Genomic DNA, 54,000 nt, shown 5'->3' with positions numbered 1-54,000 from the left:
GTATTAAGGAAGATGATTATAGTGTTTTAAAAAAAATATATCATATTTTTTTATAATTAACTAACTTATCTAATTTTCTTAATCAAATCAAATTAGTTAAATAGACCTTACCTTAAGAACTACAAGAATATTCACTAACTTAACTAATATTCTTAATTTATTCAGATTACTTAATTGGGTCATATATTAAGAATCAGAAGAGTACCACCTCATGTTCTTAATAGAAGACCCAGTTGACTAATCTGGAAAGATTAGGAAAATTAGTTAAGTTAGTTATTTATAATAAATAAGTATTGTCTTCTCTAAAATTTTCTTACTAATCATGCAGATTAATTAGTTAGAACTCCTATTTGATAGACATCTAATATATGTAATTCCTATTAGGACTACTATAAAAATATATATAAATATGAGATACAGAATGAATTAGAGTATTATATCTATAATTATATTAAGCGAAAACTAATTTAGAGGTCCTTATAGTTTTCTTTCATTTTGAATTAGGTCTTTAATTTTTTTTAATTGAGTCTTTTAATTTTTTCCTGTTAAATTAGTTAGTCCTTACCGTTAATTATGACTAACACTTTAAAAATCTCTATTACCCCGTCTAACCAACCTCAGTCTCCCCTCTCCTCTGATTCCAAAAATGGTATTTGGAGGGGCTGAGTTGAATGGCAAAAGCGATAAGGGAGTGCGTGTGACCGATGTGCTCACGTCGCTCATCAAGTATACAAAGCAGAAAAGGTTGAAAATTTGGGCTTACCTAGCGAGGTTTGAGGATTATGGGGAGCCATGAAAGAGGACTCAAAAGGGGCACGAAACAGACGAGTGGATTCGGGGTTGGAGACATGGGTTGAGTGGAGAGAGCTGAGCTAAGGTTGGGGATCACTACTGATGAGATAGGAAGCGAAGAAGTAAAAGGAAAAAAGGAAAACTTGAGAAGCCATTTGTAATAAGAGTGAAAGCTGCTTCGTTCTTGTTGCGACTTGGAATGTTTGTGCAAGAGCTTCACCCTAACATAGAGCACTCAGTTCGTGGTGGGTCTAATAATTTGTTCCGCCATTGTGTTTAAAGATCAAAGAAAACGGCAGAGAATGTGAAAGGTGAGAAAGATGTGGAAGTATAAGTGGAAGTAGTTGAGAGAAAGCTGTCGGATTCTGGTCAGGAAGGAGAAGAAGTAGGAAGTAAGGAAGAATCAAAGGAGTGTGGAGGAGGAGGAGAGTTGTTAGCACTTCATTTAAGCATGAGTTCCAAACTGGAATTAGCTGTCTATTTTGCAATGGAGGGAAGGTGTTCTGGAGGTAGGAAGCTGAGCCATTTACAGGGGGTAATGGTGAGGAAGAAGACAAAGTTGAGGATTGGGTGGAGAGAGGAGACTGAGGTTGATGATTCAAAAAGGCCTAACGAAGATTTGTTAACAGTGTTAGTCGTAATTAACAGTAGGGACTAACTAATTTAACATGAAAAAATTAAAGTACTCAGCAAAAAGGAAGCAAAATCTAAGTATCTGATTCAAAATCAAAGAAAACTATAAGTACCTCCAAATTAGTTTTTCCTTGTATTAAACGAGGTAGTAAAGATTCATGAAGAAGTTAGAGAGGAGAGAGGATCTCACTCAGGTCGCGGACAGTGCCATTGACGGTGTAACCACGAAGAAGGAGGAGCTTAACGAGCCAGGAGGCAATAAACCAGAAGCACCAGTGACGCACACTACTTTTCTCATTATCTCTTTGTTCTTCAATTTCTTCAGTGACTAAACCATCTCATTCTTTTTCTTCTTCTTAAGATTCTTCCACTGCTGTGTTACTGTGCTTCTTCTCTGTGCATCTCCATTATTTCCCTGGGACCATACGGGTCCGCTTCCAGCTGTGGAGGTGGATTGGACGAGGGAAAAGGACAAAGGGGTCCATTTTGCCAACACGGCTCAAACCAGATGAGAGAGAGAGAGAGAGAGAGAGTTTCAATAAATCTCCAGTTAAATGCTAAAAGGGAAATCATAACTAGATCCCAAAGTTTAATTTGAAATAGGTCTTCACCGTCCCTAAGGCTTGCTAGTTTTTTTTTTTTTTTTTTTAACCAGCAAGGCTTGCTAGTTAAAACTTCATGTTTTGTCTGTTTTAGATAATTTTGGATTAGTAGTGTTTATATTTGTCTGTTGTGATGTGTTTCTGTTTTTAGACTTTGAGCCCTAATGTAGTCCCGAAGCAATATCAGTTGTTACCATTTTGTTAGTTAAATAAATTGGCTTTTATAAAAAAAATTTAATAATAATCATGTCTCAATACAAATATACATTCAACAACCTGTAAATCATTTTTATTTTCAGGTCATCCTATACAATTTATAAGCTATCATCTAAATTTTAGAGGCCAACATGATGTATAGACTAGTTGAGTTGTAAATATTTTTTAAGAAACTTTATTAATTATCATACTAGCTTGATTTCAACTCAAATAAGTAAATATGGTCAAATATTTTAATATCTTGATATCCAGAATGCTGGGGCATGGGAAATAAAGGAACATCAAACATTTTTACTAATAATAAGATGGCAAGCTAGTCGCTGACAGTGGCTTCATGACAAGAAATAATACGATAGTTCAAATTTTTGTTAAACTACAAAGAATTCTTTCCAAAGAAAATCACCGAGGTCATATGAAAAAAAAAATTATAAAAAATGTTAAATGACAAATGAGCAGTATCGATTTTGTTATTCCTCTAGTCTTATCTTATTTATAACTATAAGATACTTTTAGTATGTTTCATAGAGTACATACCAAAAAAAAAATCTTAAATTACATTAACTCTTCACTAAGATATAACAACTTTTTAAATTCACCTCTATTTAATATATATTTAAAAAAACCTATCTACAAAATAAACTTAAGTATCATTTTCTATAACGAAATTTATTATTTACTTATTTTTCGGAAGTGGTCTTATGCCGTAGTCCGTCCATATCTTTTTATTAGGAAACAACTACTGCTTCTATCGTATTCCTATTATAAGAAACATTTGCAAAATGTTTCAAAATTTCTTGACTAGTTTTCTATTTTATCCTTATTAATTATTTATTTTAATTCTTAATGTATTATTATTTTATTTTTCAGACTATCATCTCTTTTCATCACACATTCTCTCTCTTTCATAGTTATCTTTACTTTAATAATTTCCTTATTCTCTTTTATACTCTTTCTCCCTCATAAGTAAGGGCATTTTTGAGAAAAATTTATAATTTTTACATAATTATTTTCTTTAACTAATTTGTTTATGTATGTAATATAAAAAAAAGAAGTAAAAGATAAGTATATAAAAAAAATTTAAGGAAAGAAGAGAGTACAAGATAAGTATATAAAAAAAACTTGTCTTAACTTATATGAAAGTATTTTTTGAAGTAATTTTAAGAGCCGTCAAACTTGTCAAAGACTGAAGAGAATGAAAACTAAAGGAATGAAATCACTGATAGGTAATTACCATGCTCTTACCTAAAAATAATTTTAAAACAACATAAAATCAACTTATTACATGTCCTTCGCGTGATCGTACAATATAATTCCTCTTATTCATAATATAAGAAGTTGGCCCAAAAAAAATTGTAGTTCAAACTATAAGACGCTATTAGGATTACATTTGTGCCTATTAAATATAGAAAAGAAATGAGAGATAATAAAAACATGACATTAAAGGAAATTTCATCATTTTTCTAGAGATAAAATAAAAAAATTCATTATTTTAGGACATATTTAATGATTAAACTTTTATTTCTTAACATGTGAGAAAAGTTGGTTAACTTCTTATACTATGAACGAGAGAAAAAAATCAACTAGGCTCAATTTAAAAAAGCATTGTTTAACAATAATGCTATAGCATCTTAGGTACTAGCTGTACCACTATGTTACTATACATAAATTACTTGTAGGAAAAAAATATTTATTTCTAAATATAAATTATATATAGTATAATTAATGACATTTTTCTAATTTTATATTAAATATAATAAAAAAAATAGGTGAGAAAAAATGTGCTTACACCCTTTATTTAATAGGAGAAAGTATGAAAAATTATGAAGAAAAAGACACTAAAATACTCTAAAAAAAATACTAAAGGACAAATGAGAGTAGGTGAATTTCAAATTCTCAATTTAGATCCCAGGTACTATTTTGAAATTTTTAAATCTTGTAAAATTACACATATGCCTTTTACTATTTTTTTAGTACTACCACCTCAACACTTCCAGCCACCAGAACTCCAGCAATGGCAACCCTGCTAGTGGCTAGCTGTCAAAACTCTGGTGACCAGTTGCTAAAATTCCAATGACTAATCTTCCCTATGAATTAACTTTTTTTTTTTAACTATTGACTATATTTGTTTTTAAAACTCTGATGATTACTCTTTTTTAGCTATTGATTACTTTAGTATTATGATTGACTGTTTTTATCTTTAAAGTTTTGATGACTATTTTTATTTAGCTATTGATTACTCTAGTTTCGCTATTAACTGCTCTTATTTCAAAAATTTTTAAAATATATTAAGCGTTAATGGAGATCTAGTAACTACTTTTTGTTTAGTTATTTACTACTTTATGTAGTCAATAGTTAGATAAAAGTAATCACCAGAATTTTAAAAATAAAAGTAATTAATAGTTAAACTAAAATAGTCAATAATTATATGAAAATAGTCATTGAGAATGAGGAGAGTATTGTCATTTCACAAGATTTGAAAATTCCAAAATAATGTTTAGGGTTTGATTTTGAATTTTAAAATTCACCTATCCTTATTTGTCTTTTTTTTTTTAGGATAGTTTAGTGTCTTTTTTCCAAAATTTTATCAATTTAATACATTTTCAACATGGTATAAAATGGCTCATAGTACTCCTTCTATTCCTTATTATAAGAGACAAATAACCAAATCACGTTGATAAAAAAACAGTTAAAATTAGTTAAGGATAATTAATGTGTAAAAAGTATAATGTTTTTTTCAACAATACCCCTATTAATAAGGAGAGAGAGTATGATAGAGAACAATTAAATTATTAAAAAAAGAGAAGTGGGAGGGAGAGAGAGTATGAGTTGGAGACAAAATAAATATGGGTAAAATAAAAAATCAATACAAAAAAATAGAGACAACTTTTAAGTGTCTTTTATATATGAAAACATACTATAAACATCAAATATCTCTTATAATAAGTAAGAGAGGGAGTATGTTTTAGCATATTACAACAGAGATATGGTTACAGACATTTAATAGGCAAAGAGACTTTACATGTCAGAGCTCAACGTTAAAAAAGTTTCTCTCTTTCAAGCTTTCTGCAATCTCTCTTAGGCCTGCATGCAGCGGAATAAACTCAATTCCCAACGTCCTTGTCTTTTCCTTGGAAACCTGATACTTTGGCACTGAGGGCATACTGTTCACATGCCTGGCGAGATTTATTGTGAAGTCAAAAATTAAAATAAGCAAAACTCAAACAAAAATTTGATTACGAGTAATAATCAAAATCCACTATCACCAAGTTCAAGGAAAATAGTCTCAGATTCCAAACATATTGATAAGGAAAATTAGGCAAATACTCCTTTTGATTCAAAATACAAGACATTGTTAACCCATACAAATCAAGATATGTTAGTTTAAGTGCCTTAAATTGATGAAATTCATTCATTTTACCCTTATTAAAGAATATGATTGGAAAATTCTCTCCTCTCTTACATTTAAAACTCTCTCTCCTCTTTATAACAAGAAGTAAAAGTAAAAAGGTATGATTAATTATCCCGTCAAGATCAGATGGAGTATATCAGGGTAAAGTAATACTTTAGTTAGATTTAACCAGGTGACAGTACAGATATAATTGTAACTCTTCTCTATATAAACACGCTTGTACGCATTACTATTTAGAAAATATTATTCCCTTTTCATATACTTTTCTCTCTCCTCATCAAATCGTGTTACGGTATCAGAGCGGGAGTATTAGACTCCAATCTCATCTTTTCTATTTATTTCAGAGGGTAGAGTATTCGATTCCGATCTCGTCTCCTCCGTTTCAGGGTGTGGAGTATTCAACTCTGATCTCGATTACTTCATCACAACGATTATTCTTTCTTCATTCTAATTCTTTCTTGATTTCTTCCTCTTCTTATTTTCATCACAAGTGATTCTATTCCTAATTCTCAGACTTCTTCTCTTTCTTCTTCATCTACTAGAGCATTTTCTTCTACTCTTCTCCATGCTACTCAGAATGTAGCAAGTCCACTTTATCTGCACCCAAATGACAATTCGTCTATTGTTTTAGTTTCAACAGTTCGGTCTGGCCCTAATTACCATTCATGGGCCCGGGCAATGTGGACGGCCCTCATGTCTAAAAATAAAGTCTGATTCATTAATTCAAGTGCTTGCCCCTATGGATCCGGTCTTTCCTTCCTGGGAAAGATAGAATACGATGGTATCATCTTGGATCACTTGTTCTTTGTCACCACCGATTGCACAAAGTATATTGTGGATTGATCATGCGTCTAATGTCTAGGAAGCGGGACAACTTCTCCCAGAATGGCATATTTCATCTGGCTGATTTACAAGAGGAAATCCACAGTTTGGAAGCAGAGAGACATGTTTGTAAGTGACTATTTCACAAAGCTTAAGATACTTTGGGATGATTTTCTCACCTTGCGACCTGTTATTCCATGTTCTTACTCTCCTAAGTGGTCTTGTGGTGCGACCGATCCTTTTAAGAAACATATGGATCACGATTGTGTCATTCGTTTCTTGAAAGGATTAAGTGATATTTTTGCTGTCAAATAATTAATCCCCTGCCTACTCTCAATCGTGTTTTCTCACTAGTTTCCCAACAAGAAAGGGCGCTAGGTATCTGAATACAGACACTATTGCTTTGTTGAGTAAGGCTACACGGCCTCCATTTGCTGGTTCGAGTAAATCGGGATCTTCTTCAATTAAGCAATGCACCTACTGTGGCAAAATGAAGCATATTGAAGCTACATGTTATCGTAAACATGGGTTTCTTCCTGGCTTTAAGTTCAGGAACTCTTCTGTGAATGCTATTTCATCTACTATTCCTTTATCTGGTAATGACTCTACTGATCCTCCTAAGGGTGTTAATCAATCATACAGTTTCACTCCAGAATAATATCAAAAATTGCTAGCTCTTGTTCAAGCTAACAAATCATCTCCCCAAACCTCAGCTTCTATTAATCACATCTCTGCTAATGGTACTTCTCATATCACTGCTCCTTCTTTCTATAACTCTTGGATAATCGATTCTGGAGCCACCAATCATGTTTGTTTTTCCTTATCTTTATTTTCTTCATATACTAGCATGTCTCGTATTCTTGTTAATCTTTACTGTGACTTATAGTGGCACAATCACTTTCTCTAATTCTTTCTATCTTACTGGTGTTCTTTATGTTGGCGGCAGCAAATGAGGAACAGCAAATCCGGTTCGAGTCGCGTCACAAGGACACTGTCCTTGAGAGATATTCCGCAGCCCCTCGGTGTAACAGGCAGCGACACTCCCCAGGATCAAACGAACCCTTCCTGCGAAGCAAGGTAGCAGAACAGCGAAAGCGATTGTAACAGGAAACACAGCGGGAGAGAAGAGGAAGAGGATGGAACAGTGTATTATCACGCTGCCTGGACAGTCCCTTATATAGGCGCGAATGGCCACATCACCGGAGGACGCATCCCTCTGTTTCGCCGAGCGGGTACGACCGAAGCAACGTAAGGTTCCGTTGGAGACGGAACAACGCGAACGTTGGTGCACACAACGTTCGCCTACACCCCGCGAGACGCGTCCGGTCGGCCACAAAACGAAACAGTAAGCCTCTTGACTTTTAACAGGTCCAAAATAAGGCTTTTCTGGTAAGCATAATTTTATTAAAAAATATTCAACAAAGTTTAAAATAATTTTCGTAAAATGAGGCTTTACCGCGTTTAATTCACGCGCAGGGGGGGAAATCGCCGGTTTACAACTGCGTTTCCCTCCTGGTGGCCTGTTGTTGTGTGCGCGAGGCCCACTTCCCTCTTGGCCCATTTACCCCCCAAGGATGCTTGATCTCATTTATACACTTAGACTTCTTCTCATCTTTCCCATGTGGGACTTTATTTGACACACATATTGCATTATTTCACAACAATCCCCCACATGTGTCAAATAAAGAGCCAGAGTTACACACATGGGTATAATCATTGTATCTAGTGGTTCTTGCGACTATGAACTAGACCTAGACTGATAACACTTAGTACACAGAGATGCCAGTGAAGCCTGCTTCTATGAACTGTCATCTCTTCGGCGTGTACTAGAGGCATTAAAAGTCAGATTATACCCCCACATTTCCGCTGTTAACGACGGTTTTGCGCGTTATAACGGCCGTGCGCGTGCCTGGTGCATAACGAATGCTCTAGAGATTTTGCCATGATCTCATAGGAGCGGCCCCACTCCACATTCGTAGAGGTGATTTCATTTAAGTGTACCTGCACTGAATACACCATCCCGTAGGATTTGAAATCATTAAGAGCTTTGCTCAACCCTCCAATATGCAATCTAGCACTTTCTCACACATCATAGGAAGGGACTAGTAATTTTGGTTTAGTGCTAGCAGTACTAACGAGCGACTTGTTCTTACCCATTGAACCTTCTTCATGGGATCACCAATCACAAAGGTTGGGTTGCCATCGCTGTCGTAATCATACTGGCTTTAGTCCCATTCCCCTCGATGTTTCGATAATTTGTTTCCTCCCTAGGGGTTTTGTTAATGGATCTGCTAGGTTCATTTCTGACCTCACAAAATCGATTGAGATCACCTCGTCCTTTAGCAGCTGCCTTAAAATATTGTGTCTCAATCGAATGTGTCTGCTTTTGCCATTAAATGTTTTATTTTTGGCCGTGGCTATTGATGCCTGGTTATCACAGTGTAATGATATTGATGGCGTTGGCTTGTCTCCCAATGGGATATTTGCTAAGAAGTTTTTCAACCACTCAGCCTCTGTACCAGCCAATTCCATAGCAACTAACTCAGAATCCCTTGAGGATCGAGTTATGATGCTTTGTTTGGCTGACTTCCAAGTGACAGCTCCACCAAATGTAAAAACATAACCGCTAGTGGACTTTGTCTCGTCTGAATCTGAGATCCAATTAGCATCACTGTATCCTTCTAATACAGCGGGAAATCCACTATATAGTATACCATAATTCATGGTACCCTTCAGATATCGTAATAATCTCTTCAGAGCTTCCCAATGTTCACTGCCTGGACAGTGAGTATATCTGCTCAATCTGCACACAGCATATGCTATGTCTGGCCTGGTATAATTCATCAAGTGCAACAGACTCCCAATAATCTGTGCATACATAGATTGAGCAATCGGATCTCCTTTATGCTTCTTTAGATGCACACTAGCATCATAAGGGGTACTCAAAGGAGTTTCATCATAATGTTCAAACTTTCTCAGTATTTTCTCAACATAATGTTCCTGAGAAAGTAAGATGCCATTTTCATTTCTTGTGATTTTAACACCTAGGATTATTTTTGCTTCACCCAGATCTTTCATATCAAAATTTGAATTAAGAAACATTTTTGTTTCAAGCACCACATTCATACTGGTTCCAAAAATAAGCATATCATCCACATATAAACAAATAATCACACAATCATTATTCATAACTTTGGTATAAACACATCTTTCTACTTCGACAGTAGAGAAACCACCACTCATTAAAACTTGATCTAACTTCTCATGCCATTGTTTGGGTGCTTGTTTTAAGCCATATAGAGATTTTACTAACTTACATACTTTGTTTTCTTGCCCAGGAACAGCACACCCTTCAGGTTGTACCATATAAATTTCCTCTTCTAAATCACCATTTAGAAATGCTGTTTTGACATCCATTTGATGTATAAATAGCTTATGAATTGATGCTAAAGCAATAAGGATTCTAACAGATGATATCCTTGTAACAGGAGAGAATGTATCAAAATAATCAATATTTTCCTTTTGGGTAAAACCCTTAGCTACAAGCCGTGCTTTGTATTTATCTATGGTTCCATCAGGAAAATATTTTTTCCTAAAGACCCATTTGCAACCTATAGGTTTTGCTCCTGAAGGCAAGTCTACCAAAACCCAAGTTTTATTTTTATTTAAGGAGTCTATTTCATCTTTAATTGCTTCTTTCCAAAGCTCTGCATCCGGAGAAGAGATTGCTTCATAAAAGTTTCTAGGTTCATTTTGTACTAAAAATGTGTAAAAATCATCTCCAAAGGATGTTTCCTTTCTCTGTCTTTTACTTCTCCGTAATTCTTTAGTCAAAACTTGATTTGTTTTTTCTTGGAAAGAGGCAGAAGGATTTTCAACACCTTTGGGAATATGCTCAACTTTTAATGGAAAAATGTTTTCAAAAAATTCAGCATCCTTTGTTTCAGTAATTGTGTTTTGGTTCAAAACTAAAAAACGATAAGCCGCACTTTGTTGAGCATAACCAATAAACATACAGTCAACAGTTTTAGAACCAATTTTTCTTTTCTTAAAATCAGGCAATAAAACTTTTGCAAGGCACCCCCACACTTTCAAATATTTAAGATTAGGTACAAAACCTTTCCACAACTCATAAGGTGTTTTGTTAGTTTTCCTATGAGGTATTCTATTTTGTAAAAAGCAAGCAGATAACAAGGCTTCACCCCATAAGTTATCAGGTGCACCAGAACTCACAAGCAAAGCATTCATCATCTCTTTTAAAGTTCTATTTTTCCTTTCTGCAACTCCATTAGATTCAGGTGAGTAAGGAGGTGTTACTTCATGTATTATTCCCTCTTTTTCACAAAAATCATTTAGTAATAAATATTCTCCTCCTCTATCAGATCTAACTCTTTTAATTTTCCTATTTAGTTGATTTTCTACCTCTGCCTTATATAAGATAAATTTTTCAAAGGCTTCATCTTTATTTCTTAACAGGTACACCCTAGTGTATCTAGAATAATCATCAATGAAAGTGATATAGTATCTTTTACCACCTCTAGTCTCTGTTTGTTTCAAATCACCTAAATCAGTATGTATTAATGACAATAACTCAGTCTCTCTTTGTGTAGGAAAATGTGATTTTTTCGTCATTTTGGTTTCTGCACAAATTTCGCATTTACCAATATTATTACTTTTAGTTTCAGAAATTAATTTAAGGTGTTGCAACCTTTTGATGTATTTCCTATTAATATGCCCTAATCTAGCATGCCATAGATCATAAGAATCAACCAAGTAAACAGAAGAAGATGCATTATCATTCATATCGACACTCAGTACAAAGAGACCTTGATTACAGTAACCCTTCCCCACAAGAACATTGTTCTTTGTCATCACAATTTTGTCAGACTCAAATGACACTTTCACCCCAGCCTTTCCCAAGAGAGCCACAGAAATTAAATTTGCTCTCATATCGGGCACGTACAGAACATCATTTAGCACTAGAGACTTCCCAGATGTGAGTTTCAGCACCACTTTTCCCTTTCCCTGAACCTTTGCAGTTCGGGAGTCAGCGAGATAAATTTGATCTTCCCCTTCTTCGAAGGAGGTATACATTTCCCTGTTTGCACATATGTGCTTGGTAGCCCCAGAGTCTACCACCCATTTTCTCACATCAGAGATGAGGAGGGCCTGAGAAAGCATTGCAGCAATTACTTCATCATTGTCGCTGTCATCTCCTTCAACCAAATTCACATTTGGCTTGGGAGGATTTTCATCCTTTTGAAAACTTCCCTTAGCCCTCTTCCTGCACTGTGCTGCATAATGTCCAGGTTTGCCACAAACAAAACAATTGCCCTTCTTCTTGAATTTGGAGTTAGTGCCTTTGGGTTTGTAATCAGGTTTCTTATTTTTCTGTTTCTTTGAGTTAGGGTCGTACCTCTTGTTGCGTGGTTTTGTTTCCACTAGGTTTGCTTTGGCAGCCGTCTCTTTCTCTTTCGCTGCTTGTATTGTCCTTCTGTTGGTATCTTCAATGATGATGTGAGTGATCAAGCCGGTAAGCGACAATTGTTTCTGTTTATGCTTGAGTTGTTGTTTGTAGTTGTTCCATGAGGTTGGTAGCTTTTCAATCAGGACCCCAGCGATGAACTCGTCAGGAAGATTGATCTTTTCAGCCCGAAGTTCCTCCAGTAATTTGTGGTATTCATTGATTTGAAGCTTGATGTCTTTGTCATCGGTCATCTCCCACCTATAGAAGTTTCCGACCACAAATTTCTGCTTCCCAGCGTCCTCAGCAGTATATTTGAGAACCAATGATTCCCATATTTGCTTGGCCTCTTTGTAGACGCTGTAGATGTCAAACAGATCATTAGAGAGTGTACTGATCAAGGTGTGCCTGCATACTTTGTTGGCCTGGTGCCACATATCCTTCTGTCCTTGATCAGCATCTGCAGCAAGTTCTGATTGAGTTAGCGCATTGACAACTCCATGCATGTCCAGAATTGTGTAGACACGTTCTTGCCACCGCCTAAAGTTGCTTCCATCAAACATTTCTATCTTGGATGTGTCAGGGAATGGCCTAGGAAGCGGTATGGCTGCCAGGACGTTCAGGGGAATGCTGACAGGAACAGCACTGGAGCTAGCAGCATCGTTGTTTGCAGCCATTGTTCAGGGTATCTCTCAAGATTGTTGGCGGCAGCAAATGAGGAACAGCAAATCCGGTTCGAGTCGCGTCACAAGGACACTGTCCTTGAGAGATATTCCGCAGCCCCTCGGTGTAACAGGCAGCGGCACTCCCCAGGATCAAACGAACCCTTCCTGCGAAGCAAGGTAGCAGAACAGCGAAAGCGATTGTAACAGGAAACACAGCGGGAGAGAAGAGGAAGAGGATGGAACAGTGTATTATCACGCTGCCTGGACAGTCCCTTATATAGGCGCGAATGGCCACATCACCGGAGGACGCATCCCTCTGTTTCGCCGAGCGGGTACGACCGAAGCAACGTAAGGTTCCGTTGGAGACGGAACAACGCGAACGTTGGTGCACACAACGTTCGCCTACACCTCGCGAGACGCGTCCGGTCGGCCACAAAACGAAACAGTAAGCCTCTTGACTTTTAACAGGTCCAAAATAAGGCTTTTCTGGTAAGCATAATTTTATTAAAAAAATATTCAACAAAGTTTAAAATAATTTTCGTAAAATGAGGTTTTACCGCGTTTAATTCACGCGCAGGGGGGGAAATCGCCGGTTTACAACTGCGTTTCCCTCCTGATGGCCTGTTGTTGTGTGCGCGAGGCCCACTTCCCTCTTGGCCCATTTACTCCCCCAAGGATGCTTGATCTCATTTATACACTTAGACTTCTTCTCATCTTTCCCATGTGGGACTTTATTTGACACACATATTGCATTATTTCACAACACTTTATATTCCAGAATTTCATTTCAACCTCATTTTTGTTTCTAAACTTACTTTCTTCGTTGTGATGTTTCCTTTTAGAAATCAATTTGCCTCATAAGGCTCCTCTCATCATGGAAGATGACTGGTTCAGCTGATGTCATTAAAGGGCTATATATCATGAAGCACACTGCAGATTCAACATCCCATCTCATTAGTAATATCTCCACTGCTTCTGAATCTAATACACCATTTGATCTGTGGCATTTCATTTGGGCCATTTGTCCAAGAATACTTTACATGGTTTGGCTCAACAGTTTCCCTGTATTACTTATGATTCTTCATTTTCATGTTGTGATGTATGTTACTTTGCCAAGCAACAAAAGCTTCCTTTTCTGGTAAGCAGTACAAAAACTTTTAAAATTTGCAGTTTACTTTATTTTGATAAATGGGGTCCTTATCATTTACCTTCTATACACAGTCATAAATATTTTTTAAAGATGGTAGATGATTTTTCTCGATATACATGGGTTTTTCCTTCTTAAACATAAATCTGAGATTTCTACACAAGTTAAATATTTTGTTAATTTTGTTGAAAATGAATTTCATATATCTGTTCAAATCATTCGGTCTGACAATGGTCCTGAGTTTAATTTACCTGATTTTTATGGGCACCAAAAGTATCATACATCAAACATTTTGTGTAGAAACACCTGAACAAAATAGTAAGGTTTGCAAGGAAAAATCAACACATTTTAAATGTGGTTAGAGTTTTAATCTCATCTTAAAGTTTACTGGTCATATGCCATTTATCTCATAAATCGTCTTCCTACGCCTGTTTTAGATAATAAGAGTCCTTTTGAAATATTATATAATCAAATTCCTGATTTTACCAATTTTAAGAGTATTTGGATGTCTTTGTTTTGTTTCCCCTTTGACTGATAAAGGAGACTCCAAATGTATATATCTTGGTTTTAAACAGGGTACTAAAGGTTTTGTTTTTCTAAATCTTACCTCTAGACATGTTTACTTCTTTGAATCCATTTTCCCATTATTTAACTGTGATTCCCCTGCTTTATCAAACTCTATTCTTTTACCTTAAAAATTTCCTTCTCTTGACTTCTCTGATAATTCTCATACTATTTCTATTCAACCTGATTCCTCATCTACATCTTCTCCTTCTTTGCCTCAACCAATTATTCAACCTAGACGTTCCAGTAAACCCAAAAGACTACCTTCTTATCTACAAGATTATCATCATTCTCTTCAATGTGTATCAGTTGTACTGGATTCTATGGAGGCAAGTAATTATCATCCTCTTTCTAATGTCCTTTCTTACCATAAACTTTCCCCTAATCATTGACACTTTGGTTTATCCATTTCTATTGATGATATACCTCATACCTATTCTCAAGCTATTAAACACGAGGGCTGGTAGAAAGCTATAGAGGCTGAACTTGATGCTTTACAACAAAATAGAATCTGGGTGTTAACTGAAGTACCTCATGGAAAACGGCCTATAAGTTGTAAGTAGGTCTTTGCTACGAAATATAACACAGATAGTGGCTTAACCAAATATAAAGGATGTTTAGTAGTTGAGGGTTATACTTAAATAAAAGGTATTGGTTGTGCTGATACTTTTTCCCTGTAGCTAAATTAAACACTGTTAGATTGTTACTTACTCTTGTTGCTGCTGATAATTAGCATCTTAAGCAATTGAATGTCAATAATGCCTTCTTACATAGGGATCACAATGAAGAAGCTTATATGCTTCCTCCACCAGGTCTTCCTGTTTCTTCTCTAACTCAGGTGTGTAAACTATTGAGGTCCCTCTATGTCTCAAGCAAGCGAGTTGGCAGTGGTTCTTTAAACTTTCAGAAGCCCTTATTTCATGTGGCTATCATTACTCACAGGCAGATCACTCTTTATTCATCTGGAATGTTGATAATTCATTCACTGCATTACTTGTTTATGTGGGTGACATAATTGTGAGTGGAACTGATTTGAATGAGATTAATCAAATCAAAGCTTTTTTATATTCTTCTTTCAAGATTAAGGATTGAGGTGATCTTAAATACTTTCTTGGGCTTCAGATTGCTAGGAGTTCCAACGAAATTTCTCTTTGTCAGAGAAAATTTGCCTTGGATGTTTTATCTGACACTAGTTTTCTTGATTCTAAACTTGTGAAAACTCTCATGGATAGAGATATTAAATTGACTAAAGATTCTAGTCCACTTCTAGATGATAGGTCTCCTTATAGCACTTTGACTAGTAGGCTTCTATATCTTACCAACAAAAGGCTAGATATTTCCTTTACGTCACATTAAAGGAGCACCAAGCCTTGGATTATTTTTTCTTGCAAATTTGGATATGAAGAAGAAAGCACTTAGTGACTCAGACTGGGCTAGGTGTGTTGATACAAGACCTTCCATTACAAGTTTTTGTGGTTTTCTGGATCAAGCTTTGATTACATGGATTTCTAAGAAACAATAGATCGTTTCATGATCTTCCTATGAAGCTGAATATAGGGCGCTTGCAGCAACCACTTGTGAGATTCAATGGCTTCGTTACTTACTTCAGGACTTTGGTATTCCTCATTCATCTCCGGGTGCCTTGTATTGTGACAATCAATTAGCAAGACATATTGCAGCCAATCCTACATTCCACGAATACAGCAAGTATATTGAGATAGATTGTCACGTAGTCCGTGAAAAGCTTTAGACTAGATTGATTCATGTACTTCCTATCAAGTCAGAAGATCAACTAGCATATATTTTTACTAAGCCCCCATCTCCTACTCCTTTTTGTACACTCATTTCCAAGCTGGGAATGATAAATATTCAATCTCCAGCTTGACGGGGGGTATTAGGGTAACATAACTATTTTAGTTAGATTTAGTTAGGTGACAGCTGTACTGATATTTATGCAGCTCTTCTCTATATAAACACACCTCTTCGCATTACTATTTAATAAATATTATTCAGTTTTCATATACTATTCTCTCTCCTCATCAAACCGTGTTAGAGTATAAGCACACTAGCATAAATCAAGAACAGTAACGCACAAAATCTCAGGGGGAAAGAAGAGAAAGAAACTTCACAGGAAGGAGAAAGCCGAAACATATCAGAGAGAAGAGGAGACTCCATTGAAGCCTTTGAACCTTGTTGTTAGAGAATCCTCCACAGACCATCCGCTTAGCATATATGTTAGTGAGATTACAGACTTACTCATGAGGGATCAGACTATGAGCTATGGGCACAATTAGAGAGACAAATTCGTGGGCAAACTGGCTGGTGATTGATGGAAACGACTCCAAATTTACTGTATTACGTAATGAAACAGAGAACAATCCACAGGGGAAATCCTAACGGAAGGATGTAATCACAGAAACTAGTGACCTAGTGCATTCAAGAGCACCACTCTCCTCATAAACCACTCATCATTTTTCATGCCTCTCTCATACCACTAGCCGTGACTTATATTCGTTTCCTCTCTAACTACCTGCTGGCTAAAACCACAAATACCCTTGTCACGCAACTCACACACACGCCCTCATAAACTGGGCTACATTTTGGCTTTCTTTCTAATATACGTATACTTAGGCCCATGCTCATACATATACTTAGGCCCATGCTCAACAGTGATCCAAACCCATGAGATGATTTTTGAGTTCATGGTGGTTCATGTATTTACACTTATATACTGAACCTTCTCCTTTAGGACTTTTGGTTTCTCTTTTTGTATGACTCATCATGAAAGCACTTCTGTTCCAAAAAAATAAGCTAAGCACACAACTCATTAATCCATAGTTGAACGAAGACACAGCAGGCCATTAGTTGTTGGACAACGCATCTCATGATGCCAAGTCAAGAAAATTTTAGCATTTTTGGCTTAATCGTGATGAATTTCAAAGCTCATATAAGGCATGGGCACATTCTTGGTCGTCCCTGAAAGTCATTCGCTTGAAGCAATGGATGCTTTTAGCTCTTCAAGCAATAGAGAAGGTCTCACACACAAGTCAGAAGAAACTAGATGTTAGCATGCCAATATTAAAGAGGTAACAATCCCTGAATAGTCTTTTTGCATACAGGGGAGGTGAATCTCCTGTCTGCGCAGCAAAAGAAGATCTAAATATGTGCATCGATGAAATAACAGAAATAGTTGACTTACTCTTCTTGAAGTTGTAATCTTGGATACAATTCTTGCAAGATCTTTGAAACCTCTGAGTAGTCTGCCACTGATTCAACCAAACAATATCTTCCATTGGCTGTGGGAATCTCAAGTGCTTGGATATGGGCATTTGCAACATCTTTCACATTGATCCATCCACCAGTGATCTTTGGTAGTGTTTGTGCACCTACATCAAACACGCATGGGAATAATGTCAATAACGAGTTACATCAAACAACCATTTGTATCTCAGCATTTTCACTCCTTTTCCCCTGTCAATTAACTGGAGCTGGAAAAAGCAATTTGTTTAAAAAGATATGAAGTAATTAAGATTAGGACAAATCAAATAGCAGGATTTCTGTACAGCATGATTCTTTTGATTACATGGAAATTACCATTTATCAGCTTTAAAATTGCAGCAGAAGATTCGTTAAGCGATGGCCGGAGGAGTGGTCCTATTACAAATGATGGGTTGATAGCAACCATGTCAATGTTGTTTTCTTTTACAAATTTCCAGGCAGCATCTTCAGCCAATGTCTTGGAAAGTGCATACCATTGCTGAAAGAACAAAAGGAAATTGAAGAGGATTGTGAAATAATGAGCATAATAAACATCGTATTTGCATACATTTGAAGTTGGGACAAGCACATTAGCGCAATCAACATTCAGCACACAAAATTTTTTTTTCTTTTTCCTTTTTTTTTGGGGGGGGGGAGGAAGAAAGGGATACAGTGATGTTATCATGTGAAAAAGAAGGGGGTTCATTTACAGCCAAAGTCTTTGAAAGTACATACAAAAGCTGAAAGAACAAAATATTAACAAGAAGAAACTTGAGAGGATTGTGAAAATACTATGCATGTGTTGGGAATCGGATTTTAAGAATTGAATTGTAATCATTTAATTTTTTTTAAAAGAAAAATAAAAAAGGAGAACTGTTGAAATAGTTCAGCAACTCTAGGGTTAACCTCCGTGTGACATACACGTGTTTGATCTCAAGATTACAAGGACATTATTCATAACTGAACAATCAAACAATATATATTTTTTATGCAGAACAGATCTACTAGCAAAAATCAGAAACATGAAATCCCAATTCTTGCAGTATTCACAATAATCGCATGGGCCACCTGCAATTATTACAAAATTCATTTTAATGTCAGCTTAGGCACATACCTCAGATTCCCTACAGAAACTTGGGTTTGAAAACCATGCCTCATCAACTACAACTTCAGGATCTCTAGGCTTTCCATTACATACAACCGCAGCCATGGATGATGTTAAAACAACTCGTTTCACAGATGGTGATTTTGCACATGATTTGAGAATGTTAAGAGTTCCCTTGACTGCTGGATCAATAAGTTCAATCTAAAAGGAGGAAAACAAACGTCAGAAGTTGAAATAAGGCAACCATATCTTTCAAAATAACTAAAATAGTAATTTATATGGTTATCAAAGTCGTCATTTATGTGAACTCATACAATTCAAACTTGAATATAATTATGTCCGAGTTTATACATGCCATTAGATACCAAATTGCTAATAAAAATTCACATACAAACACGTCATAAAATGTTGAATAGATATGACAGCACCTTGCCACTGTAGAGCCCATCAATAATCAAAATAAGGAGATCCAAATTGTTCCTGAGAGTAAAGACCTAAGCTACTTTCTTTTCTTCTAAAGTACATTTGTCCAGTAAAGAAGAGGCAAAGGACAGAAAATGTAGTGATGGCTTCGAACTTCCTGGCCTGTTAGCCAATTATATCATGAATTGCAGTCACTTAAGACATGGTGTTCTGTTCTTTACTATGCTTTTGGCACAGGACTCCCAAATTTAGCCAGTAAAACACAATAATTGTGATACTTCAAGTCTAAGAGTGCAAAGTGAACTCATCGGATTATATCATCTTGATTGTTAGTTTATTATCTGCCGAGGCCAAAGAAAAGGAAAAGCTTCTGGAAAAAGCCAATATGACAGTCTATATACATGTATTTGGAAGATTAATAGCCTCTTTACCAGATACAATGACTATTCAATTTTTGGTTTTTTTTATTATAGGATCTTTGTGTCTTTAGGCAAGAATAATATCTGAATTTCTCATTTAGAAATGGAAAGAATAACTCGTCATAATGCATTGACTCTACCCTCTTCCCCCCAACCATAAAGATAATGAAAAGCGCCTCTAAGATTCTTCAAAAAATTCGAAGCGTCCAAGACAGAATGCTCAGCTGAAGGCGAATCGCAGTCAACTTCAAGTCATTATCAACAATTTAAGAATGATAGGAACCTGTGGGTCTTTGACATTAGAAACAACGGGAGACGCAGTATGAAACACTCCCTCACACCCCTCAACAGCTGTGTCAAAGGAACCTTCTTCCAGGAGATTTGCTTTAAACAGATGCAATCTCTCCTTTGCCCCATCAAGTTTAAGCAAGTGGTCCACTTTTCTTGAATCATCTGCAGGGAGTAGCAAAACCATCACTGCTTGGTAAAGTCTTATAACATCCTTTCAGCTAAAAGCAGGCCAGACATTTAAGCACGAGGGGGCCGAAATTAAAAAGTATGTATAACCAAAACTGGATAACATTTATAAAAGATTTCAATTCATTCTATCTTCCAAATTTATAATCATTTCCTTTAAGGTATCATTATTGATTATACACATTAAAAGAGTTTTCATCAAGTATAATGTCAATATACATAATTAAAAAATAATATTTTAAGAAAATATAAATAAATAATTTAACTAACTTGTTAATCTCTGCAAAATAGTTATTCAAAAGGTAATAAAAAGCCCATCCTTCCAGCACTGTTTCCCTTCTAATGACTGGAAAGCTAAAGCTAAAATTGGGTCTTCAACAAGCGTTCAATTACGCACAATCTGAAGCACAATTTCAGTAAATTCAAGGAGATCAATGTGAGAGAGCACTCACCTAGGTCGCGAACAGTGCCATTGACGGTGTAGCCACGAAGAAGAAGGAGCTTAACGATCCATGAAGCAATATAGCCAGAAGCCCCAGTGACGCACACCAGTTTTCCGTTTCCTGGGTTGCTGCTCATTGTCTTTCTTTCTTCTTCAATTTTGGTAAAGCCACCGTTTCTTTCTTTTTTCCAGATTGATCGAGAGTGTTCCCCTGTTTATCTCCATCGTTATCATTATCTAGCAACAAGACGAATAGTGGGGTCGCCGGGTGAATGAGAGTAGTGCATCAGACACGTGGTCCCACTCAGATTTTGCATCCATGGATTTTTATTATAGAATCTGCAAATCAATCAGTTTCTGATAATAACGCTTTACCAAATAACATAGGTGATTCAAGAAAATTCAACGAAAGATCGCACCTTTTTAGATGCAGATGCTTCAGCATTGTTTAGAATGGCCGTTACGCTCTCTGCCTTCGAGATTTTAGAAGTAATTTACGTACAAAACTTTTATCTGAATTTGCACGAAAGCATATTTTTAACAGTATTTTTGGCACATCACGTGCTTACTTTCAAAAGATAATTTTAGTCAAGTCTACATAAAATTTTTTTCACCTATTTATTTTATATATTATAAAATTACTTTTAAAATTAGAATTTAGTTTCTGGTTTCAATCCAAATATCTTGATAGAAATACTTATAAAAAATGGCTCTAAACAAGTCTCTGTTTTCTTTTTCACCTCATATCATTTTATCTAAATAATACATGAATAATTCATATCCACTATATTTTAGAATGTTTTATATATTTATATTAAAAATCTTGAATAAATTTTAATATTGAGCGTATATACACAAACTTTTTTAAGTGCACAACATTTTATTTAAATACATTGAAGTAACAGATAATAATATATAAAATGAAATTTAATTATATAATTTAATGGGAAAATTGTAAAAAAAAACCTTAGAATTTGAAAAATACAGATAAAGACCCGTGACAACTTCACTATGGGTTTTGACAACTTCATGACATATTATTATTGTCAAAAGCCATAATGAAGTTATCAATGATCCCTATCTGCGTTTTTCAAATTCCAAGGTTTTTAATTACGATTTTTCCTAATTTAATTTCATTTCATCAAATAACAAACTAAAGTATATTAAAGTTAAAATTGTGGCAAAAAAGCATTTAAAGTTAAAATCATTTAATCAATATATGTGTTTAATTAAAAAAATCAATATTATTGTGTATGCTTGTGCTCTGTCCTTTAGTTAATATTATTTCCTGTGCTAAATATAAAAATTAATTTGTAGTGTAAATTATATTACAAATTAGATTTTATATTTAAGATTAGAGGTAATACTTACTTTGGTCAAATTAACTCAATTTCTCTTCTGACAAGAATAGACTAGACTTAGGAATTTCAATTTTGAGGGGGAAAGAAAATCCCCCAATTGAGTTTTAATGATATTTCGATTTAATCCAGTAATATCAAGTATTAAATACTCCTTTCGGTGTTCAGCTCAATAAAAAAAAAAAAACTACTTTTAGTGCTCAGCATAAAAGTTAGTTTAATATTTAATTTGGTTATAAATATAATATTTCTATTCACCTTGTTTCTCCTATTTATCTATTTTTCTTAAGATAGTCTTTGTAGTAATTACATATGTTAAATTTTTCATGAAATGGTAGTTTTAATTAATATACATGATTAGTAAAAATATTTTAGAGAAGAATACTTATTTATTACAAAAAGCTAACTTAACTAATTTTCTGAATTTACTCAAATTAGTCAATTGAGATCTAATGCAACTTTAGCCTTCGAGATTAATTATCATTTTATATTTACAATTGGAAAAAAGATTAAGTTGCAATATTAACCTTGATTTTATTTTTCAGATGCAATTTTGTCCCTAATCTTTTTAGTTGTACAATTTTGACCCTAATCTCTTTTTTTTTGGTGAAATTTTATCCCTCAGGATCAAAATTACACCCAAAGATCAAAGAAAAAATTGCACCCAAGAAAAAAAGATCAAGGATAAAATTGCACATGAGAAATAAGATCAAAGTCAAAATTGCACTACTAAAAAATTAGAAGCAAAATTACACTTGAAAAATAAGATCATGGTCAAAATTGCATCTTAACCCTTCCAAAAATTGATAGGTCATCTTAAATATCTTTTTTTCCATATTGCATCGAGTTAATGTTAATAAAAGTCTAATTTGCAGCTGTGGCCTTTATTTATTATGAATATTTATGCAATATACTACTCTCTTTAATGTACGTTACTTGTAACATATTATCACATATCAAAAATTGTATTAAATTGATAAAAATTTTAATTTACCCTCATTATTAAAGTTTTTGCTCTTTATATTTACAAATCATTTTCATATATCTCTTTCTTCTTTCTTTCTTTTCAACGAGAATCAAATAAGCACAATAAAATTAGAAAAGAAGCATTATTAAATATGCTAAAAATGACTTACATTTAGGATCAATGTTTCTCTTTACAAGTGATTTACATTTAGGACTAAAATGATGCCCCTAAAACATGCTTGCTTGCTTTAAATTCTTACAATAGAGATTGGCTTTGTAAAATTAAAGACAACAAACTTAGTTAAAAACATGATTCAAAAAATATACTTATTTGACTCAAAATAATTTAGAAGTCAACAAATTTCTTTTCTTTGAGGCTTTCCACCATTTCTTTGAGGCTCACTTCAAGCGGAATGAATTCAATCCCCAACGTCTTTGCCTTTTCTTTTGAAATATGATACATTGGCATCAATGTGTCATCTTCACACCTGATAAGTTTATTGAGAAATTGAGAAATAAAATTAGTAATTTGTTCATCTCAAAAAAAGAAAAAATTCCATTGATATGTTGAATGTACAATATACAAAAATGATTTTATATGTTTCCCTCTGTGTTCATTCCTCTTTTTCAATTTCGAATGCAATAAACAAAGAGAAAAATAGAGATAAACCCCTCTTTTAGAGAGAGAAGGAGAGAGAGAACCTCATATCATTCTCATAATAGTAGTTAAGTGCTTGTTTTGTCTGGGATCATGATTGACATCCCAAAACTATTTATTCGCGTATTTATTTCATATCCCGTAAATTATTACTGGAATCCCCAAAAAACACTTATTTAGTCATGTTATGATCTTTACTGATAAATTGAAATATACTGTCACAGATCATCAGTAGAAACAAATATTACAAAAACATTAGAGAAAAATACATGCGGAGCAGTGTGTATTACGTTTGTTCTTAAAATTATACTGCCCCTCTCCTTAGCATAAGATCCAGTTGATTAATTTAGAAAGATTAAAAAAGCTAAATAATGACTACTTATAGCATATTTTACTTGTGTATATCATTAGATTATACATTAATTTATAAGTCAGACAAATTAGTTTAAAAAAACGATAAATATAAATATTTATAATAATTTTTTTTTTTAAATTTCTCTCCATTAGTCATAAGGTAGTACTGTACTAGAAAATGAATAATTGAACTTACTTTTCAGGAAGTTGCAGTGTTGGATATAAGTCATGTAAAATCTTCACAACATCCGAGAAGTGTGCAACTCTCTCAGCCAAAATATACCTTCCATTAGCAGAAGGAATTTCAAATGCTTGAATATGGGCATTTGCAACATCTTTCACATTGATCCATCCAAAAGTAACATTTGGAAATGTCTTTGCACCTACATCGACCAGGAATAAGGGAAGGAATGACAATTACAACAATCAGCATTATCATATTTTCTTACTACAAATAGTACTACCTCCTTCTGTCCTCAATATAAAATAAAATTGGGAATTTAATCTGGTTTAAATATTAAGCTCTAATTATTTTATCTCCTAAATTTATAATTTTGTTTCAAAATATTCCTATCAATTGTAAGAAACTACTACAAAGAAGTAATCTCAATACATATGATTAAAGAGAGTAGTTTATGAAAGTTAGTATATATTTGTTACATATAACTAACTTAATTAATTTTTTAATATTTTTGAATTAGTTATTTGACTCTTATATTAAAGATTAGAGGTAGTACTGGGTTTATAAATGGCATGGCATTATACTATTATATTGCTTCCTGGACAGTGCAAGTCCGTGGATCGGTTCATATTCTGTACATAGTTATATACTACCTCTAGTTCAAAATATAAGCTGAACTTTCTTAAAAGGATTTTTTTTTTATAAGATAACATTCACTTTTGTTCAAATATTTAATGAGTTTTTTCTAATTTTATCCCAATATATTTTTTTCCTCTTTAATTTATTTATTGCATCTTTATTTATTCTCTTCATCAATAAGAGTATATTAGGAAAAACAAATACTCCTCTGGTCCTTAATTAAAGACTCATTAACTAATTTGATTAGATTAAGGAAGTTAGGTAAGTTAGTTAATTATAAGAAATGTGATATATTTTTCCTAAAACACTCATCTTTCTTAATACCCTCATCTATCTCCCTCCTCTACTTGATTATGGTTGAAGAATTATTCATAGGGATAGTTTAGAGGAAACTGATAACATAATAAATGAGTCTATATTTAGGACCAAAACCAACTTAATAATTGGATCCTATATTAAGGACCTATGAGTAAATATACCTTGTACATTTATTGTTTTAAATTGATTTTAACTCTCTCCCTCACTCTCAATGTCAACTATTTAGAGATAGCGAGTGAGAATATAAAGAACGAGTAGAGTCGAAGAAAGTGAATCATGTTCACTTTCTAGCTACTCTCATATGCCCCCATCCCACAGATACATACATGCGTGTGTGTAAGGAAATCAAGAGGTTTAAGCAAGCATATTGTCCTGTTCATTAAAGTAAAATAAGAAATGAAGGTAAAAGCCTTATTGTAGAAATGCGCCATTTCTTTTTTTGGCACTAGTGGTAGCTAATCACTCTGCGGTGTTAATGAAGGTAAATAATAAATGAAAATTACCGTTCAACAGATTTGTGACAAAATTAGCAGTTGCGTTAAGCGTTGGTTGCAAGAGAGGCCCTATTACCGCTGCCGGATTGATAGTAACAATTTCAAGGTTGTTTTCTTTTGCAAATTTCCATGCAGCTTCTTCAGCCAAAAGTCTTAGAAAGTACATATCCTGACCATTTCTATGAAGAAAAAAAAAAGAAGTACACTGTAATTCTTATTATAAGTCACTCGTAACTTATTCTCACATTTTGACTTGTGTATTTAACCGATGATAAAAAAATTTTGAATTTATCCTTATCAAAAAATTTTCTCTCTTTGTACTTCAACAAATCATTCTGACTTCTATCTCTCTTTATTTATTTTTTAACCAGAATTAAATAACAATAAAATTTTAAAACGATCATTAATCACCTTACAAGTACTTATATTAGAATCAGAAATTCTTCCTATTTATTTTTTTGACCAACAAGAACTCTGCTATGAGTAATTTTATATAAAGATCAAAGTGGTAACTTGAACGGCATTGCGGAACTGCATGGCCCATACAAGTACCTAGTCTTTTCAGATAATCCTACCAATAGTTTTAACAATAGTAGAACCTACGTACGTACCTATTTGCTTACAAATACTTGGATCTGAAACCATGTCTCGTCAACTATAACTTCGGGAGCTCTAGGTTTTGCATTGTAGAAAACTGCAGCCACAGAAGATGTTAGAACAACTCGTTTCACAGATGATGTTTTCACGCATGATTTAAGAACATTGAGAGTTCCCTTCACTGCTGGATCAATAAACTCAACCTAAAATCAACAAAGCTACTATATAATCAAACCATTTAAAATACTAAGCAATATGACTAGCTAGCAACTACAATGCATACTTAATGAATTATGAATTAAATACTAGGCAATATGACTAGCTAGCAAATAGTTTAAAGCCATTCATACCATACACACACATATATAACGGTTAAGGTACAAATTTACTCTAAAAATTTCTGCTCAAGAGTAATATCACCAGGAAGTTTTTTTTTTGGTTTGATGTTGCCCTGAAAACTTCAAACGTAACAATAGTGTTGTCCCGTCCTATTAAAAAGATTAGCATTGATTGTTTAAAAAAAACACTAACAGTTAATAATTTTACCGGTAAGGGCTCATTTTAACACTTTTGAGACGACCTAAACCTACCAAAAAACAAAAAAATTTAGGCAACAATTTTCCTAAGCAAGAACTTTCGTGCAGATTTGCATCTTATTAACTCTGTATAAAGGAATTGCAAGTGCCCAAGGATTTATTGTACGTAAATGACGCCCTAGAGTGATATATATGAACCTGAGGGTCCACTTTGACGGCAAGAGAAACAGGAGATGCAGTATGAAAGACACCATCACAGCCTTCAACAGCAGAATCAAAGGAACCTTCTTCCAACAGATTTGCCTGCATAAGCTGCAATCTCTCCTTTGCTCCTTCCAGTTTCAGCAAGTGTTCTGTCTTGTTTGAATCATCTGTAGAAAAATAATGATGATGAAAACATATTGGAAACAACATAACCGAATTGCTTGATAAGAAAATGGCATCTTCTAAGGAGCACAAGTGCTAGGGAGAACCACATGTACTAAAAAGCTAACCGCTGGAGCAGAGCCCAAGCCTTTACAAGGCATCTCTTTCAAGGTAATCTCTCAACGTGGGACTCATGACACGTCCACGTCTAATTAAGTACTTTTATGGAAACTCCTTGCCAGAAATTATGATTAAGAAACCAAGCGAAGCACAAAAACTGTGAGTGGTTATAGATGGAGAGTACTCACTTAGGTCACGAACAGTGCCTTTGACAGAGTAACCACGAAGAAGAAGAAGCTTAACGAGCCACGAAGCTATAAAGCCAGAAGCACCAGTGACGCACACCACCTTTCCATTTCCTGTGTTTCTTTCCATCCCCTTCCTCTCTTGCTGTTCGAGCAATACTAAGCTATCTGTTTAGTGGATACATGAATGAAAGAATTTTGCGGAGAAAGAAAAAGATTTATGCTAGAAAAGTTTTCTTGGATTTGATGCGGTAGTAATGAGAGGGTGTATTGATATAATTATTACCATATTAATTGAATATCACTGAATTGATGGCAATAAATGGAGCGCATCTGTATTAATTGATTGGAAATATTTGTCAAAATTTGTTTTGATAGCATTTATTACAACCACTTGAATCTGAAAAATTCAATGTATTTATTACATTCATTCATTTGGGTAGTTGAAGATAATGACCCATAAACACATAGTTGATGAGCATGGGATCCACCTGCATCTAGTCAAGATCCACTTTATTTACAAAAGTAAACGCAGATATAGTATAACGCATTCAAACTCAAGCAAAAATGCTACAGAGAAAAAATGGATTAGCTTGATTATTGTTCCTTCTAATTCTTATTATAAACTTAAAATAACTAATTTATAAATAATAAATAATTAGTTAAAAATAATAAATAGGTTAGAAATTACTTTTATTTCTAAATATGTCCTATATAAATCGAAAAAAAAAGATGAAAGAGAATATGTGAAAAAATGCAATAAGAGAGAAATAATTAAGGACAACATTAAAAAATACTTAAATGTTAAGACAAATCCAAATTGAAACTTATAAAAAGGACAACATCCCTTCTTAAATTTGAAGCTTAGAACACTATTGCAGAAAACATTTTTTATGATGGTTAAAAAGGATTTTCCACAACAGTTTTGGAGGTGCAGAGTATACTATTGACATTAAAAAAAAAAAAAAAGGATTTCACCACGATTAGTAATTGGCCTGAAAAATGTACTTTCCACAGTGGCTTTCAAGAAATAACCGCTATGAAAAATCCTCAATAAACAGCGTTTGGAGCTCACTTTCCACAGCAGTTATTTATATAACCATTGTTAAAAAATACTTTTTATGGTGGTTAAATAAATAACCGCAGTAGTAGTTATTTATGTAAACACTATCAAAAAAATACTTTTATGATAGTTAAATAAATAACCGCTGTTGAAAGTTTAAGTTTTTTTTATAAATATAACTTTGTTTAAATTTGTATACAATGTCCATGCTAAAACTCAAATTCAACACTAAGATAATAAAAGTTTCCAAATCCTTATTCAACTAAAGCTAATAATCAACAATTTAATTAATCCATAGTTCAACTAAACTAAACCTAATAAACAATGAACTATAAAACCTATATTCAACTATTAGTACCAAAATTTTGAACTTTAAAATATTTATCAATCCATGTTCTCAACTAATATTCTTGACAAAGCATCCTCATTGAGTTGATTTCATCGGGTTCATATTCCACACTATTTTAAAATGCCCATAAATTAAAAGAAACAAAGTCATTAGTTAAATGGATAAAAAATGTGAAACAAAATTGAAGAATTACAATGTAACTTCTATTTACCTCATCTAACTTCTCATGAACTTGTGTCACAATGATATCATTCATATAGTAGATCACATAATATCCACATGCAACACTTTCAGATTAGTAATGGTACTAACAAAATGAAAAATAGAATTGAATATTTAACTTTTATTATCTAAAAAATTTATAAACATAAAACTTAGCTTAGAACAATTTACCTATGGGACAATCTATGTTAGTGGTAGCTTTTTCTTCTTGGTCACTATGTTAAAACTTTAAAAAGCTCTATCAACAATTAGAGAAAAAAAATGATGTTACATGTTTTTGTAAATTTTATGGGTAACAAATTTATAAATATAAACTCATATCTCAATAGCATCCTTGGTTTTGTCTTTTGGCGCTCCACTAAGAGAATCGAACAAGCAGACATTGTTATCCTAGGGGGAAAGAACAAGAAAAATCCACTGATAACTACAAAATACAAATAATGTTAATTATAATTCTATATATATAATTTGTATGTATCCCAAATACAATAATATACTTACCCTTCAACGTAAAGTGCAAAATATATTGTCTTCTTGGTCTAAGTTATTGTGATCATCATGTACACTGACCTCGCTTCTGGACTATTTGATGTTCCTTGTACTTTTTGAGGACACAAAAAGCCATATTTGCCCTCATTTCCTTTTTTCGTGTAGATGCGGCTAAAATGTCTATTGTTCAGATAAGACAAAATTTAAGACATGCATAATTATAATATAAGATGAGAAAAAGATATTGTAACTTAAAAAAAGGTTAGCTGCATGAAGATTGCATCCAGCTTCTAAACGTTAAGAAGCTCAACAAGGTTTTTCTTGTCAATAGTGAAATCGTATGTAAGCTCCAAACCCACAATGCCCAGCGGCATTTAAAACTAAGTGACTGCTCTATTTCATGCACCATGAAATGAGGCAACCCTAAATTTTTACATCTAATTGCAATGTTGGCATTAAGGGGCTTGAGGACAGGAACTACATTCTTTGCCCCTTCTTCGTTGTCACCTTTTTGAGGAAGCATATCACTTAATAACTCTAGCAATTCCATGAAGTGCCACATTTAGGGCACTTATTCAATCCTTCATACTTATTTTTTAATAGTATACAATTATTAGGGTATGCATGTTTCTTCTTATATTCTAAACCCATCAAATACAAAATTTTCTTCATCTCGTACATTCCTTTTAGAAGTAAATTTCCCTTAGGAAGTATATCACTCAACAACTTGAGTAATTTCATGAAATTACCATCTGTCCAACCATTTTTTGCCTTCAAATTCATCAACTTCAACATGGTTGTTGTAACATCCTGAGTTTTATCGGGTTTTAATGGCCTCTTTTGGGTTGATTTTGAGGATAGATTAGTGATTTAATCTTGATCTTGGTGTTTGGGTTGGATTTGAGGTTTGTTGGAGGAATAGGTGAACGTACCCCTCTTAGGGTATGTTCGCCGCGGCGCACCGGGAGTTTAAGAGGGGAGTGTCTTCTCAGGAAGATTTGGCCGCGGCGAAGTCTAGGGGACGCCGCGGCGAAGTTGTTCAGGTGAGCAAGGCTTCCCTTTCGGGAAGGTTTTGCCGCGGCAAAGGTAGGGGTATGCCGCGGCGAATGTTTTCTGGGCGAGCGAGAGTTTCCTCTCGGGAAGCTTTCGCCGCGGCGAAGATTGGGGTTCGCCGCGGCGAAGTCAGGTTTCCAGGCGAGTAATCCCTCTCGGGATTAGTTCACCGCGGCGAAGATGGAGTTCGCCGCGGCGAAAGGTCGCGAATCTATATAGTCGCGGGAGGGTTCAGCGTGCGAAAATAAGAAAATCTGAGGAGGAGAGAGGAGCTCTGCTAGGGTTTCAAACTTTTGGCTTGGAGGAGACATTTCTAAGGATCCATTACCTCAAGTAAGTGATTTTAACCTCTAATCTATCTTCTTGATTGGAATTTCTGAGGATTTTTGGTGGAACCCTAGGATTTTCTAAGTTGTGATGAAACTGAGGTTTTTGACCGATTGTTTTGAGTTTAATTGATTGCATTGGGTTAGTTTAAGTATTTAATCGGTGTAGTTTCCTTGGATTTAAAGAATCTTGAATTTTTGGAGCTAGGGTTTATGGAATTGGATGATTTGGGATTGAGGATGATAATGTAGATATTGATTTTGGGTTTTCTGAATTGGATTATGTTAAGGAGGGTTAAATTGGATGTTTAATCGGTTTAGAATTGTTGTTGGAACCTTAATTGCTCAAATGGGATGTTTGGGTGTAGAATTCCATAGTGGGTTCTTGAGGTTGTGAATCTTAATTGATGTTTGGAAAGGAATTAAGGTTTTAATGGGTTAGTATGACTTTGGAGTGTTGCCTTGATAGTTATACCCTTTGAGTTGGGTAGAGTTTTGATGGGAGATAGGAATTTTGTGTCCCCAAGTGTTGTTTTTGGCCACATTATTAGTTTGAAAGCTAATATACGATGGTTGTGTGTTTGTGTGCTTGTGTAGACCGGTTGTGAGTCTTGGTGGTGCACGGGGCCACATCGTTGGTTTGTTGTTCCTTGCTCAGGCGAGAGGTAACCACTTTCCAATCCTTAGTACTTGCTTCTGTGGTATTGTGAGTAGATTTATGTTTTGTGCTCTAAGTAGTAATTATGTTCAAACTGTATGTTGTGTATAAAAAGGAAAACCGTCTTGTGGGGTTTCGACTAATGATGAATGAATTTTGGTATTGTGAAAGATATGCCACTGAATGAGGTTAATTGTGAAATGATTATTACTCTTTGATTATGATTTGAGCATGATGCATTAATTGGGAATTGGTGAGAGTTTTGTCTGTTACTACCACGTGGTAAGGCCTCCATTAATGCATGATGGTTGGCTTAGTACGTCCCCCATAGTGAGGGATAGGCCTTTTGGCTCCCTACGTCCCCCAGAGTGAGGGATAGGCCTTTTATGGCTCCCTACGTCCCCCATAGTGAGGGATAGGCCGGCTTCGGCTCCTGAAAATCCCCCAAAGTGAGGGATTTGGTTAATGGGATTTGCATCATTTCACTTGCATGATTTATTGTGGCTATCTTGTTATTATATTACTTGTGAACTGCCCCACTTGACACCTCACGAGCACCTATTTAGTAGTACCTAGTATTGGAAAGGTTGGTTACTGGGACTTAGTCTCACCCCGTGGTTTACAATGTTTTCAGGAGAAGGTTCTAGGCGTGCGCCTTCGGAAAGAGACGCAGAGGCTTGAGCTCGGTTAGCTTTAGGCCTCTAGCATTTGTATATGTATGACTAGTATATATTGCCACATTTAGGACTGCCTTTTGATATATTTGATTACCCAGCCTTGTTGTAAACTGGAGAGAATGTATCTCCTTATTTTGGTTGGCCGGAGGCCATTGCTAGTGTTTGATGAACTCTGGATTATATGGTTGAAAACTATTTAGATGGGTTGATTTTGATGTATGTGTTACCCGGGCCGGAGGCTCGGAGGCCCAATAGTTGTAAATGAATGATTTTAGTTGCATGCAACGTCCTACGGGTTGACCCGAGCTTAAAAGTCAATTTCTAAAAATATGAATTTTCCTTCTACTATGGTAGCTCGTTTTAACAGCTTTCCTTTTCTACCATAGTAGCGGTCTTATGACGAGTTATGATGTTTGAGGTTAAGGGTTTTACAGTTGTCAACCTTGTGTAATCATCTTTACACCTTGAGTACAAAGGCATCACTACATCACCAAGCAAGTTTTCACATGTCAAAGAGAATTGTACAAAAGACTTAGACCTTATATAACGGAACATATCCGAAATTCTATTGCCAAAGTCATTATTCATAACTTTCTCCTTTCTAGTCAGGGAATTCTTTCTAATTTAACCATGCCATATGCAATTTGTGTAGCTCAAATTTCTCCCATAATAGATAATATGCTATCTTATCTCAGAAATACTCCTTCACTATTGTTTAAGCACTTGACACAAAAATTACAATACAAGTTATCTTTTTTGTTAGGCGTATTTCTCCAAGCAAACTCAATAAACCTTTCAACCTCATCCTCATATTCTTTGCTAATTCTCCTATCTTTCATTCAACTACGATCTATTATTCTACATAGTCAAAAAGCATATTTGTAAAGCTCAATTCTAGCTACTTAGCTCAAATATTCAAATAAATCAAATAATTAAGTTTTAGTCAATAAATAAAATTGACTAACACTTAATTACAAATTAAAAGGAATTTTTTTTTACTTTATAAAAAATTTTGGCAAAGTTTCCTCTTAAATATAAGGAATCCCAAATAATTTACACGGCAGACAAATCAACCAATCAACCAACTACCAATATAAGGAACAAATAAAAAGTAAATTTGAACAATTACAAATAACAAAACAAAAGCAACTATCTCAAAGTAATAAATAAATATTCTTAAAAGTTAAAACTTCTGAATCCAAAACAGGAACACAAATAATATCCATTTATCATAAAATTTTAAATAACACTTCATCATCAATCAAAGTTCAAAACAACAAAAATGGCCAAACGCTCTACAGATTATTCATAACAAAAATTTGACAAAAATTCAAGTAAATATAAGAAGGGTTAATATAATGTTTAGTTCTTACAATTTGTCTTCATTTTAGTTTTGGTCCTCATAGTTTTAAGTCATAGTTTTTGGTCCATCAAGTTTTATTCCGTTCACAATATTAGTCCTTGTAGCTTGATAACCTTTCAAAATTCCTACTGAGTTAAGCTGATTTAGCGCTCTTTTATTGGGTTTGAAAGTGGATTTTGCAGGAAACAAAGCATGAGGAGACTGGAGAGTAAAGAATGGAGAAAAGCTGAAAAGAAGCCAGCCGCCGCGGCATCTGGCAGAAAACACCACGGCGGCTCAAACAGAAAGGGAGGAGTGCGTCACTGTAAAAGGCGCCGCGACGCCTTACTGAATCCACCACGGCACCCGAGCTGTCTCGGAGGAAGCCTGTTCGGTATAATCCGCCACGGCTGATTGTCACATGAGCCGCGACGCCGGAGCCTCGAAGGAAAGTCATTCGGTAATAGGCGCCGCGGCACCTAAAGGAATCCGCCACGGCGCCTGGCCCCTCGCAGCTGTGCGTTTTACGTGGTAACTTAAAAAATTAGGGCATATAGAGGTGGAAACTCAGTTTTTCTGAGAGACTTCGACTTTGGAGCAATTTTGCAGGCTGGCTCTGCCAGGGTTTGGAGTTTTGGAGGCTTGGAATCTTTGGGCTTGAAACTAGAAGAATTCGAAGCTTGTAACTTGATTTTTCTGGGTTTTTTTCTTCTTCCCTTCTTGTTTATGCTATGACTACTAGCTACTCTTATAGTTGTAGTTCTTTACTTGATATGTATAGCTAAATCCATTTTTCTAGGGTTATTTTGATCTATTGTATGGATTGAGACTTGGTTTTACTATCTCTTGAGTGTTAATGATAATGTTCAGTTATTTTTACTTTGAGCTTAATGCTTTCGTTTGTCTGGCCATCATTTGGATTGATTGATTGATTAGTCTAACTTAAGAAAGTTAAATTAATTTGTGAACGTTGGTAAAAACATACTAGTCCAGAAATTTAATTGAGTAAATAGATGGTTTGTCGATAGAGTAGAGATGTATCTATTGACCTAGCATAGACTAAATGGGTTTTGGTTTTTAAAGTGCAACCTTTTCAAACAAGTGCAAGAGATTGCTGTGTTTTAATCGTGATTGCAAATATTTGGTTTTGACTTGAGAAAGCTTAATCAATTCTGCAAACCCAGGCTAACTGAACTTATTGAAAAGCACTACTTGAGAAGTAATTAATCCAGTTTCATGAAGTACTTTAGTGAAGAATAACCCTAGTCTCTTAATTGTTTCAAGGTCACATTGATTTCATACTGCTTTAAACTATTGTTTTTCCTAATTTCATTTCACAAACTCTTTTACAACAATTGTTTCACTTAACCTAATCAAGTACACAATTATGATTTTCAACTCATCTAGCCTTAGTCTCTGAGGAAACGATACTTTTTATATTACTTGCGACCCGTCCACTTGCGGTTAAGATATTTGGTGAACATAGCTTAATAAGGACCTAAACAGTCTAAGTTTGCTAATGTGTCACTATCACCATGTATTCTATTGACATGGCATGCTGACTAAGCAAGCTGATTGGACATGTGATTTTCATTATTAAAAAAAAAAAACCATCATCTTCTACTCACTCTGCATCAGTGTCATCATCAGAATTGCATTAAGCATTTCCTTTGCTAGATCTAATGGCGTCCTCCCCTCCGCTCTTGATTAAAGCCATGATTCTCAGCAAGAAAGAATGAGAGCAGGAAGAGCAAGCAAGGGCATCATTCAGGCTGAAGGAAGATTCTCTTATAGCTGCTCCCTTTCCCTCTATTGAAAATCAAAACTCACTCCTTCGACGATGTCCTTCACAAATCACATCGTCAAACCTCCAGCGAAGAAGAGGATTCAGTCTAGTCAACGGTGTCTCTGTCTGCCCTTCCTGGCTTTCTCTCCCTCCTATTGATGAAGAAGACGATCCCCCGTGACTCCTTAGTCCTTCTTCGTTGTTTCACTTATAAAAGGGGAAGCCAAAACAGAAAAGAGAGCAAATGTGGAAAAGGTTCGTTTACTTGGGTGGGGAGGTGGAAAGGGGGTGAAGAATGTTTATGCTTGGAAGAAATCACCATTGTTTTAAAATTATATGTTCATATAAGGCGGTTTTCGTGGGTTGTAGGTGAAGAGATTGTAGAATTTGTTTGAAATTTATTAACATTTTATATGAAATATATAAGTCACCCAGCTGGGAAAAAAACCAATCAATTAGGAAAGCCAAAGTCATGCGGAACATAGATATCTTATATAAGTCATCATTAATTTATAAGAGTAATGTTTTCAGGAAAAAATAAATTGAACTAAAGAATACGAGGACCATAGGGTACAATTGCCTTGCCGTTGGAAAGATCTTTAGGCTTACAACTTTTAGATTCATGGCTATGTTAATCTCTGTTTTCTAAACAAAAAACAGAGGTGGCTCATGAAGCAAGTACTTGTCTTTCTAAATTTTGCCCTTTAAATTATTGATCTCTCAGAGATTGAGTAATCAAGAATGTTTATTGTACATTACTAATCATCATAAATATGCATAGAAAAAGCCTGAAAGCAAATCTGGTCTTGAGCAGACCAGCAGAGAAGCACATTGCAAAATCAGACAGTGATGAGGTGGAGATCATGTATGAGTTTGAGAGCGAGCTGACACTTGGCTCCTCAAGTTGTTACAACCATGTAAGAAAAAGATGAGATTATGACAATGAATTAATGGTGTTCCACAGTGAGAAAGCCCCATTAAACAAAGAAGATGATGGCTTTTTTTTTTCATAATAATTAAAATCACATGTACAGTCAGCTTGCTTAGTTAGCATGCCATGTTAGTAGAATAAATGGTGCTAGTGACACATCAGTAAACTTAATGTAACATTCTAAATTTTATTTTAAAATTTATGTAAAAATATATAATAAAAAAAATAAAATTACAAAAATAATATAAAATATAATAATATTTTATTATTAATTAAAAAAACCCACCCAACCTTTTCCACCAATAGTGGAAAAAGGGAGGGGGGATTAAATGAAGAAGATGAAATTTGGAGAGGGGAGTGTATTAATTGAAAAAGAAGAAAAAAATGAGAGGGAGACAGTTGAAGAAAGGTGTATAAATGAGGAGTGGTGGCAGGATAAGAGAGAGAGCAAGGTAGAGAAAGAGAGAGGAAAGAGAGAGGAAGAGAGAGTGAGTGAGTGAACTGAGTTACAAAGTACGTGACAAATTTTGGAGATAATTTAGATATACAAAATTACTTCTTTTTATCAAACTTTCTATATGAATATTTTCTATATATTTTAAGATTTTTAATGGCAGTATTATTATAATGATTGGAGAAAAATTTAGGATTTAAGTATGGGGTAAGTATTGAGTTTTGACAAGAGATGATCATGAAAATTTAGAGGTAAATGAGTAATTAATTTTAACCAATTAAGATTTGTCCAATTTTTGCTTTTAGTATTTAAAATTAATTTTTAGTTGAAAAATCTGTTATTTATGATATATATCATATTTATATTGATTAAAATTAAGTTAAATAATTTATTTGGTTTGTTTGACATATTATTGAGATTTTAATCAGTTTAGAATGTTAAAAATACTGAGGATATATTATTAGAGAATTTTCGAAGCTTGAAATTTAATTATAAATTAAGAATTTTATGCAATTAGATAAAATAAAATTTGAGGTTAACTTGTGGTTTAAATGAATTGTTTGGAGTGAGGAAAATTTTAAATGATGTTAGAATTAATAATGGAGAATTTTAATTTGGAATTAGAATTATGGGTAGTAGATATATATATTAATAATAAGTTTTATATAATTAAGTTATTTATTTCTATATATTAAATTGTATTTACATTATTTGTAGATTATGTTGTACTTTGGAGTTTGCAATTTGTGCTCTTATTCCTCAAGCTTGTAAGGTTAAGTTTGGAATAGAGGTAACTAAGATTAATTTATTTTATATACATGCTTTGGATTGTAAGGTGTTTACTATGCCTTTATTTTTTAAATTAATTTCTGAAAGTATGTCTATAAATAAAGTATGTATTTTCTTATATGACAAATTTTGCTGAAGTGGGAAGTATGTTAATTCAATTATGCCTAAGTTGTATTTTATTGGAAATTATCTTTTCTTGTGGTGCCAAATTTGATATACAAATATTTTGTTATTAAATAAAATGAAAATGTGTTATACTTTATTTGGAGTTATATCATCGTAGTTTGAAGAATTATAATATTTTTAATTTATATTGTAATTATGCCTGGGATTCATATGTGGAGATTGGGATTTTGTTAAATGGAGGACAATTATTCTTGAAGCTTGTGTAGCATGCCTACATTACTGATCATAGTGTTTGGTCTTTTTGTTAGACCCCTGTAGTTCTTCCTTTTCATTGGCCCAGAATTGAGAACAAGCTCTTGGGTAGACATCTCTTGCACCATAATCTATTCCTGGGCGGTGTAGGTATAGGAGGGGGCCCGTTGCTTGATGTGAGTGGGGTGACCTTTGGCCGAGTTACTCATCATAGAAAGCTCGGGTCCTTGTCAAGGAGTCATAAGGGGGAGTATGGTGATGAGAGGGCATATTCATTGTGTTGCTTCATATATGCACTTTTATATGAATTGTGTTGTGGATGGTGAGACATACTCCTTTCATGTGGTTGTATCTATTAAAGCATCATTTATTACTTAAATCATATTTAAGCACTACTTCACCAACTTGTCATCCTACTTGTATATGTTATAAATTAATACTTGGTTACTGGGACTTTATGTCTCACCCCATTATTCATCAATGCTTTTTAGGAGAGCCATTTAGTTTGGCTCGGCACAAAGGGAAGCAACCAGAGGCATAGGCGAGCCCAGCTTAGTAGTCCTCTTTTGGTTTAGGCATGTAATGTTATGTACATTGCCATCTTAGGGCCCATGATTTTGCTGACATATACTTACTTTTGTTTGGTTGTTGAATGACTGTATTTGATGGAGTGCTGATAGAATGGTTGGAGGCCATAAGACATGATTACATAAGTTACTCTTATGGATTGAATATGTGTATGACTTGTGGGCTGGGCTGAGCACCCTGTGTTTCTTGTACCCTAAGTCTTTATGGAATGAATGTTTATATTGGGCTTGTGGGCGATTATTATGCCTTGCGTCCTTATTGTACTTGTTATTAAATTCATGGATGTTTTATGTATTCTGAGTCTTTTGGGATGTTTTCATAATAAGACAAACTCTTTATAATCATGATATTATTTTACCACTTTAACTCAATTTTTTTCTACCATGATTATCATCTTAAAAGTGGTTTAATAATTATGTACTAAAAAGAGGTTTTTTCACTTAACACCATTTAGGTCCTTATTAAACTATAAGGACTAACGTTGTAAACAGAATAAAACTTGAAAGATTAAAACCTATGCTTTAAAACTATAAGAACCAAAACCAAAATGAAATTAAAGTATAAAAACCAAATATTATATTAACCCAATAAAAAAATTATCAAAAAATTACTAACTTAAAAATAAATCAACTATGAAGATTTCGACATGTAACTAGCGTCGTGTATAAGAAGTAACTGCAGTCTTCATATTTCAAATGTCACAAATCAACCTCCTAAGCATATAGGATACTCAAAACAAACAATGTAAAACGTATCAAGTGTAAAATCAATCAATTCATTTGATATAAAACAAATCTCTATATATCATCAAACATCCAAAACAATAAGGGAAAAAAAAACAAGAAGAGGATAAAGGAAGAGCAAACTTAGTGCAAGAGACAAGAAAAAATGCGAAAACAGGTGAATGAACAATGAAAACCACCACGGACAATGGAACACAATGAACGACTGGTGAAAAATGACTGAGAGTGCACTACAAAAAAACAGACTTTAGGCGACGACTTTCAGCGGCGACACCAAAAAGTCACCGCTGAAACTGCATTGCTGAAAGTGGACTTTCAACGGCGATTTTTTTTGTCGCCGCTGAAAGTTTGTCACTGAAACTAAGACTTTCAGTGGCGACCTTTTTTGTCATTGCTGAAACTGAACTTTTGGTGACGACTTTTTTGTCGCCGCTGAAAGTTTGCTGTTGAAACTAAAACTTTTAGCGTGACTTTTTTTGTCACCGTTGAAAGTGTAATATAATAATATATATATTTTCTTTTACAATATTAATAAACAAATTCAATCTGGCTCAACAACAAGAAGATTGGACACGAAAGGAGGCGGTCACGAGTTCGAACCTTGAAGAAGACACATTTAAGATGAAAATATTTGGACGATGATGTGGCGGGGAGGAGTGATGTGGCAATGACGCGTGAAGGTGGCTAGTGATGATGTGGCGGTCGGTGGTGATGAGGTAGAACAATGTCGCCGCCGAAAGTGTTTTTAGCGTGAAACTTCTAAAAGTCACCGCTGAAAGTATCTTTCAGCGGCAACATTTTTAGTCGCCACTGAAAATTTTCAGCCACAGCTGCTACAGCAACGACTTTTTAAGTCGCTGCTGAAAACTTTCAATGGCGACTTTTATACTTTCAGCGGCGAGTCAATTTTTTTTGTAGTGGTGGTTGGGTTTGGCTGAAAAACACCTTAGGAAGGGAGTTTGAGTGGTGGGATAGAGAAAGAGGGACCACAGCAATTGTCAAAAATAAAGAAATTGTCACGCGATAGGGTTTTTTAAGCTCTCTGTCAATACTTTTAATAGCGATCTTCCAAAAAACCGTCATTAAACATGTTTTTAACGAAGGTTGTTTATATAACCACCATTAAAAGTACTTATCATGGCACTTTTACAAACGTTGTGGTGAGTCCAAGCGTCATCTTCTATTTTTTATTGGAAAGTCACATTTTTCACCGCAATTTTTAGGTAACAGCAGTAAAAAGTAATACTAACTATCAAATAATTACAAAATTATCACTGCCTTTTTTTATGACTTATTTTTATTTAATCGCCATAAAATGATGTTGTTAAAGCTCTTTTTTCTTTTTGTAGTAGTGTAAGTAAATAGGACTGGAGGGTACTAATATACTGATTCCGTTAAATATGATGGGTCACATCTATTCTAATTACGTTATCAAAATCAAAAATAGATATCGTTAGCTTTGTCCGAAAAAATGTTTTTCTAATTTTTTTTAATATTTAAGAGCACTAAAAAATACCACCACGCACTCTGCTGGCTAATGTGAGTTATTTGTTACATATTCTCGCATATCAAAAAATGAATTAAAGAAACAAAATTTTTCAATTTTACTCTTATTAAAGTTTGACATTCCTTTCTATATTTACAAATTATTTTCATATCTCTCCTTCCAACAGAAATTAAATAAAATTAAAATTAAAAACGGCATTAAATAAACTACAAGTGACTTATATTTAAGATCAAAACTTTTTCTTACAAGTGACTGACTTGCAAACTACATGTCTTCTCCTAGTAATTGTAGTAAGGGTAATACATGAAAAAAGTTGATTAGTGACGCACCATGGATTAAAAATTTCTTTATATACCTGTGAGACTGTGACCGGAGAGATCGAGTAAGGTCCATGCATAATTATAATTTCCCTTGGTTACTTTTTATGAGAAACACAAATGAGACTATAATTTTGTTTCTTATTATGAAAACACAACTTGTTTTTTTTTAATTTAAGCATTTATTGCTTTTTTTTCCTACTTGTGTTACTTGTGTCCTAATTAAAAATAAGAAAAAATATACTGATATTTTCCATACAGTTTTCTTATAAGAGTAGTAGTATTAGAAAACAATTTCTCTGTCTAGCGATATCTGTAGAAGCTCTAACTAAATGAAGATGCTTTTCTTATCTTAGTATAAGGAAAGTAAGAGTATTTTTTTAAAAGAAATTAAAATGGAAGGATTATATTTTGCCATCCTTTATTTCTCTGGATTCTTCAATGGTGATCCAAATTAAAATTATTACCACTTTACCATCATTTACAGTTTCTACTTTCCCTCTAAATAAATGAACCAAAAATCTACTTTCAATTTTTTGAATGTTAGTAGATTCGGACTATAGTAAAAAGCAATATTTGCTATTTATTTCTTATATGATTAATGCTTTTCTTATCCCTCATTTATTTAGGCCTATTTTGATCAAATTTTATAGTTCAAAATGTTTATTAAAATTAGTTGAAAACAATAAATATGCAAAAATGTAACTTTTTTGGTAAAAATATCCTGATTTGCGTGGAAGAGAGAAAACGTTAGAGGAAAGAGAATGTAGAAACTAAATATAGAGAAAAATAATCTTTTAGTCCTTCAAGTTTTAACTCACTTTTAACTCAATCTTTTAATTATGACTCGGCGCAACTCAGTCCTTCAACTTTTAACTCGTCTATAATTTAGTCCCTGCTCTTTTTATAATTAATAATTTAATCCTTAGTACATACAATTTACTTTTAATCCCTAAATAATTATCCTACATGGCAAAAAATATTAATTAAGATCATTAAACAATGAAAATGTGTCTTCCAACTCAGCTCCTGTATGATACTATGCAATCGGACTCCTCCGCCATTTTCTCCGGCCGGCAGCGTCTCCTTTCTCTACTTCACCCTCATCGTTGGCAATTTCCTCGGCACGTGGTGCCCAGCTCAAGCCCCGTCTTCTACTTTCCCTCCTAATACAATGTGCAGAAACACAGTCAAAGTGAAAAGAGCCATTAATGGACTCCTAATGAGCAAGAGAAGGCATGACCCAATGGGTGAATTGCAGTGTTTGTGTAAAAGGGACGATTTCTTCACTGGAGGAGAGAAAGCAAAGCATAGATAATAAATATGGTAAGAAATATTAGTGAGATTGAGAGATAGGCGATGGGCTTTCGTGAAGTCGCTAGAAGTATTTAAACAGCTTCAAATGAACATTTTCAACTATACGTGCCTCTAACTCGACTTTTATTTGGGCCTTCCTTCCCTTTGAGTTGGCGCCTCGAAGAATCAATCAGTGGTTGGGTGAAGAAGCAGAGAAAGGAGATGCTGTCGGCCAAAGAAAATGGTGGAGTCCGATTGCATAGTATCCTGCAGGAGCTGAGTTGGAAGACACATTTTCATTTTTTAATGATGTAAATTAATATTTTTTGCCACGTAGGATAGTTATTTGGGGATTAAAGGTAAATTGTATGTGTAAGAAAACGGGTCAGTTCACCCTTGGTGGATTGGATCCAAGCCCAGTATCATTTGAGGTCCTGGTGTAAATTATAAAACATATGGGTCCTTACTTGTAATTTTAGCCTTTTTACATAATATGCAAAAAGGAGGGAACAGTTATGCAGAGACGGTTTTTTTATTTTGAAACAAAACATGGATTTAATATTATAACTGAATGATCAGTTTTAAGGGGCCACGTTTTTTCTTCTCTTCCTCTCTGCACGACTACTGCCTTTCCAGACTCCTCTCTCCTTCTCTAAAAAACTTTCCCTCCGGTGCATTTGTTGTGTCTATCAGATCCGACTCTGTCACCGTGATTGGACCTCCGCGTGGCAACCTGATTACATTGCAGACTCCAGGTATGCCTGAAAACCTTCAGTATGTAATAAGGATTAAATTATTAAATGTAAAAAGAATAGGGACTGAGTTATAAATGAGTCAAAAGTTGAGAGATTGAGTTGTACCGAGTTATAGTTAAAGGATTGAGTTAAAAGTGAGTTAAAACTTGAAGGACCAAAAGATTAATTTTCCCTTAAATATATATATAAGTAATACCAATAATTAAATGAAAGTAAAATAGCAACTTCTAAATGTCCTTTATAAAAAGAAATACTCTATGTTATAACTCCAAAATTGTTTCTTATAAAAATGAACATAGAGAATATTTAAGTAGTACTTCGTATTAATTCGCACCAAAGGTCCCAGATTGGCGTTTCCTCGACATTTCCCCATGTGGAGATTTCTCTCCTCTTGTATCTTTAATCGTGGTTTGATCCTTTGCGCTTTTAATTCACTTAACACTAATTTAACAATTTTAAGTGAAAAGGGACAATATAAATAAAATAATAGAAGTCTAACAGCCAACGTTATGATATATTTCGTTCCAATTATTAATATCCATAACTTCACAAGCATGGTACATTTTGACTTGAAATAAATTACAATTATTTAGAAGTCAACGAATTTCTTTTCTTTCAAGCTCTCAACTGTCTCTCTAAGACCCACTTCAAATGGAATAAACTCAATTCCCAAAGTCTTTGCCTTTTCTTTGGAAACTTGGAAGATTGGAATGAAGGGCTTATCATCTGCACATCTGAGAAAACATGGCCAATGTAACTTATTGTTCCTTCAAACTTCATATAATACTCACACAAGCAAACATGTCCAGTTCAATTTAGCAAAAACAAGTCTCATCATTCTTAACCGATCTATATATATACAACTAGCTAGAACCTAGAAGCAGTCACTGCTTAGATTAAGTAGATATTATACTACCTCCGGTCATAATTATAAGAGCTAGTTGACTTTTATTTGCTAGAACTACCATTGTTAGAAGGATTACTTTGGAAAAAAACATATAAATATAAGAGACAAAATGGATTGTGGTCTTATATTTAGAACCAAAATAAAAGTCAAACAAAGTCTTATATTAAGAACCGGAAGTAGTATTTCATTACAAGTTACATTCAAAATGCAAAAGGGAATTAAACTCAGATCTTTGTTTCAAGTCAAGACCATAAGCTAACTTCAACGGTTTTACTTTAGGCATGCATGAATGAGAATCCGTAAAAATGATCATACCCAAGTAATTAATTACCTTCCTGGGTTCTGTTATGCCATAATATATAAGAATACATTATCAATTTTACCTAGATTAAAAAGTTCAAAATTAGCTAACCGTTTTAAAATTTTAAAAGTCATCCTCCATTTTCTATAGTGACACAGTGTATGAATGTTCAGTACTAGTAATGTTATGCCTGTCACTAATAAATTTATTTAGGCTGATATGAAATGAAAAGGATATGTATACATATACTCAGTTCTAAATATAAAACCCATTTTATAATGTAAATTATACTACAAAATAAGTCTTATATTTAGGATGGGTCTTATATTTAGGACTGGAAGGAGTATATATATATCCATATATATCTTTGGTCTTTGGGCATATGAATTCTTAATTAAAATTATAAAATACAAATGAACTTACTTATCTGGAAGTTGTAATGTCGGGTAGATATCATGCACAATCTTCACAATTTCAGAGTAGTGTTTCACTGACTCCACCAAACAATATCTTCCACTAGCCGAAGGAATTTCAAATGCCTGAATATGAGCATTTGCAGTATCTTTTACATGAATCCATGTTAAAGTAAAATTTGGAAATGTTTTTGCTCCTGCATCAAAGTAAACAAGATACATAGTAATTCATGAAATTGACATTTTCTAAATGGGCAATATCAATTAAAATTACCGTTGAATAGAATTGTAATTGTAGCTGAAGTTGTATTAAACGTCGGTTGCAAGAGAGGTCCTATCACTGTTCCTGGATTGATAGTAACCATATCAATGTTGTTTTCTTTAACAAAATTCCAAGCAGCTTCTTCAGCCAAAATCTTGGAAAGTATATAACCGGACCAGTTCTGAAAGAATAAGAATATAAATGAACATGAAACTCAAAAAGGATGCTGTAGAAAATCACATGATAAAAATTGAGTTGTAAACATCCATTTAAATAGTTACAAATACAGGAATAATCTCAGTTGCAATTTAAGCGTTTAAGCTTCATAAACCATTATTTTCGACGATCTGAAATTAAGATTATCATATTTACAGCTGTCCAGAGCTGTATTTGCAAATTTTTTTTTTCGCAAAAATGTTTTTGAACATGACTATAGCTAAATGAAAGTTTTGATATCAAAATGTCATTTTCCCTATTATATATCCCAAACACAAGTACACATCACTTAGAATATTCCATGTGAGAATAAAATAAAAAAGGAGGATATGGGGATCCATATGTGGGTCTCACCTCTTTCTTTCTTCTGCTTCACATGATTCGATTAAGACACAACCTTTTACTTTGAAAGCAAAACCCAAAAAAAGAAAATATTACCCCTTTTGTTGGGTGCCTCAATATCTGATCATGACTTTAGAAGGTACATTAATCTCGCAAGCATTGGATATACATGCATAAATTTGAAGTTTGAAAGACACACATTTGCATAATTGCTCGGTGAAAATGTTTACAGCACATGAGGTGACGGAAGTATATTAACTCTGAATTAAAATTCAACAACTTTCTAATTTTATCCCTATTTAATACACATTATATCTTATGACAATAAAGTCAATATAATAATAAATGAAGAATAAAATTACACACTCATATGAGAAATATCTTTCTGCCCTATAAATAAAACCAAAAAATTTCTTCTTTTCCTGCCCTATGAATACCAGAGGAGTATTTTTTTTAGGGATTATTCATGCAAAATATGATTTTTGAGTAGGATTGAAGTCTTGTCATCCCAACTTTATTTCTATGTATATTTAGCATTTACTATCTATGTGTATTAACTACTCATTCAAGTCTTAAATAGAAGAAGTACTAGATAACTAATTTTACAAAAATTAAAAATATTAGTTAAGTTAATTATTTATAATTATTTATTGGTTTCACCAAAGTAGCCATTTTAATCATATGCATTGGATGCTACTCCCTTGATGGAAAATCGTCTTAACATGGGTAATCAATTGGAACACTTTAGGAAAAAAGTTGCAAATTCAAGAGAGAGAGAAATGAAATGAGGTCATATGTTTATGATTAAACCAAACTTTTTTACTAACTCTTATATCAAGGACCGGAGTTATAAGCAAGTAGAAGCTTAAGTTAAATGCAGTTAAACTGAACATGCTACTTTACATACCTGAGGTTCACTGCAAAATTCTGGTTTTGAAAACCAGGTTTCATCAACTACAACTTCAGGAGTCTTAGGCTTTCCATTAAATAACATTGTAGCAATGGAAGAAGTTAGAATAACTCGTTTCACAGATGGCGATTTTGCACATGACTTTAGAACATTGAGAGTTCCCTTCACTGCTGGCTCTATGATTTCTGTCTGAACTGAACAAATTACTAATACATATGATTATGACAAAGACCAACAGTGAAGAACGTTAATAGTCGAAACTTTTTGATGCTACTGTTAATTTCTGTATAGATTGTAGAAATACATATATATATATATATATTCAAAGCATTTAACCTGGAACTCTACTCTCAAACAGAAAGGATTTAGCACTTGTTTTTTTTTTTTTTTAAATTTATTTAAAGATTGTTTAAAATCATAAGAACCTGAGGATCTTTGACATCAACAGAAACAGGAGAGGCAGTATGAAAGACGCCCTGGCAGCCTTCAACAGCAGAGTCAAAGGAACCTTCTTCCATCAGATTTGCTTTCATCAGATGCAATCTCTCCTTTGCTCCTTCCAGTTCAACCAAGTGAGATACCTTTCTTGAATCACCTGTGTGGAGAGTTGCAAATTAAACCACCACAAAATGGTTCTGAGAACAATATACATACATATATATTTATATAGACAAATATCGATGTATATAGGAAAACCGGAACAGAATTTGCTCCATGTGAAAACTAAAATTTCTCTTCAGGCGAATAATACTTTACAAGAACTTCACTATGGCTGATATATAGCTCAGTCAGATGGATGGCTCAGAAAGACAGGTGACAGAGACCAGGACAGAGGTAACACCTGAAAGAGCAGAGAGATTCTGCTCTTCCAATTTAGCCATTAGATTGATCTGACCATCACTATACTGCCACGTCACCCTGATCAAAGTCTCCTTCCGTAATTAGACTGTCTCTTTCACCTGTTCCAACAATCGACCATCGATCTCACCCTTCTGCTTCCTGGTTTAGACCAACTTAATTACAGAGAGCCCCAGATTTATGAAGTGAATTTCTGGGCCAAGTCTCCTTAATTATGTCTTTCTCAGCGTTTAAAAGGGCAAAAACAGTTTCAATAATGTGCCTTTATAGTGAAATTCAGATCAATCTAAGAACTAATGCTTGGACCAGTCTTTGTGATTGGTTTTGCTGGGCGATGCTTCAGACCAAAATATAAAATAATAAAGGGGATGATCATATTGAGGAACAGAACTCACTAGGGTCACGAACAGTGGCCTTGACAGTGTAACCACGAAGAAGAAGGAGCTTGACGAGCCAAGAAGCCAGAAAGCCAGAAGCACCAGTGACGCACACCAACTTTCCATTCGTCTGCCTTTCTTTCTCCATATTCTCTCTCTCTCTCTCTTTGCAGGCGGCTTCTCATATATTATTATCTATGCACATCAGAATCAGTAGGATGGGGAGCTGTGTAGACCACCAAAAGCTGGTTTCCATTCGCACCGCTTGGTAGTCAGTGGATTATTATTGTGTTGTCCTATTTATATCGGATATGTGGCCAGCATTCTCATTTGGTACTCATATCGATCACCATGTGCGTTGCTGTAGTGGAATCCGAATCATCTAGAATTTGATATGCATGGTCCAAATTTTAATAGACTTCGGTTCCATCTCCATGGTCCCTTTTACGTTTTTAATTTGTAATTTTTTCAATAATAAACTATTTTTTTAATTTTATCATTGTTATTAATTAAGGTCTAGTGTAAAAAAGCTCATGGAACTCTGTATTTCTCTGTCTACATCATTTGATTTGAGGGTAAACTTCAAAAAACAAAAATACTAATTTAGGACAAATTTAATGATTTAACTGTCATTACTTGGTACGTGAGAATTAGTTAAAAATACTTTATAATGAAAACAAGAGGGAGTATTAAATATGGATAAAGCTGGATTCTAATGTAGAGTTAATGAAATTTATTGTTTTTTCTGGATTTATGTAAAACATATTGAAAATAATTTATAAATAATAATATTAATCGGTATAACTTATTTTTCCATAATATTCTCAGTTATGAAGAGTGTGAGTAGGAGAGAGAATAAGTGAAAAAAAATGAGAGAGAATTTAAAAAAAGGAGTGAGAAAAACATATAATTAATTAAAGATAAAAGTGAGAAAAAAAATACTAAATACGCTTTTCAATTCCTAGCCCATTAAAATTAAGCGCTACAATCCGCCATTGGCGCGAAAGTGATGTGGCTATTCTGCTCAATTTTGCACGCTGGTTATGCTTAATGATGTGCATTTTTTAAGCCAAAAAGAATGTGCATTTTAGTGTGGTGGTTGGGCTACGACCCACCGTTAAGTAATTACAATTAAATACCCTATATCACGACATTTATCGATGGCAGCAAAAAACAAAAACAAAAACTGGCGACATTGATTTATAACATAAGGTCTATTCGTCGGTGATTTGGAATTTTTGGGTTGTTTAAATGGATTTTTTATTCAATCGCCTTTAGGGGGGGGGGGAAGAATGGGTGCGGTGAAATGCAGCTCTTGGGTGTTTTTAGGAAAAAATGTTCGGTTAGCAAAATGGAGAGGGAATAAAAAATAAGGATGAAAAGAAAGATAAGGGTATTTAAGTGAATCCCACCTTGATTCAATAATTTGATTTTTTAGTAATAATTTGATGTTTACAAAAAATATTGTAGGAAGAAAACAATTAACTAATAAAATTTAATTATTTTAATTTATTGTCTTTTTTAAATTTATCAAATTATATACATATAATATACTACTTTCAGTTCTTAATATAAGATTCAATGAACTAATTTGTAAGAAGCTAAATAAATTATTTCATTATATTCTATATTGCATGATATCTCTGAATATTTATACATATCACTAGATTACAAATCAGTTTATAAGTCAGCCAAATTAGTTTGTAAAAAAACAATGTCTTTTTTAATCATTTTCCATTTGAAGTTACTTTTCACTACTTATCCAAAAACAAGTTTTAATTTATCAAACTCATTTTTACAAAAGTTAATCTAAATATAAATCACATTACAATAACTGATTTGTATCCGAACTCAAGTTTACAAAAGTCAGATGAAATAATAATCATTTTTACCCCACTACTAATCTAAATACATCCGACATTAACGGAAGTGCAACTTGGGAATGGCTTTAACCAATTTGTTTACTCTATCTTATGATTGCGCAAGTGGAAATATATACATGCATACACATAAACTCTTCTCCTTATTGGATAGAAAGAAGAAATTTTTGGTCATATTATAGAGCAAAAAGAAAAATTTTTATATGAATATGCAGTTTTATACTTAATTTATTATTGTATTGATTTTGTTTTCATATGTACCGCTCTGGTTCTTATATTTTTAATTTGCAATTTTTTCAATGATAGACAATTTTTTTTCAATTTTACCATTGTTATTAATTAAGGTTTAGAATGAAGAAATTTTTCTTTCCCTATCTTGTAAATAAAACCTGAGAAGTAAATTGTAATTACCTTAGTTCACTCATGACAAGAAAAATAATTAACTCACACTAGACAATAAAAATTAGTTTAGTTTTTTAGAATTAGAAAGACTTTGGGTGTAAATCCGATTGTCAATATAAAAAACATATTATTGGTGAATGATTTGTAAGTATTTTTATAATTGTTGTTTGAATTTATATTGCCCCTAATTCTAGTAAGTATCCAAACTCAACTCACCCGGTCCCCCACTCTTGCGTCCTTACTAATTAATTGCAGCTTGCTCCATGGTGTTTTTGATTCACTTAACAATGCAATTTACTATCTCTTGTTTCAAATATATGAGTTAAATAAGGGATTTGTTTTGATCATAAATATAAGATATTTCTCTGGTCCTATTTATATTAGCAGAGAGAAGATATTTTTTGGTCTTATTTATATGGCACTAAGAGAAATTTTTTGTATGAATGTACAATTTTACTATTCATTTATTATTATGCTAACTTTGTTTGCATTAGATATAGTATATATTAATAGGGATAAAGTTGAAAAGTTGTTGAATTTTAAATAAGAGTTAATGAAGATTAAGATCTTTCTTGGTCTATGTGAAACATATTGGAAGTGAGTGATAAATAGGACCAAAGGAGTATTAATCTATTTATCTAATAATAAATTTATAGCTTTATTCTTTCTTCGCAAAAGTGTTCCTACATATTATACATAGTAATGGAGTTCCTATCAATGAGTAATAGATTCTGAAAAAAATATTTCGAGAAAACTAACATGCATTTATTATAAATAACAAACTTACATATTTTTCTCAATATATACAAATTAGTTATGTAATTCTGATATTAAGGATCGCACGTAGTAAAAATTTTCTGGGAAAAAAAATAAAATAAAATAATGGAAATTGATCGGCCTGAGATATTTCATTCCAATTATTAATATCCATAATGACTTCACGAATATGGTCTACACATCATCACAGCAGAGGTTAACTTTATGAAATCGAAGACTACAACTTAAGGTGTCATTTGATAAAATACATTGAGAATAAAAAGTATCAATTGAGATAGATCCGGAAAAAACCTATTGAAAAAATATTTAGTAATTACTTGTTATATACTTGGGATCTGGTAAACTCATATAGGTGAGATTGGAAAATTAATACTACATCTCTTCTTAGTATTTTACAATCTCACCTACATGAATTTTACCTAATTCTGATTAACGAATAATTATTCATATTAAATATTCTTTCAATGAGTTTTTTCCATCTCAATCTCATTTCTTAATTCTCATTTATAATCTCAATCCTTAATTCTTATTCTCAATACTTCATACCAAATACAACCTAAATGTTTGAAAGATATTTGGACTTGAAATATATTACAATAGAATTTAAAAGATGACAAATTTCTTTTCTTTGAGGCTTTCCACTATCTCTTTGAGTCCTACTTCAAATGGAATAAATTCAATTCCCAAAGTCTTTGCCTTTTCCTTGGAAACTTGAAAGATTGGCATGAAGGGTTTATCATCTGCACATCTGAGAAAACACGGCCAGGTTTCAAATCGGAAGGAATATATTAGATCCTCCATGATAGAGTAGAAAATATGCTTTAATATAAAATTGAGTGAGAAAAATATTTGAGTCTTACAATATAATTGAACACCAACACAGTTCTCCTTCCAATTCCTTTTATAAGAAAATATTTTGATTTTATAGAGATTAAAAATATCAATTAAATTAGTTAATACTTTTAAAATTTTAAAATTATCATCAATAAATAGTAGGTGATTGATCAGTCATGCTATGCTTTAATTTTCACTAATAAATTTATTTAAGCTGATACAAAATGAAAAACCTCCAGTATTTTAATGCAGTACATGCCTTCACAAACACACACACAGAAGTAAAACATAATCTAATCCTATAACATAATATACCACAATAATTAAAGCATAAAAATGACACACGTTTAATTTTTTCACATTCAAGGAAAGAGATAATGTCATGAAGTATTTAGCGGGACAATAAAAGCCAAATATATTGATTATCAATTAAAATTATAAAAGACAAATGAACTTACTTATTGGAAATTGTAATCTTCGGTACATATGACCAAGAATCTTCACAATTCTGAGTGGTGCTTCACTGACTCAACCAAACAATATCTTCCACTAGCCGAAGGAATTTCAATGCCTGAATATGAGCATTTATAGTATCTTTTACATGAATCCATGTTAAAGAAAAATTTGGAAAAGTTTTGCTCCTGCATCAAACAACAAAGGAACAAAGGAAAAAAGAGTCCAGATGAGAAGAAATAAATAGACAAATGTTTTTTGCCTGAATATTCATGGACATTGACATTTTCTAAATAGACAGTAATAATCATTCCAATACCCTCCCTCAAGTTTAGTTTTATATGTTCAACATTTGGAAGTGTGTATCAAATTAAAGCAAAATAAATTAAAATTACCATTGAATAGAATTGCAACTGTATCTGAACTTGTGTTAAGTGGGTTGCAAGAGAGGTCCTATCACTGTTCCTGGATTGATAGTAACCATGTCGATGTTGTTTTCTTTCACAAAATTTCCAAGCAGCTTCTTCAGCCAAAGTCTTGGAAAGTATATAACCGGACCAGTGCTGAAAGAATAAGAATATAGACGAACATGAAACTCGAAGGATGTTCCAAATAGTTAGGCCCCATAAAATTTTGCTAAAAATAGTTATAATTATCGATTTAAATAGTAACAAATATCAATTTTAGTTCGAGTTTTTAAGTTTCATAAACCATTTCCAATGATTTTGAAAACAAAGATTAGTATATTTGAAATTGTTCAAATCAGTGTTTGCAACTTATTATTAGTAATTCTTAAGAACATATTACTATAACTAAATTGAATTTTGAGACCTAATGTCATTTTTCCTTACCATGCGTCCCAAACACACAAGTACAGATCACTTAGAATAGGTCGTGTGAAATGAGAAAAGAAAATAAAAGAGTCCACTTTTCCTCATATGTGGGTCTCAACGCCTCTCCCTTTCTCTCGCTTGACATAATTGAGACGACCCTTTTAATGGTGGCAGAAAGAAAAATAAAAAAGATTATCTTTTTTTAAGATGACTTTTAAAGATAAGATTCACGCAAGCATTGTATATTTGCATAAATTGAAGTTGAAGAAAGAGAGAAACGATACATTCACTAATTGCTGAGTAGGAAAATGTTTAGTGCACATTAGAATCAGTTTTAGTACTTATTAATGTGGGCATCATGGTATTTATTACTACAATGAGATCGATAATGTTCAAATCTACAATTTAAAACTTTAACTGATGGTTTTTTCAATAGAAAAATTATGTTTTGAGAAACTGACAAAAGATAATCTTTATTTTAGATCATTTACATATCAAAAATATAAACTATTAAAAATAAAAAAAGAAAATCATATCGAATATGAACTGTCCAATTTGTTTGGATAGTTCAGATTTGGTGATGTGCATCCCAAACTGAAATCCATGCACATGAGGTGATTGAAGTATCCAACTATCATTTTCCCTTGATTATCAGCTTACAGATAAAACGAGAAACATTATAATATTTTGTTGTCGTAAAAACGATGTAATTCTGTATTTTGTACACATACTCATACTCATCACAAATTCTGGATCTGAAAACCAGGTTTCATCAACTACAATTTCAGGAGTCTTGGGCTTTCCATTACAAACATTGTAGCCATGGAAGAAGTCATAACAACTCGTTTCAAAGATTGTCGATTTGCACATGACTTTAGAACATTGAGAGTTCCTTTCACTGCTGGCCCTAGAGTTCTGTCTGAAATGAACAAATTACCAAGTATAGTTTACATTGCAGAAATACATACACACACACACACACACACATATTTTATATAGATATATGTTCAAAGCATTTAACCTTGAACTCTGCTCTCAAACACAAAGGATTGTTTAAAATGATAAGAACCTGAGGGTCTTTGACATCAACAGAGACAGGAGAGAGGCAGTATGAAAGACGCCCTCACAGAGCTTCCACAGCAGAGTCAAAGGAACCTTCTTCACTAGATTTGCTTTAACTAGATGCAACCTCTCCTTTGGTCCTTCCAGTTCAACACCAAGTGAGATACCTTCTTGAATCATCTGTGTGGAGAGTTACTAATTAAACCACCAAAAAATGATTCTGGGAGCAAGATAATATAT

At 33.6% G+C, this 54,000-nt stretch overlaps 2 protein-coding genes and 1 pseudogene across 6 annotated transcripts; all 3 read right to left on the bottom strand.

Annotated features, from left to right (window-relative positions):
• Positions 1 to 5,229: 5,229 nt before the first annotated feature.
• On the bottom strand, positions 5,230 to 27,340 carry LOC114745305 (uncharacterized; annotated as a pseudogene).
• A 16,072-nt stretch (positions 27,341 to 43,412) lies between these two features.
• Positions 43,413 to 51,463, bottom strand: LOC114745307 (cinnamoyl-CoA reductase 1-like). Of its 5 annotated transcripts, none has more exons than XM_028933461.1 (7): positions 51,239 to 51,463; positions 47,538 to 47,670; positions 46,710 to 46,879; positions 46,282 to 46,473; positions 44,829 to 44,997; positions 44,565 to 44,751; positions 43,413 to 43,667 (listed from the first exon to the last, which is right to left on the bottom strand). In XM_028933461.1, exons 1-7 carry the CDS (start codon positions 51,377 to 51,379, stop codon positions 43,523 to 43,525), a joined length of 1,137 nt encoding a protein of 378 aa, XP_028789294.1. In that variant the 5' UTR covers positions 51,380 to 51,463; the 3' UTR covers positions 43,413 to 43,522. The 5 variants fall into 5 exon arrangements, with proteins under 5 accessions (XP_028789294.1, XP_028789296.1, XP_028789297.1 ...); XM_028933463.1 differs by lacking the exon at positions 51,239 to 51,463 and adding an exon at positions 47,126 to 47,283 and having other exon boundaries at positions 47,538 to 47,623; XM_028933464.1 differs by lacking the exons at positions 47,538 to 47,670; positions 51,239 to 51,463 and adding an exon at positions 47,041 to 47,098.
• Positions 51,464 to 51,912: 449 nt separating this feature from the next.
• Positions 51,913 to 53,940, bottom strand: LOC114745306 (uncharacterized). Its single transcript, XM_028933460.1, has 3 exons — positions 53,768 to 53,940; positions 53,430 to 53,617; positions 51,913 to 51,983 (listed from the first exon to the last, which is right to left on the bottom strand). Exons 1-3 carry the CDS (start codon positions 53,938 to 53,940, stop codon positions 51,913 to 51,915), a joined length of 432 nt encoding a protein of 143 aa, XP_028789293.1.
• Between the last annotated feature and the right edge of the window lie 60 nt (positions 53,941 to 54,000).

This window comes from Neltuma alba, unplaced genomic scaffold, assembly GCF_004799145.2.
Source record: "Neltuma alba isolate B1F8T4 unplaced genomic scaffold, ASM479914v2 tig00004601_pilon, whole genome shotgun sequence".
NCBI lineage: Eukaryota > Viridiplantae > Streptophyta > Magnoliopsida > Fabales > Fabaceae > Neltuma > Neltuma alba.
The sequence above is the reverse complement of the archived record's forward strand: the minus strand, read 5'-3'. Positions and strand labels throughout refer to the sequence as shown.

Bases quoted from the DNA above. Each gene is read 5' to 3' on its own strand.
- LOC114745307 (XM_028933461.1), bottom strand. From the start codon at position 51,379: ATGGAGGATCTAATATATTCCTTCCGATTTGAAACCTGGCCGTGTTTT. The intron at 46,880-47,537 runs GTGAGTTCTGTT...CTCTCCACACAG, and splicing joins GGCCACTGTTCGTGACCCTA to GTGATTCAAGAAAGGTATCT. The intron at 43,668-44,564 runs GTAAGTTCATTT...ATGTTTTCTCAG, and splicing joins ACATTACAACTTCCAGATAA to ATGTGCAGATGATAAGCCCT.
- LOC114745306 (XM_028933460.1), bottom strand. From the start codon at position 53,940: ATGATTCAAGAAGGTATCTCACTTGGTGTTGAACTGGAAGGACCAAAG. The intron at 53,618-53,767 runs GTTCTTATCATT...TGTTCATTTCAG, and splicing joins TTGATGTCAAAGACCCTCAG to ACAGAACTCTAGGGCCAGCA. The intron at 51,984-53,429 runs GTATGTGTACAA...GCTCATATTCAG, and splicing joins AGAATTTGTGATGAGTATGA to GCATTGAAATTCCTTCGGCT.